The sequence below is a fragment of the Carassius carassius genome, chromosome 33, assembly GCF_963082965.1.
Source record: "Carassius carassius chromosome 33, fCarCar2.1, whole genome shotgun sequence".
Classification (NCBI taxonomy): domain Eukaryota; kingdom Metazoa; phylum Chordata; class Actinopteri; order Cypriniformes; family Cyprinidae; genus Carassius; species Carassius carassius.
Window position 1 is genome coordinate 15153934 of NC_081787.1, and position 61721 is coordinate 15215654.

Here is a 61721-nt window from a genome sequence, read left to right on the forward strand (position 1 = left end):
ACTTCCGGGAAGAAGGGGGCGTTTCTTTGCCGAGGGGCCGAAGGGCGCCCCTGCAAGAACCATTCGTCCAGCCTGCTTTTAGCGGGCTCGTCTGGAGGAGACCAGTCGAGCTGAAGGTCGCTGACAGCCCTTGTAAGCACGCGAGTAAGCTCTGCGTCGATATCAGCGCATCGTCCGGTGCAGCTGGGTGCTGTAGAGGGGGGGGGGGGGTCCGCAATGGAGCCCGACCATTCCTCACTACTGGACGCGGCGAGAGAAAGGCTGTCGTGTCTGTCCTCTTCCGCCTCAGGCGCTCCGAAGGAGAAGGGGGCGCTGGTGAGCAGGGACTGGCGCTGCTCGTCCACGAAGAGGACAGGCGAAGGAGAGAGAGCGGGCGAGGCACGCGGGGAGTGTTCCGGCGTGAGCTCCCGTGTAGCAGTGTGCTCAGGCATTCTCTGATCGCGGCGTTTCTTACGCGGCACTTGAGAGAGAAGAGGCGGAGCGGGTGGAGCATCGTGGCTGGTTTGAGCTAATCGAGCCCGCAGGGTCGATATAGCCATGTCGTCGCACTCAGGGCAGCCGCCCTTGGAGAGTGCGCTCTCAGCATGCTCGCGGCCCAGGCAGGACACACAGATGATGTGGCGGTCCTCGCTGGGCAGAGGGCCTCGGCATGAAGCACAGGCCCGAGGCATTTGAAACAACGCCTCGTATTCTGGAGGAAAAAAGTGTGATGCAGCGGCAAACACACTAGCTTTGTAAAGGATATAGTCACGCCGGATGGCGCAGCAGGAAGCGAGTGCTGAAGGCGGTGTCGAGATGAAGCACGAGCCGGCGTCCTCAGATCTGCGTTGCAGTGCTATCCCGCTGAGAGGCTTTTCGACGGCGTGCAGAGGCTTCTCCGGAGAAGACAGCGAAGTGCAGGTGAGATCGCTGAAGGAGATGAAATCTGATCCCTATGGTGAAGCGGTGGCTTATATAGTTCCAGCCACGCCTATTTTGGCGCGCTCTGACGTCCAATGGGCGCGAAGCGCCCCCATTGGTTCGTTCCTCTCCACCGCCTCACCATAGGTTGCTGCAGTTGCCGCAGCACAGCCAATAAGCGCGCGAGCCGCTTCGCTTGGGTCTGCTGTGCTGCAGCACTGCGTTTTACATTATTTAAAAATTAAGGATAATTTTTGGCTTCATATTCTCGAGAAAAGGGGACCTTTTCCCATAGCGTAAGCTAGCTTACGCAGTACGAGAGTACTCTCGAAAGGGAACTGAACCGCTCTTATGTTAGTGTTGTTTTAAAGGACTAGATATTTTTAATAAAATGGTATGCATGAAATTATCCAACTCCATGAAAAAATATCAAATATTTTTTAGCCAAATGTCAATAATTTTCTACGTTCTTAGTGGGCTGATTAGATGATAGATGATCTTGGCGTAGTTTTCGTGAGTTTGCAAAAGTCAGTTGTCCTAAAGGGGTTAGGAAAACAAACAAAATGAACAAACAAAGACGCAACATGAGAGTAAACATCGGTAAAAATTTTCATTGCTGGAGGGAACTTCAAAAGCTTAAATCGCTTGCGAAGCTTTAATGTCAGGTTAAAATACCAGTGTTTGTAGAAAGGGGTGTGTCTAATTCAGCAGAAGTTCTAAAACGGCGTAGTTTACAGATGTTTACAGATAATCAAAGTCCCTTTAAATTTAAATGCAGTGCGTATAATTTTACAGATTCTCAGCCAAATCAGATCATAAAAGTAAACATTTTATGAAGCTGGATTACTGATCTATATAATAGATTAATTAATCTATACAAGAGATGGGCTGTAAATACACTAATTAAGGTTATAAATAAAGTTAGATAAGGTACGATTTTTATTAACATAAAACAGTGCATGTGAAAGAAAACACTAATTGGAAGACACATTTTAAACTTTTATTTTGCACTAACTGGAAGACACTGGATAACACCTTATTTTTCCCGTAAAATCAGGCGCGACCATTTGTCAGTTTTATGTGTCTGGCTTCCAGTGTCATTTGCATTCGCTAGCGATTTTTAGCTGTACGGCTCGTATTGCTGGTTGATATTGCAAACTGGTGTGTCTTACCATATTATGTGAATATATTATCTTAATTATGAAAACACTGGTTTGCTATTTACTGTACATTGTTATTCTTCTCGTTATTTCCCTACAGCGGCCAATGAACTGGAAGTCTCACACATTCACAGAAAACTTCTTAAGCATTGAAAAATAAGGTGGATAGAGCTGTTTTTACAGAATAAGGGAAAGTCTTCAGTAAACGTAAGGGAAAATGGCAAGTTTAAGCGACTTTGAGGTAAAGAACACCATACCAGTATAGTACAAATCTATACAAGTAATACATGAAATGGAATATGAAATTCAGTAGTTTTAACAAGTCACAGTATAGTTTGCTATATGAAGATATAATAACGTGGAATCTAATGTTACCCTTTCGATCAATGACTTTTCAACAGTTCTATGCACACATTGGCATTCAACTTTTTGATTTCAAATTTTGATTTCACATTCATGCAGTTATAAACATCTTGGGACAAAAGAACAGAAAAGCCCACCAGAGCACATCAATACACATAGTAGCAGAAATGCTTCTATATGGATCTGCTGTTTACATATATATATATATATATATATATAACACCTATATATTTTTTTCTAAACTTATAAGTTGTGTGCTTTTAAAGTGCAACATGCATTTTAGGGAATGCACACTTCTCATTTCAGACTTTAAAGAATGGCAGCATAAAAAAATAAGATGTTTGGATTTGTGATTTAACGTCCTCTGGAACGTTTAAGTACCTAAAGCATGAATATACCACTGAATCAATGAAAATAAAATATAGTACTAGAACACTCATTGTGACTGTTTTAGAATCTAAAAACAAATATCATTTATCATCCCAGACAAAATTTGGGATGAGTCGATGTTTTGATGATCCACATTTATCAAAGCAAAACCCATAATCAGCTCGCTCCTCTGTTTTTGGTCAAATTTATATAGTATAGTTTATTTATTAAGTTTAAAACATTGTCTCAGAATAGAAAAGAGGGTTGAGGAGCCAGAGCTATTGGCATCAATCTAATTTCTGATGCCAAAGAACATTTGCAAAGTCAAATTTCAGAGGACTCAATCCTCTCTATCCAGGGCAGACCAGTGGGCGGCTTCACTTCTTGTAAAGCCCCGCCCTCATCTCCGCCCCCTGATCCCACCTCTTCAATTCTTGCGCTGCCCACATTCAGCACTGCCAGTTCTCTCTCTAAGGCCTCATTCTTGTGGTACAGCACCAGGTAGCTGGCCTGCAGCTCCTTCTGGTAGCATATCACCTTCTCTTTCTCATTCTGCCAGGTCCTCCTCTCCATTTCAAAAGCTGAAGCTTGCGCCTCATTCTGTCGCCTTTCCAGCAGCAGTTCAGCTCTGAGACGCTCCTCCGTAGAACTGGCCCCATCATTCTCACCCGTATCAGCTCGACGCTCCTCGAAAGCAGGCAAGGGGCATTTCTGTCGGGCTCTCTGTAGGGCCATCTGCAGCACGTCGATCTGACCATCCTTGCCCCGGATCTGATTGCGTGCCTCATGCAGCTGAGTCTTTAAGAGGAAGATTTCACTCAGCTTCTGTGTGACCTCTGCCTGAGAGTTCCGAAACTGTTGCTTCAGTAAAGAGATTTCTCCAGTCTTTTGGCAGACCTATCAAAGCAAGTACAGTTTAGTTATTTATTACAGATTATACAATACACAAAGACAAGATATGATTTGAAAAGACTGTTCATAACAAGGCTTTCAAGGATGGTTGCTATCCTTTGTTTAAGGCACACAGCGCTTTGCTCAGAAAAGCAACTAAATATGTATATATTTTTTAATACATTTCTGATTTAAATCCATTTAGTTGTTTGTAGTCCGAAAAGTAATTTGATTACATGCAAAATGACAGTGTGGACAGTCAGACTTAAACATCTCATTTAGATTTATTTTCAGTGTGAATAAAGAACCAAGTATACATGGTATGCTTTTCGTGCAACTAAAATCTATTTCTTTCTTTTATCTCTTCCAAACTTTTCTGAAATCCCTGGTGCTCTGGATAGATAGCTCTGACTTAATGCATACCTCCCATTGGGTCTCTTCCAGCTGGGGATTAATGTTTTGTCTCTGTGTTGCTGGGCTTTGACTTCTCAGGGTCTGGCACTCCAGCCTGACAGAATCCAGCTCCTCCTTCAGCCGGTTACGTTCCTGTTGTGCCTTATAGAGCTGCAGCTGCAGGGTTCGTTGTGAACGCTGGGACTGCTGGGATACCTGGCGCAGTTTGGCATTGTACAGGTGTTTCAGTTCTGTCACTTCCTTCTCCCAGAGCCGCTGCTTCTCTTCAAAAACCTACAGCACGGAAAGAGGAGTATTGAATTTTAATGTAGTTTTTGTTTTGTAAGAATGGTAATGTAGTGTTATATTTTCAGTTCATCTTTTTTTGTGTGTGTATTTTCTTTTTCTTTTTTAGTTGTGCTATTTGTTCATGGTGAATGTGTAAAATGATTATAATTATTATAAGGTATTGCACTTTTTTGAAAAAAAAAACAAAGCAAAAACAAAGCATAATCTCTTAAAAAACTATATTAAACATAATTATATATATATATATATATATATTACTTTAAGTCACCAAGTAAGCATTAAATTGACCAAAAGTGTCAGTAAAGACACAAATAATGGTACTAAATATTTTTAATTAAAAAACATGCTATTCTTTTTAACTTTGAAAAATGTATTGTTATCCAAGAAAATAATAAGCTGCATAACTCTTCTCTACATTCATAATAATAATAATAATAAGTGTTTTTTGAGCATCTAATCACCATATTTTTAAAGAATTATGTGACACTAAAGATTGAAGTAATGATGCTGAAAAGTCAGCTTTGCCATCACAGAATAAACTACATTTTAAAATGTATTGAAATAGAAAACATATTTTTCACAATATTACAGTAAATTGATTTTCAAAAATATCTAGCACTGGCGAACATAAGAGACGTTAAAAACATAAAAAATATATTTTCTTATAGATGCTGACCTGTGCAATAGCATCTTCGCTCTCATCCAGGTTCCTCCTCATCTGAAGCAGCTCGTGCTCTTTTTCCTGCAGACAGTCCTCCAGGTCCCTCACCACGTCCTCCATCGAGTGCAACAGTTCGTAGGGTGGCGGGGCCTCGCTTCCATAGCACTGCAAGCGGTTCAGCGTAGCCATACTCTGACAGGACATGTCTGTGACTGTGGAAGCGACTCCCTTGGAGCCTAGTGAGGTGCGATCAAGTGAGCCGATGTGGTTGATGTGACCCATAGAGGCACTGATTTGTCCCAAGTGAGGACGGAAAGGCGGCCGATAAGGCGGTAGGCTGTTCATGGAATTGTGCCCTGAGTCAGACATGTTCTCCTCTTCCTGGCTGAGGCCCCGGGCTGCTGCTAGCACGCCTTTGCTGACACTCGTGCCTGGCCGTGAAGGGGAGGAGGACGAGGAAGAGGTGGACAGTGATTTGGGCGCTGCTTTGGCGTAGGACAGATTCATGCCATTGGTTAAGCCGCTCTCCGATTCCTCTGACTTGGAGGGGTAGAGGTTCTGCATTGAAGGCCTGAAACGTGGCTGTGAAGTGAAAAGGATAAGTCAACTGCAGCATGTGCATCAGGAGACTAGATATACACTTAAATACTGGAGCCATGCTAAACAACAAAGTAATTTAATGTAGACCACATTTACTTCCATATTTATTGGGTCTCGCTGAATTTCCTGCACAATAACATCACCTGAGGGGGGACCATATTTGATTACAGAGATAAATTTAGCCAGCAGAGGCCAGTCAGTCATCTACATGCTGCTGGCCTGAACAGTTCATATGATTTATTTCCATTTGAGACTGTGGGGAGCCCACCTATCAATAAATTACACGTGCCTCAAGAAGAAATATTACTTTTAAGGAGTCGGATTGGAAACATTGTCATGATTTCTGCATTTCATTGACAGGCTTTGTCTACCACAACGAGGAACCTATTTATCATGTTTTAATACAGACGTTGTAAAGTGTGTTTTTAACACCTGCTCCTTCTAAGATTTGTTGAATACTTAGTGAAAGTAAGTGCTGATGGGCAAAAAAGCCAGTAACTATAATAAATTCATCCTTACTTTCCTACAAAGTGGTAAACAACTACTGAACAGTATTTATTTTTCTTACATTTCTTAATGAAATGATATACATTTTTATATTAATAAAATGCTGCTTCCAGGTCATGTCCGAATTACCATATTACTGTTATTATTATTATTATTTTTTTTTAAATGACACCTGTTGTCACATTGAAGCAGTTTATTTATTTGTATATAAAAATAAAAAATAATAAAAAATAAAGAAAGAAGGAAAGAAAATGCTTCTACTAAATACAATTTGTAAAAAATTAACAATGTATCTTATTGGGTTTACATAAAATGCAATGAAATTGATGTTGATTTACGTTTATAGATATTCTGTGATATATAAAAAAGAGACTAAGATAGACAATAAAATAAAATATCAATACTATTTTGGTAGTGGTCTTCAACTTTAAATATGTACATGTCAGTTCACTTCAATCTGCTCCTATAAAACTTATAAAGCTGAAATATGTCATTTCTGCACCACTTTAAACTTTAAACACAGTAGCAAAACTAATAACTATTTTAAGCCAGGTTTTCCAAACACTCCCTGCGTCTGCCATTGGCCAGAGGTTCAAACCAGTAATTTTGAGCTTGACAAACATGGAAAATCACAATCACTGTAACTGACATGGCATGGCTGAAGCATAACTCTATGACAGTTGTGTACCTTGTCAAACTTGCCACCTATAGGAAGTGAGTTCTTTCCCAAATCAACCTCTTTTCCGTCCCTGTGGCAGACCTTAGTGTAGACGTCGTCCTCCTCTCTCTTGATAGAGAATGTCCCAGAGATGATATTTTTGATGCCCTTTGCTTCCTTCTTGGTTATGTTCAGATAGTTAAGCAGCTCCCTCTGGTTGAAACCCTTCTTGAGCAGGCCGTGGTTCGCCCGTCCTGGCACTTGTGGAACTGCTCTGTTGCTCTTGGTTGGTGACACGTCTGGTTTCTCGATTAGGCTGCCTACACTTCCCATGACGCAGCGGCCTGATGCCACAGTGGACGCTGGATAACCGGCACAGATGCTTTTGCTGGGGTCCTGGTTCAAGGAGAGGGCCTGGACTGTTGCCATTAGTTACAGGATCAAATGGCTCCACTGGGATCTCTAAATTGAAAGAAGAGAAATGAAAAACTATGAAAACCCCTTCAGAAGATCAAATAAGACACCTGAATCCTTGAATCTGCAGAATATTCTGACATTTCAAGAAGTTCTGGTTGCATACATCTTTGCGTTTCCCATCAAGAAATAAGAAATTTTAAAATGAAACACTAATTACATCATTTATTAATTTGATGATGTCATACTGCTGGACACTGCTGTACCTGCTTGAAATGTCAGCTACTTATAAGCACATGTTCATATATGTAGTCTAATAAAAAACATTTCAAGTAAGACTACGGCATGATAAAAGGTCAAAAGCTTCTGCTTTCCTTTTAGAAATAAGAACTACTGTACTGTCTCTTATATAACTGAGATGATAAAAGCAGATGCAAGCAGGGCAGATGCCTTTGGAATGCAACACCCCCCCCCCCCCTTTAATTTACACTGCTGCATTAATAAATGTCCTCTGGTAATCACTAATCTTTAAGAACATTTCCTCTCCTTCAAAGTGAAGTTGAACTACTTATACACTCAGTGCAGCCCTGCTTCTAAATGGGTCTGGTATATTATCAGTATCTCTGTTTAGATGTGCCTCTTTCATTTTCTTTGTTTCTCTTTAACTTTCTCTCAATCAATTTTCTCTTTCCAGAGCACCTCATTAAGATCCTATATTGATTTCATCTCCACGACCTTCTCTCTGATTGCTATAAATGTAGGCTACTGGCCTCAAACACCCATAAAGACAAATGTATATACACTGATCTACAAGCACATCCAAATATATATACCCTCTGTCTTATTTACATGTAAGAAAAAAATTTCTGGACAGATACAAATTAGTGTTGCCAGTGAAATCATTTTTTGAAGCTCGCAGCATCTCTTGGGCTTTCATTTTCAATGAATGCTGAAGCACGATTAAAGTCCTGGTAATTAAAATTCATAGAACTAATTTATTGCACTGAAATTCCAGTATTAACATATACTGTCAAATAATTTTCTAAATCAATAATTTTGTCTTGTTTTCCATTAAATATATCTAAACATCTTGAAAACAAAATCCTTTTTTTTCTGCCCACGTGTTCATCATTATGGCCCTTATTTGTCTTGTATTAAAGTTGCTGCTGTGTGATCTTTCGTTTGTCTGGTATTGTCTGTGTAATACACAGCTGTCTTGCAATTTGTCAGTCTATGGATTTATTTAATAAACCTAATTTTATTTTCATCATCTTTATCCTTGGGCTAATTGTTAAGACTTGTTAAAACCTCAACTAATTTTATTATAACTAAATTTTGTTTATACTTAATATTTATGCTCAAAACAAGAAAAACACTATTTGCAAATGGAGAAAGAAAAATAAGATAGATGTAGGATAATGTATTTCAAGATAAATTCTCTGAAAACAAATGGTCTTGTTTTTCCTTATAAAATTCTTGGAAAAATAATTCAGTTTTTTATTTTTATTTTTGCAATGTATTAACAGCTTCACCAGATGTCAGCACATATTACAAATGTGCCGTTAAGCACAGCATCCCCACCAGGCTCTTCCTTATATCAACAAAATGATCATTAACCAAATTCAGCCTTTCGCTACTGGAGTGATTATGTAAATAGTTAGAGAAGAGGCAAAAAAGTGTGGCACTTAAGTTCAGGCTTTTACCCACAGAAAGATCAAAACGGCACCTCATGATTTTATGCATGAGATGTGGTTGATATCTCCTCAGTTTTCTGCCATCACAGCACTCAGCTAACTACAACACTTACTGCACAAGACCTGCATCTGCTCAAGCCTTAATTCTAAATATGCCATGACTTGTAGTGCCAAGTGCCATTATGATTGCCAGGATGGATAGTAAAGTAAGTATTCTAATGCAACAAGAGTCAACACTGACTGTTATGCTTATAAGTGTATAGGATTCTGTGGCTGCCACAATTATGTTCAGATACTTCCTCTTAAAAGTCAAATGAAGTGATGTTGACACAGAAAAACCAGGAAACTGATGTCTAGCTTGATTAGACAGAATATTAAAGTGCTTACAGTCATGTTCTCTTAGCTATTATACATGTGACTATTTGCGATTTTTTTATTTAAAAAATGTGGCTAGTCAATCTATATATGTATAATGTAATTAATTAAATACCATTTTTTAATCCGTTGACAGCCTTAGAAATTGTGTGCGTAATGTCTGTGGTCTGCTACAAAAAGGTAGAATTTTTATGAAGTGAGCTGAGGAATTGGGGGAAGGGTAAGCAAAGGGTTAAAACCTTTTTAAAAGTGGCCACAAACCCTGAAGGACAGGAAAAATGTTGCATCCAGTCTTTTTACTTAATTGCTTCAGACAATGAACGGCCCGTAGTGAATTGAGAGACCAGGCTTGATTTACTGCCTAGTTGGGCCCTTCAGACCCAGTGGCCCTTACACACATTCTCATTTATATTCCCCCCACGGAAAAGCTTTAATTAGACGTCTGTCTACCTCACAGTGGGAGTTTGAAGAGCACCTGAAATGTTTTTAAATGTCTTTATTTGCATTATTTAATGACTGTAAATTTAAAAAAGGACATCCATGAGTCGAAATTTGGTGTTTTTTGTGAGGAGTCAAATTTACCTGGGAGTTTGGATAAAAGTAAAAAACATTTCCCAACGAGAAGAAGTCAGAGCTTCTCAATGTAATATTAGTAATCATAAGGGGTGCCCCTAATAGTCGACAAGAAGAGGTTTAGTCAATCAAAATTTGATTAGTCCCTCAGTTGCAGAAAAAAATGAATTCCAGAGGAAGTGGCAAAGTCACGTAGATTGTGAAGGACAGATTATTAACAGCTGGTCTATGAGGTAATTACAGTACATCGGACAACCAAACGTTCGTTTCGTTCATCGACATCAAATGTGGCATGTAAGTAGTAGCAACATTACATGACCGCTTACTTTAACGTTAACCTAGAAAAATGAGTTATTGTATGGAGTGGTTTTTAAATATAAAAATCCAACTCCCCTAGAGTTAAACAGTTGAGTTTTACCGTTTTCGAATTCATTCAGCCGATCTCTGGATATGGCGGCTGCACTTTTAGCTTAGCTTAGCATAGATCATTGAATCTGATTCGACCGTTAGCATCTCACTTAAAAATAACCGAAGAGTTTCTAGATTTTTCCTATTTAAAACTTGATTCATCTGTAGTTACATCTCATACTAAGCCCGACGGAAATTGAAAAGTTGATATTTTCTAGGCCGATATGGCTAGTCATTCTGGCAAAATCAAGGAACTTTGCTGCCATACCTTGGCAGCAGGTGCAGTGATATTACGCAGCACCTGAAAATAGGCTTATTGGAAGTTACCTAGCTGGGACTATTTTCAGACGCTGCGTAATATCACTGCACCTGCTGCACCCCTGGTACGGCAACAAAGTTCCTTTAAGTTCCGTTAAGGCAGTCCTCTTGCTGTTTTTTCCCTGACACATTATGGTTTATTCATATAAACGTGCGATTTGTCAACTAAATACTAAAAATAAACGACAACTATTTGACTAGAAAAATCTTTATATGAGGTCAGCCGTAATAATGATAAAGTAAATGCTTTTTCTAGTGACCTTGTGGTCACTAATGTAACCACTTTTGAACCAATATACTTTCTTCTATTATTTGACCCAGATATTTACAATAGAGTATAATGTCTTGGCCCTAAAAAACATATACATTGGCTGAAGAGCTTTTATAAAAAAAAGTGCACAAGTAAGGCATAAAAAGCTAAAGCAGGTCTCAGAGATCCTTCAAATTCCAAACATACTTCTAAAAACCAAGTTAAGACCTGCAGTCTCTCTCATCAAGACAGTTCCCTGTCTAACTTGATGTATCTCTAAAAATATCAGAAGTTTACTTCCTTCTTTGGCTCTTAACATTAATACTGCCTTCTTCATTCTTGCTTTGTTACACATTTTTGTGCACAGACCAGCACATCCTTGTTCCAGTACAGACAAGCAGGTGATGTTTGGAAAAGCATACTAGCATACTTACTATTTCTGCCATATGCAGCATGGATTTTCCTGGGTGACTACATTTGCCAGAACACTGCTGTACAGAGTATATATATAAAAAAGTGATATATTGATTATAATCCTAACATTAGCCTAATGTTATTTTTAACATCAATATAAATATTTTAAGAAACAAATATAGTGTATACTATGCAGTAAGTAGTATACTAATTCTGGACAATGAGTTTACACACAAAAATTTATTTGGTGTCCCATTAATTATTGAATTTAAGGACTGATCTGCTGGCACTGTCACAGGAAATTACACATTTCATTCCACAGACATTACCAGTCAGCTTTCCTTCATGTATCGTCAGTCAAAAAACAACACACAGGGCTATTTATTCACTCATAGTTTTCTGGTCAATGATTTCTGTTACATCATAGGCGCCATGTCATGATTACTATCATTTAGCCAGAGGCCATAGACAAACCTAGACAAATCCTTCTGCATATCATTGCATTAATGAACATGAATAATTTGCCCTGAGGGCACAAACATTACACAGACTCTTTTCCAAAGCCTAGCAAGCTGCCTCAATGCCTACTAACTACCCTCCCAACCGGAAAGTGCTTCATAGACAGCAACTCATAGGAAAAAAATGGATACAGTTAATTTTAAAATGTAAATTTATATATAACTTTTTGTCATCTAATGTTCACTTTTTAGAACACTAACAATGCTATATAAATGTTACCATGTCTATATATGTAATTATTAGCCAATCTCAAAGTGAATATGATTTTTTATATACTGTACAATGTTGTTGTCTAAATCCACTTGTATCATTTAAAATGATTGATTTGAAATTTTAGTGTTTATCTCACTTAACATAAACCATTTATTGGTTTTCCATCCAACAAAACATAAAAATAATTATATTTTCTGTATTAGCCAGAATTTTAATATCAGGGTCCATAGTCTGCCATCTTTCTTTTTTTTTTTTTTCTGCAAAGGATACATATCGTAATACCTTATAACCGACCCTTCGCAATGACTCTTATCCCTTAGTTACTGTTGCTACTGTTGCTGCACAAAAAAACAGAGCAGGTTACGTTTGGTATGAAACAAAGTCTCAGCTTTCAAATTTTGTCATTTTTAGGAAATTCAAACAATGACAGATCGCTGTAGCTCCTCAGTTCAAGTGGCATTTGAACCTATAATCGCTTCCTCTTTAATAGTTAGAGCACAAAATAAATATGAATGAACATCAGAAGATATCTTATTTCAAATGCAGAAAGACATCAGTACACACAATTTTTCAAGTTCATGCACAACATAAATGTACTTTTCTGTCTTTTTTGTTTGTTTGACAAAATGGCAGATTCGGCATTATGATTGGTCAGATCGCCTGTCAGTCAAACTCCCGGTAAAGAGTCAATTGTGCCAAAATGTTCCCTGTCATTACTCACAAATTTAGCGTCATTTGGCTGAATATGAGTCTTTGTGATATATGATAAGTCAAATGGTGGCGACTGCATTCATTGAAAAGGCCCTAATTTAACACTGGCTCTTTTTATAGGGATTGCATCACGTTTGTTTAGAGGTCATATTTTGCCATAGAAATACCATTCATTTTTCACAGGCACGCACACTAGAGACATTATCTTTAGTGAGTAAAGGGCCATTCAGTCAGGCCATTGGGAAAGTGCCATAAACTTGCCCCTTCAGGGTTAGAGGCTGGGGGTCAGACAGAGAGGGCATAGAGGAAAGGAAATGTCACAAAATAATGGCTTGAGGGCCCCACAGAGGTTCTCTCTCTGATGCTAACAGAGAGTGGGTGGTGTTGGTGCAGTGGATAAGTCACATGCCTTTGGTGTGAGAGACCCAGGTTCGAATCCACTGTGAGACACCAATGTATCCCTGAGCAAGACACTTAACCCCAAGTTGCTCCAGAGGTGAGCAACCTCTGACATATATAGCAATTGTAAGTCGCTTTGGATAAAAGCATCAGCTAACAATAGTGCTAATATTTAGAATTAATGAGCTGAAGAGCTGAATATGTCAATCAGAATGATTTTTACGATTATGAACAATTCCCGATGACCACTGCTACTTATATCAGTTTCTAAATAAAGATGTTTTAAATTTTTTTTTAAATAAAAAATAAAAAAATAAATCAGCAAGGATGCATTTAATTAACTTTTAAAAAACAAATGTATTGTATGCTCATGTATGCAAGAAAATTAGGAAATGTGGTCTGAAGCAGAACCAAGTGTCAAATCCTGCATGTGTGTTAATATAGTGAAGATTAGTTTACGAGGAGGGTTTGTGGAGGTCACTCTGGGAGTGTTATATCGTATTAGCTCTAATGCTGTGAAGTGCCCAGCATAGAGCCGTTTGTTTTAACAGAGCAAATCCTTGTCCCCCTCCTGCTGAGTGCTGTCAATACTGACCTAAAGCACTTTTTGAGAAATTAGTGCAACGAGAGATTCAGATGTTCCATTACTCCATAACTGCAACGTCAACTTAAAGGGAACTTCTCTGTGTTTTATGGATGCATTTTAAACAGTCTCTATGGCAACTGAATGGAACCTTCACACCTACCTTTAGAAACTTTCAGTAAATATAGCAGGATGTGCTTTGCTTGTTAACACCAACAAAGCCTTTTATGCACGATACATTGCTTTTAAATTATGCAGCAGGGTTGATTAGCATTCAGAGGGCTGTGGAAAAGAAGTATCTACAAATATATTCCATTAATCTGGCTTATGTAATTAATTGCACTAAAAATATATGCCCCTGTTTACAGTCACATTAAAATGAACCAAATGTAGATCAGGCTTGCCACACCAATGAGCTTCCATTACTTTTCCAGATTGTGATTACTAAATGAGAATAGAGATCGTAAACAAAGAACAATTTATGAATTATTTCAAAAAGGAAATATTTTATAGCGGAGTGCTTTTTTTTAGACCTGGATTCCCTAAATTCTCTATTATTTTCCAGTTTTCCCTGACCATAGGAACCCTGTATTGTTGTCTGAAACCAGCCAACGTGTTATACATTTTAAGCAGGCCTAGACTAAATCATTTTCTTCTCAAATTTTTAGGCAAAATAACATGGTATGGAATTCAAATCAGGCTTCTAAAAGCAGCCTGCATTTTTAACTGACATTTCAAAATGAACAACTAGTTGCACAGTCCTGGTGTAATGTCGTAAAAGGTCAGTGGTGAGGAAGGGCATCAGGTTCCTTTGTTTAAACAGCTCTTTTTCTGTGTACTTTTCTCATTGAGCTAATATGAGCCAGTCCTTCTCTTTATCTGACCCTTTTCAGTGTGATGCCTGTGAACTGAGCCGAATGGCACATTCTTTAAGGAAAATAAGTTGGATTAGAGGGTAAACATTTCTGTGGAGGTAATAATTAATATGAGATTTATGTCTGTCTACACTGGGGTGCTGATATAAGACCTAAAGAAAGAGAAAGTGCAGAGAAAGACCAACCCAAATTTACACAAGTTATGGGAAATGGCATCTGCTGTTTTAGAAATAAACATCAGTGAATAAATGATCAGACATGGAGCTGGGCAGTAGTGCAGAAATAGTAAAGCTTTATAAAACATATGATGTGAGAAATACAATCTGAAACAGTCTGATTTAGAGAAACTGCATTGGATTTCTTAGAAAAAAGCATTTGAAGTAGTTTTCTTTATTTTATTTTTTTTTACGTCAGAGTTTCACTGTACAGTACAATCAGTTTTGCTTACAAGGTCATGACATCATCTTGGGTTCTTATTAAAGGAATGTTCTGGGTTAACTGCAAGTTAAGCTTCACATTGATATAACATTTTGCAGTATTACTATTTTCACTGTAAGAGACTTTATTAAAAACATTTTTAAAAATCATAACGCTCCCAAACTTAGATATGTTACAAAAAATAGCATAACAATTATTACTATTTTTCATACATATATTCCAGTCATGGTGTCCAATAATTGATAATGACATGTATGATGTTTTGCAAACAGTGGAAATTTTGACCATTTATTCCAAATTGATACCTTGCCTCATAGACTGTCATTAAAAGTGCATTATTGTATTATTATTGTAAACATGATCGTTGTTTGTTTTTACACACTGAAGTGTGAGTCAGAATAATTTTTTGTTTTGTCATAACATGTCCAAGAGCTTGTATTTAGCCCAGAGCTTTCCTTTAATTATGACATTACACATCTGTCACACCATGATTGGAAGACTTAAACCCTGTGGTCTCTGAACACAAAGCATGGATCTGAACAATGCCTCCCTTGCGCAATAGATTTTTGTTTTGTTTTGTTTTTTGAATTACAATGTTGTCCCTTCAGGGAATGAGGATGTATTTGTACTGACAAAAAACAAAACAAAAAAAACATGCTGTGTTTTCATTTGACATCCGTATTAAAGATAATGGTGCAGTGTATTTCAATTGCAAATAAGCTTCCCAAAGGCTAAAAAGAGTCTCACTTCCCAACTTTCTTGACAGTAAATAGAATAGAAGTTAATCAGCCTGAACCATAATAGGTTTGTATGCTGTGAGGATCTTTTATAATGCAGAGAGCCTTCTGTGAGGCAGAGAGAGTTGAATATCACAGTGAGGCAGTATTTGGAGACAAACGTCCTGTCCAGTTCTTATTTAATGATGCTACAAACACTAGAGAGAGGCACACAATGAAATGCAGCTACATAAAAGAAAATTAAAAACAAGATGCTGACCTGAGAAAAACGTGCTGCTGCTCTGTTGTCTTCCAGTCAATGCACATATGTTTGATTTCCTCCTAATGCTGCTGAGGACAGATCCAAATTCCCCATGAGCAGTTAAACATCTCTTCCTTCACTCCTACGGTCCTGCTGCCAGACTACGGCCAGGAAAACCCCTTGGAATGTCTCTGGTTACTCTCTCCTGCCACAGGTTCACTGATCACCCCTCTCTCCCTTTTGTATAAAAAGCGTGTCTTTCTATGGTGTGGAAGAACCTGTTCTGCTTGTTCTGTGACAAATGTGAAGGACACTACTTGTGCCACAGGCAGTGATATTGAATGCTGCTAATGTGTAACCAACTAACTGCTAGAATCCAGTATAAGAGAAAATCGTTTGGTTTGCTTTAGGCCAAAGAATGTTGTGATGGAGGAGTTCATCGCAGAACCTGGTCTCCAGTGGGAAACAAGTTGTGTTGTCATGCAATGTGTCTAAACAATAGGCTTAGTCTTGCAGGCTACATCAGGCAGTCTTGGCAAGCTCTCCAGAGCATCAAATTACATCAAGCTGGTGGGAGACACTTGAAAAAATGAGGGGCTTGTTCTACAGGAGAATTTTACAGAACAAACGAGTCTGTTTCTTGTGGTATCCACGTGACTAGAGAAACAATACAATAATTTTTGCCATATTGGTTATCACACTTAAAAAAAAAAGATTCTGGTATCGGCCGATACATTATCAGTCGATCTCTTCACATGATCGTGAGGGATCTTGTTCCAGGTGTCAGAAAGGGCCAGTCTCACCTCCGGTACGCCTCAGCTGACTTTTATGATACACCTTAACCAAAGTACAGTACGTCACATTTGGCCAGGGATCAAGCAGATAAACACATTCTTTCTGGGAGGGAGGTTTCTGGAAAGGCCATATTTACATATGGGTTATTTCACTTGCAGGCTGGCAGAGGGATCAAACAGAAAAAATAAATAGCTACTGAAGGACGAAGCAGACTTTATAATGAGTGCCCCAGTCATGTTTCTACATACAGTGTTGCATATTTTCTTCACTTCAGGCAAGTCAGTCTAGAAGATTGCATAAGTTCAACCATCGCCTTGAAGCCTGCTCACAGTTATCTGACTTCTAACAAAGCCGGGCCTGTTTCCCCAACCTCTGTCCATCACGAAAGCAAATGATTGTGTTCCTTAGAAGAAATATAATCTTAACCTAACAAACCAGGTGTTTATATTTCATTGTGAGTGAAAAACACTCTACACAAAGCAACACTACTTTTTCTATAGTAGCAGCATGTTCAGGAAAAATAAAAAATACACAACTCTGTACATTTCTGGAAAGCAGCCATTATCCAGCTATAAAAAGAAACAATAAGTACAAGATTTAGAGTTGGATCCTCTTCTATACTGCAGACCAAAAGAACTTCAGAGAAAAACAGCAAACTGATTTCCAAGTAGTTTTGAATTACAACCTGTTTAATGCTATGAGAAACATGTGAGTGAGGGAAACAAAGGGCTGTTATTAATATCATTCTGTTGCTTATGATTTGCTGGAAATTTGATGAGGAGGAAATGAACCCATGTCAGCTATGGGTGACACAAATGATTACTTCCTGATTGGTGTAGATATTTAATCCAAAACAATGGATGTTTGCAGGGAATGTTCCCCTACATGAACAACCTAGGGTTAAATGATTTGCATTTTTATACATAAAAAATACTCTGAATAAAACTGGTGTAGCAACAATTTTCATTCAGAAATTTCTCAAACATTTACAAAGCAAGTATAGTAACACATTGAATCAATTTTTTTGAAGTAGAAAAACTGAAATTGTATTTTCTTGTAAAACATATTCCAGTTTTTTTAAAATCACATGTAGATTTAAAATATTGGCAGCCTTGTTAGTTGTATTTGTAAGTAATGTTTAAGGTATAACAATTAATTCAACTTAAACTTTCCAATAACAATAACAAAACTTGAGTCACCTCTACTTGGGAATGAAACTGATCCTTTCTATTAGCAAGAGCTTTAGTTGCCTTGCCTACCTCATTATGTCAATCCACCAGCCACAAAAAAACTGCATTCTTCATTCTGTTCAATGCACAATAGACTCACATGAAAAATGTTGCTAGCTGAAACCTGATATAAACATTGGTGGTCGAGACTATTTTACGCAGTTCTTTTTTGCCATCAACCTTTAACAAAACCTCTAAGAAAGCAAAGTTAAAGAAAGCAGTCCTTCAGTGTAAGAAACAGTCCGATTCTCTAAGCAGTAGGCATGAAGGCAAACACAGTACAGAATGACTTCTGGCCAAGCAGATTACATTACGGAAATTTAAATGACGTCCTGATTATTTTGTAGTTATGTTGCAGGATCAGAGCTTCTATTTGTTCTCCATCATCACAAATCTTTAATTACAATGACAGACGTGTCTCTCAAAGGATAAAAGGATCTGAAGGCAAAAGGAGAATCTGATGGTGAGTGTGAGCGTGTGTGATGTTGTCCTGAAAAAGAAAGCTGACTAATCCTAATCCTACACGAGTCATTCTATGCAGTGTCAGAAAGGGGTTCATGGGACAGAGAGCCAGCAAGCTGAGGTGAAGAAGAGGAGCAGGATGATTATAGTGATTAGCTTGGCTTCCCTAGGTTAAAAGCCCACTGTGTTCACCAAGGTCCTGTGGTTAGGGTATCTACAGTTATGGCATGTAGTTATGAGCAACCTGAAATACCCTGTTGGGGAAGCTACTAAGAAACTAGCTATTTGTCATTTAAAGTAATTATTTATTTGTTTTTTATTTTAATATTTTGATATAATTTGTTAATTTATACTATGGGGCTGTTGAATGCTTGAATCTGATTGGCTGATGAACGTTCTAAGGTGTGCTGTTATTTTCAGGGAAACGCACGGCTTACATTGTTTAAGGCAGGTCTTGACCGCATTACATGTCCATACCAATTTGCCAAATGACTTTAATGATTTCAAAGGTCCTTACAGCCTACAACAGCAAAAGAACCAAAACAACGAGGAATCAAATAAATATAGTAAACAATATAATAAAAAGAAAAATCATTTCCATGTTTTGCCACAAAATTTGTTTATGAACAGAAAGAACATACTCTCTTTCTCCCACTCTCCCATACAAATACACACACATAGTACATGCACACACTCGCGCGCGCGCGCGCGCACACACACACACACACACACACACACACACACACACACACACACACACACACACACACACACCAGTTTTACAAATGAGGACATCTCCAAAGAGAGGTTTTTGGAAATTTTGTCAGGTTTAATTCACCTTTGGGTACAAAAATGCCCCCTTCTCTCTCTCTCTATTCCATAACTGCATTATTAACTGTATTTGTCTGCCATCAACGGCTGTTATCAAGCCTCTGTTACTAAAGGTGTAAAGGTGTGGGATGGGATGTGTAAGAAAGTAATACTATGCTCAAGGGTGTTATAATGATGAATGCCTTGAAATACAACATCTGAGCAATGTTGTGAGGTGTGGTAACCGTAGTATAAGTGGAATAATTGACTCCAGGCCATTGGATTATAAAAAAATTATGCACACATTATGCACACCTGAGGTGTAACAGCCTCTATTTGCACTGTGGGTACATCAATGGCCCGTAATAAATTATTCCTTACTAATTTATTTCTTTACTTACTACAGACAACTAGCAAAAATGTAACTACATTCCAGCTACGTTTTCTGGCACAAAAACAAGGCTGGCATTTTACTTAATGACTGACAACTCGAACAGATGAACTTGAACAGAAACAAATACTAGAACACACCCTTATGTATGGAAATAAACACTGCACTACATCGCTAAAGGTAGCTTGATTCTGGATAAGCTACAGTTTTTTTTAATAACTATTGTCACTGCTGAAATCTGTTGTTACTTTTAATTACCGGGAGTTATTTCCCAACACTGCTAATGACTTTAGCGAAAGTTTGAAAAAGTTTCCAGGTTTTAGATACTCAAAGCAGGTATTAGGTGGCCTGTACAAAAATACAGGGATACAGGATAGAAGCAATAACAGGTGAAGTGACTGCATGCTATGGCATGGTTTAATTGTTGAGCCAAAGCCCTGCAGGGACCAGCTGTAGTTTCTGATAAGGTTGAATGATGCTGCACACCTGCTCTCTTGATGCTTACACCAAATTAGCATTACTCACTGTTGGTTTGTGTCTCTTTTGCAAGTTAATACATTCTACATTACTGTTATAAAAAATGGGTTCGGTAAGTTTTGTTTTTGAAGGAAGTCTCTTCTACTGCTAGTATCATCTGACCCTAAAACCCCTAAAAATAAAGCCAATCTGTTGCTTTGGTTGCATGCACTAAGAACATTAAGTGAATTGCACAAGAACCAATCCTTTGTCAGCCATCCAACTGCCTGGTCTAAAAGCCACCTCAAGTGTTGTTTCATGTTGTTTCCCTATTTGTGCATTCTGTGCAACTGAAAGGAGATGTGAGACCCATGGAGGAGCTTCATGCCCTCTGACCAGCTCCACTTGAGAGCCACTCCCACAATGGGCAGTGACTCCATAGGTCAGGGGTCCTGTTTTGGCCCCTGGTTTCCAAGGTTACTGCCTAGTGGAGAAGAACGCTACTCTGTTCCCCTTTGTCCCTAAAATCAGGGCATCAAAAGCAGAGCAGGGCTGGAGTCTAGAGTAAGGACTCCCATCCAAACACTTCACAACAGTCTCCCGCAAATACATGTACCCGCTGTGCAGAGTGAGTGGGATGGGGGTCCGAGCACCCTGTGACCACCAAGGCAGATGACAGGAACAGGCAGGCTGCACTCCAACTATGCAAATGGCTTTTTTATGGTTTGTTGCCACCTATTAAGTGCTGAGAAAACTTCATAGTGACCTTAATTTAATGCAATTGAACTGCCAGGAATGCAATGCAATTGTTTTTCAAACAAGAGCGCACTGATCTTTATGCACACAAATTCACTGAGAAGATAACATACTATCATGAATATAAAGAGAAAATAACTGGAAAACACACACACACACACACACACACACACACACACACACACACACACACACACACACATATATAACATTTTCTTTCTATATATATGTTTTTGTTCCTACTCAAACTGAAAAGACACCTGTAAACTCAGTTTCAGACCACATGCAGTGAAAATAAAGTTAAATAAATTAAAGTTCAGTGATGCGCACCGTTAAGCTATGCTTATAGACAGATCAGACTTAATTCTATATGTCGAGGTCTAAATAGAGACACTGCAGCAAGTGCGAACAGACGGACTCTGAGGTCACAGCAGACTCACCATATCGCTCAATCACAAAACAGACGAGACGGACGCGTGGGTCGCTAGAGATGTTTTAGAAGAAAACAATAGCGAGATATTCCTCGACGCCGATGGCGATCTGTAGAGACGCGGTGGAGATGATCTGATGTCGGAGTCCTTCACCACGTAATGTTTCGGTGCTTCGGTTTCCCTCTCTGAGATTTGAACTAAATCTACACTGGAGCGGCTTCAGTGATTTAGCACATCGACTCTACAGCGACACCTGGCGATTACATAGAGGAACGGCTGGATCTGTCTTATAAATATTGTGAAAAATAAATTACATTTGTGAAATATGTATTACTACATTAGATAGATAGATAGATAGATAGATAGATAGATAGATAGTTTTAATCAATTTAATGCATCCTTGCTAGAAAAAAATAATGATTTTCTTAATAAATTAATTAATAAAATCTTACTGCCCCCAAACAAAGGTACATATAATACGTCTAGAGGATAGAGTATGGTAAATTCTCATTCCTTTCTACTGATTATTTGGAAGTAATTTGGAGTACAAATGAGACCTGAAACTGTACTGTTTAAGAGCTGCATCAGCTTTATACAATTTTTATACAGATAATGTATTTCCAATGGATACTAACAGAATAGAATGAACAAATAGGTGTATCCTATGCTAGGACACAACCGGTTGTTATAATTATTCACACAACTCTTATGAAATCAGATGCATCTAGACACAGACTCATGTCTGGCCCCAGACCTTCTTCTACTGAATAAGACTGACAGCACCCTGTCATTACTTCTCCACTAATACTCTGATGACTGTAGCCTCTGGGCACAGCACATACCTGAGTGTACTGCATACTTCCTGCCCTTTTAGGAGAGGAGAGGTATCCTGAATGGTTTCGTTTCAGGAACAGTAAATGAGTGAAAAGAAATGAGCTTCTGGAGAATCTGGTGCATTAAGACCTTTTAACCCTTAGTGCCCCACTTTATGTGTTCAAATGTCTTCTGCATGTCTTCTGAAGACATGTTTGTAAGAAACAAATCCATTTAATCATATGCATGAAACCAATGTTTTAACCAATTTCTAGTACATTATGAATGTCAATAGTTGAGGGTTAAGGCAGTGTAATGACTGAGGTTTTTGTAATATGAACATGTTGCTTTTGTTTATTCCACATCTTTTCAATAGCACAAATATTTTGCCCCCTGCTGTTGATGCCAAGCTGTGGTATTTCTGGGATTCAGTGGGTGTCACAAACACTTTGGCTTTATTGATAATAACAGCAGTAGTTTAAATTGCTATAAAGAACACAGAAAACAGAAGCTGGCATGAAAATACTGTTTTATTGAATATTATGAAAAAAAAAATCAAAGCATGTAGGTACAGGATTCAAAACTGCACAATATTAGAAATTTATAAATAGCCTACAGTTAAATGTCACAAAGACTAAGACAGATACATAACCCTCTCTCCATTTTTTGTTTATCCATTTATGCCAGAATTTCTATAGTTGCATATTTAATTGTCATATTTAAATTCTGTCTTCTCAAATTAAAATTATATTCTCACATATACAGTATACAATCCCCTTTTATGTTGTAGGGTTCAGTAAAACAATGTGAATGCACATACTATATAATTTAAGCACTATTTACACTTTGATCTGTTCCACCTGACTTGTGTCTTCTCCAAAGAGAGAGAAAAAAAACAGTGTTCTGTGAGGATCGTTCTGGTTATTGTACAGTCATTTGGTATAACATGTTATAGCTAAGAATATCTGATTGGAATGATCCAGGTTTTCAGGTTTCTATAGGATTTCTCTGAATAGGACTTCATGGCTTCTTAGGCTTGGTGGTGGTTTGTGCTGACTGCACTTTGACAGTGGTTGATGCAGACCTTGAACCCTGTAGGTTTTGAGCTGTGCATGTGTATGTTCCTTGGTCAACCTCTCTGACCTCGTCCACCAGCAGTATTATCTGAGTTCTCTGTCGGTTCTGCCCATCCACTTGCACTGTCTGCACATTGTCCAGGGTGTACAGCGGGCGCCCAATCTAATAATGAAAGATATAAATAATCTTAAAAAAAAACAAAAAAAATTATCATTTTATTTTAATATATTATAATGTAATGTTATATATATATATATAGTATAATGTAAATATGTTGACCCTCAAAGCCTACTGTATTATATTTGATAGACAAACTTCTAAGGTCTCTATAATAGAACTTGGTGCACATTTTCTATAATAAAGTAAATTTAGCAATAACTTTTTATTGTTATTAATATTCTGAGATAAACACTTACCAGTCTGAAGCAACTTAGGTTTATTGGTTATCAATACATACTTTTTTTTGTATGTTTCATGTTAAAATGTGAGAATCAAATTTGATACATCAAGCTTTTGAGGAGTCCATCATCTCTCAATCATCATTGTATTGCATTACAGTATATGCTTTGGTTTCAACAGTAAAAACTACAGTACTTTGATCATAACACTAAGCATTTCAATATCATCTTGCTTATTAAGATCTCTTTGATTTACATTACGAGTTATAAGAATTTCGTTTTACATTTTTAACATATAAATATTGGAAACTGCACCAGATTGCCCTTTGAATAAACCAAGATTTTTTCTCTTCTTTCCTTTAGATGTTGTCTAAAACTGCTCTATTTCAATATTTTTTTCACGTCACTGTTATTTCACACGTCAGGATTTATAGGGTTAATTCTCTAATGCTAGTTCTATTTAAAAATCTTTTTAAATACAACTTGTATTTTTTTTTCATATATGTTTAAATATTGTGAGGTTGTGTGTCTTATTTCGTGTACCCTCTGGTCTAACCTTTTGTCCAGGATATTCCCAGGTAAATTCCACCAACACGTCCTGCTCTCCTATCACAGTGCATGTCACCTGAAGATTGTGTCCCACTGCCACAGTGTCGGAGGAGGCCTGGATCGCAGGAAACGGAGGGGCGGCTGGATCTACCAGGGCAGACATTCTGAAATCATTTCTGAGATTTTTGCAGTCTGCTTTATATGGTCACATGCTTGTGTACTGCTTTCAGTTTGCTGTCGCGTGCTAACTAAATACTCACAGTTGACATAGATGAGCATGTATTTGGTTGAGCTCTGGCGAAGGTTTCCCAGGCTTGCCTCGCAGTACAGAGATCCAGCATGATACTGTTTCGGTCTGTGGATGGTGAAACCCTTCTTGACATCAAAGGAGATTTCTCGTCCGTCCACATTTACCTCCATTGGAGGAAATTCCTGGTGTAAAGACACCTTTGCTTGTGGAGAAGTCACCTGGCAGGGCAGGACGGTGGGCCAGTTAGTGCGAAGCTGAATGACCTCGTAATACTCAGCAGAAGGTACAAACAACTCCTGAGGGTCTAAGAGAAAAATGGCAATGGGCAACTGTCATTTCTGTGTTTAAATTGGAATTAAAATTGTGATGGTATAAGAATGTAAAGAATAAAGTACAGTCAAGCAGTCATTACTGCAAAATAATTAGTGAATTGCAGAGATATTTAATTTCCAAACATCATTTAGCACTGCAACAGTAGGACTTTGCAGCTTTTTGCATTCAGATTAGAGTCTCGACATAGATATGTAGGGCTAATGTTATTCTTTACCACTTGATTTAAGATGTACTGTATACTTTTCTTGTTACCTAAAGAATACTTGTATAATCTGCACACTGTTCATCACATTACATTCTTATATTACCTGAAAAAAAGATGTAGACTTTGACACTTTTGTCATACTGTTTTCTGCAGTCTTTATCCTCACAATACATGGGATAGCAGGTGAACTCCCCTGTATCTGCTGCTGTTGTGTTTACCAAAATCAGTGTACCATAACGTTCATGCTGAACTGTCCTGAAAATACAGACAAAAAACAACAACAACTGATTATTTGAACTAAATGAATGCAATCTAATGCGATGACTCATACCTAAGTCGTCCTTCATCATCCTCTTCTAGATATGCAGGAACAGTCCACTGGACAGGATTTCCTTTACACCTCAGCTCTAACGTATCGCCTGCTCGGACAGTCAGCGTGTCCGCCACTTTCTGAAACCTTCCCTTGTTTACCACCTGAGTGAGGTACATCTGAGCTTCTTTAGGGGTTTCAGGGGTGGTTTTCACTCTAGTTTTGGAAGCAAGAGTCTTTCCTGATCCCTTCCCAGACTCAGACTTGCCATTTCTCTTCTCAGATTTGGTCTTTGGGTCAGGTTCAACCTTTTGGCACATGCCTGTTTTTTATGTGACAAACCATTGTAAGTACACTCAGTAAGAATTACATGTATACATTTGGCAGACACTTTTAATCAAAGTGACTTTGGATTGAATTCAAACTAAATTTGATCAGTTCATGTAGTCCCTGAGAACTGAAGCAATAAGTGTGGGCTTCATGCAAAACAAATGCATTTTCTATGCAACTTTTTATAAACTTTTGATATGCAACTTTTCAAAATTGAAATGTATACATAATTTGAAAGCTGAATAAATAAGCTTTCCATTGATGTATGGTTTGTTAGGATAAAACAATATTTGGTTGAGATACAACTATTTGAATATCTTACACAATGGTGCAAAAAAGTCCTTAGCAATGCATATTACTAAACAAAAATCTACAAAATATCTTAATGAAACATGATCTTTAATTAATTTCCTAATGATTTTTGGCATAAAAAAATCTATAAGTTTGACCCATACAGTGTATTTTTGGCTATTGCTAAATGTACCCCAGCGACTTAAGACCCAGGCCCAGGGTCACAAATGTTTTACATGCATTGTGTTAATACCTGCTTTGTAGAGTTATATTGGTTTTCACTGTTTGTATTACTGAGAATCATATCTACATAATGTATCTCTTAAGAGGTAAGATACTCACCAAACTGAATGATCAAATGAGAAACAAGAAGAACAAATAGCACCACCCTCCACTTCATGGCGGAGAATATTCACGGCAACCACAAACAAACTTTAGTTCACTCTAGTGTACCCAGCTCTTAAGGATACATGCAGAGAAGGGAGAAATAGAAAGGTAGCAGGAGAGGAGGAACCGAGTGTAGAGTGAGAGGTCAGATGTTTACCAGAGTCGCATGAGCACCCTAAATTCCTCTGGTTACACTCAATGGGTCCTTTCTGTGTTCATTCTACCAATCAGAGTCTGAGGAGAGCTGGCCATCCAACTGAAAAAGCAGCCAGTGTTTATTTAGCTGTAAAAACTCAGAGGCATCAGTCTCAGGTCTACTCTGTGAAAGCATTTGACACAAGGCAATTTGTAATCATTGAAGAACACATGGTAAATGTAAAACTGATCCACTAATATGTACATGACAGTGTTATGTGCTAAGTTCTACATTATATTACATTTACTTTGGTTATTTTTTTTCTTCTGGTGCATAAAGACAATGGAGTTAAAAATACCAAAGATATTAGTGGCGTATAAACTCATTGCCCGGTATTTGCTGTGGAATGACCCAGTTTTCAGAATTTCTGTTTGATTTAATAGTTCAGATCTGATTAGTGTGACTCAGGTAGGATCTTGTGAATGGTACTATTGTTCTTTAGTGCCCTTACAGTTGAAAGTAAGATTAAAGTCCCTTAAGAGTACACCAGTTCACTCAGCAACTCAGAGTAGCAGCTGTTTTCTAGTCATGCAATCCAATGTACTATGTACCAAATCTTTTTTCCAAGCTTGCATTCTGTTAAAATAAAATGAAATCATGAAATCTTATATTTTAATGCGTATCTAATATTTCAAATCTTTAAACTTAACTTTTTCCCCATTTGGTCCAGCTAATGCAGTATTTGGGACCTTTTTGAAATTATTGAAGCATTTTCTCCCAACATAAAGTATCATTCAAATGTTTGAATCAATATGCTACTTTTTATACTTTTATTCAGAAAGAATGCATTAAATTGATCAAAAGTGACAGTGTAGACATTTATAATGTTAGGAGTAGTTTCAGTAAAGACTGGAGTAATGGTTGCAGAAAATTCAGTTTTGCCATCACTGGAATAAATTGCATTTTAAAATATATTCAAATAAATAAATAAAACAAATATTTACATTTTAATTTTATTTCACAAAATTGTTGTTTAATTCTATATATTAATATATATCAAATACACACAGCCTTGGTGAGCATAAGAGTCTTCCTTCAAAAACGTAAAATAAATTTACAGATCCCAAACTTTTTAACAATAGTGTGTTATTTAATAAACAATTTCATGGTCAAATTGAAGATTCAGAATTATTTATTTATTTATTTATTATAAAAATTATAAAATGACAGAGATTATTTCACTGCAAATATGATAAAAACTTGCTAAACTGGCATCTACTTGAGAGATATGACTGATGCAAATCATTTTTCTGTAGTTCATCAATTTATTTTGCTCCTTTTTTTTTATCAGATTTGGTTTCAGATGGTTTCAATGGTGACCTGACTGCTGAGTAACCTTTGCCTCTGGATGCTGTTTCTAACTCCATATCCAAAGTAGATAAGGAATCCTGAGCAGAAAAAACACACACATTTACAATTATATATATATATTTATATAGGTTGGTCTTTCAACAACATTTTATATTTTGCATTACATACCCCCAGCCATCCACACAGCATAACGAATCCAGGTGTCTTCTCCCAGTTGAACCATCAAGTAAATGTTGATGAACACACTCACTACTGGGAGTAAAGGTAAGAACGGTACCTGTGGTCAAAGAAAATATGAGATATGAATCTTTTATTCTTTTAAAATATTTTACAAATATATTTTGATTTATAAAATAAGGTGCTATTGTATTGTATTGTAAAAAGCCCTGTGCTCACCATGAAGGAGGCTTTGGTTGGGTTTTGGGGTTGCCTCCAGATAATGAAGACTGTGAGTAACATTATGATCAGGATCACAGTTACACTCACAACAATCCAGATCTCCAGAAACAACAAAGATCTGATAGCTTTGCTCATCAGAAGTGACAGAATAAGCACCAACACAACTGCAAAATCAAGATATGAAAGAAATTTGCTGATATTGTGGTAGTGGTCATATTTTTCAGTATTTCTGTGGAATTTACTAAGGTTTTCTGCATACCAAGAAAAACTGTGCAGGCTGTAACAGTGTTTGAAGTTTCATTGGTAGGGTATGAAGGGGGTTTCAAAAATCCAAACATCGAACTTCTGGGTGTGTGCAAATCACTTTCCTCTGAAGCCGTCTCTTGATACCTTTAAAGAAACTAGTTTTAGCTTCAAAGATTTGCATCATGGTGTTAGAAGGGAAGTGTGGAGCTGGGAATACAACCTTAGTATGAGAATACAAATAGCCACAAGTGTGTAGGAGAAGAGGGTTCCAATCGACATCATATCAACCAATGCCTTCAGGTCAAATAAAAGAGCCATTATTGCTGGAATAAAGCAGAGCACATGATTTTCAGGGCTTTAAAAGCTGGAGATTATTTACTATTCATCTTATAGAGAGAAAAAAAGCCCTAGTCTTATGATTTGGCTTAGTCTGTCATATGTGAGAGAAGAAAAAGTGGCCCGAATGAATTGATCCAATATGTAGATAGTTTTTTAACATTCGTTTGTAATACACTTACCCGCCACAGTGCCAGAGGACAGTGTGGCCACCACTGGACTCTGCCGTAAGCTGACTTTATACAATGATTTGAACATGAGTCCATCTCTGGCCATGGCAAACAGGACACGGGGCATTGGGAACATGGACCCCAAGAGACTGCAGATGAAATTAACTGTCTGTAAATGAACCAATACATAACAGAGATTTAGATCTCAATCTGTGACTCCTTTACCTTGTTGACAGAGCGCACAGGGACCCGACTGCCACAACGTACTTTGCAGCACCCCAGCCAATGTAAGTGAAGGCCACAGGCAAAGGACTCTGAACACTGAGAAGGTAGTATGGCATCATCAAAGTGAGAGCAGCTGAAACGCCAAAGTATGCCAGGAAACAGATGAGCAGAGACACCACGATACCCACAGGTATAGACTTCTGAGGGTTCTTCACCTCCTCGCCTGGAAAATCAGTGTAAAACCATGACTAGAGATAATATACACAAAGTTTTAAACATTTGGGATGAACAAGATTTTTTTTTTTTTTTTTTTTTTATTATTCATTTGACATTATTGATGTTTTCAGATTTACCTGTAGTTGCAATGCAGTCAAAGCCAACAAATGCATAGAAACATGTAGCTGCTCCTGCCAGTGTTCCTTCAAATCCAAATGGGAAAAATCCACCTACTCCATACTCAGTGGTGACATTGACGGTGGATGTTAGGTTTCTTCAAAAATAAAATTAAATTAAATAATCAGTTTTAGAAAACAACCAATGATATGGCTGAATTTGGAAAAGCACATTAGCACACTACTCCTGCTATTTTTTCCACAATAGTAAGATTATGCTGTTTGGTGTAGAATATATTGCATTTCTATTTATTTTGTGTTAAAATGTTTTGGCAAACTTATGTCAGTCCAATCAAATGATGAGTCAAGAAAGACATGGAAATTGCAACTGATTTTTATTTTTATTTTATTTTATTTTGATTGTGTATACATACGGTGTATGCACAGTGTATGTTCTTTATACTGCAACAAGTAGAATGCTAGTATTCCAAAATAAACATACACTATAGAATTTTAATGTTTCTAGAAAGGATTACACTCAGTATTACTTCACTGAAAATTCCAATAAATTATAAATGCAAATGTTCTTACTCATGCATTGCTGTTGCATTCAGGATGATGTCTTCAGTGATAAACCAGTTCTGTAGCTTTCCCTTGATGAAGCCAGCGATGATGACAAATACCAACACCAGTATATTAACACTTGTAAATATCTTGTTGACCGTGGTTGATTCTTTCACACCATATGCAAGAAGTCCTGTGAGAAAAATACGGTACATAGTGTCTAAGCCTTAGTCATAGATGGTAAATATAAAATAATGAACTAAACAGTGTATGATTATTATAGTCTGATACCAGAAAGAATCATTATGAGACCAGCTGCAAAGAAGTCTGGGTACGCTGCCAGGCCAGGCAGGTCCATGCCTGCGTATTTGCTAAAATAATTAGCCATCACATTTCCAATAAGATCATCGAATGTGCCACTCCATGCCCTGGCCACACTTGATGTGCCTAAACCAAGAGAAAGCTTTGTTAGTACTTGACCTTTGACTCTATCTGTCTGTCTGTCTGTCTGTATGTCTGATCACCATTAGGCTGAAGCCTATAATTTCTGCTTACCGATGACATAAGACAGCAGTAAATTCCATCCTGTGGTGAAGGCCCACACCTCTCCTACAGTCACGTAGCTGTACAGATAGGCAGAGCCGGTCTTAGGAACCCTTGAGCCAAATTCAGCGTAGCAGAGCCCAGCAAAGGTAGAAGCTAAAGCAGCAATGAAGAAGGAGATGATAATACTTGGTCCAGCCAGGGTCCGGGCCACCTCTCCAGAAAGCACGTAAACACCGGCCCCTAAGGTGCTGCCCACTCCCAAAGCCACTAGATCTAAAGTTGTAAGACAGCGACGAAAAGTGGAGACCTCTCCCTCCGGTTCCAGGGGCTTTCTGCGGTTCAGGCCCCTCAGGAAAGACCGTATCGATTGCATTATTGGCTGTTAGAGGTGAGTGAAAGTACAAGTTCAATTGTTTACTTTGAACTGAGCTTGTTTGTGAGGTTACAAATAAATGAAAAGTATATGTATATAAATATATTTATATATATTATTTATATATTATATATATAAATATAAAGGTTAATGCTATATAATTTTTTTTAAAAGGAACTGTTTACCAAAAAATTTAAATTTGCTGAAAATGTACTCAATCTCAGGCCATGTCGATTAGTTGTTTGTTTGGATTTGTTTCTTAGAAACACACTTTTCTCTTCTTAAGTAAATTGATGGACTGTAGTTGTGTGGATTACTTGTGGATAATTGTGAAGTTATTATCACTCTCTTTTATCACTCTATTATTATTCACTGTAGAGGATCCATTGGTGAGCAAGTGATGTTAAGCTCAATTTCTCCAAATCTGTTCAGATGGAGAAACTAACTCATCTTGTGTGGTGTAAGGGTGAGTAAATCTTCAGCAAATTGTAGTTTTTTCCCCTGAATTGTTTTATTAAGCTAAAATGACTTTTGTTTTATCATTTTATCATCATATCAAATGTCATTTTTAATATAATTTCCATGCTATTGTGTCATTTGACAACTAATTTGGATTATGCTCAATTTGGATTACGCTCATATTGTCAATTCATTTTTCCTCCCATTTACCTTATCAAAATGTCTTCATGTTTTCACAAGTATGATGTCTGTCTTTGTTTCTTTCCTTTGAAACCTTCAATAAAAAAAAAAAAAACAGATCTCTAATTTAAGAATGAACAGGTCACTGATATCCATCACTAACCATCTTTGTGAGCCACAAATTATTTTTTAAATTAAATTAATTTAATTAAAGAGGAAAAACATGGTGTAATGGATCCATTACTAAATAATTTCAAGTTAAAAAAAAAAAAATCATATTTTGCAGGGCTTCATGAACATTACAATAATCTTCTCACTGGTGTATTGGTTCATACAACAGAAATGATGCAGTGAGGTGTCCTCTACTTTCTACTGCATCACTTATCCTCCTCTGAAATCCAGACAGAAGCTTGTTCTGTGGCTCCCCGAGATAGTAATGAAGAAGGATAGACAAAGCTGCCTTCGTGACTTGGTAGTGGTCGGCTGGCACACATTCTCTTTGTGTGGTGGCTTTGTAAAATCTGCCAACAGGAGATTTACTCTCCATACTAATCCTGCCAGGAATCTACTGCTGCATACTGCATTATATAGCACAGATCATGTGCCATGCCAACCTGAACACACAGAATGTACTGTTGCAAGTTTTTGTTGCAAATATTTTATGTTAGAAAGTGTTACTTGTTAAATTACATGCAGAAGGATTTGTATTATTTTCTTTAATTTAAATTAATTAAATTAGCATTTATTTACACCTGTTGTTGCACTGAAAATATAGTAATGGCAACAACAACAACAACAACAACAAAAAAGGCAAACTTAAAATGTAATAACTATAATGATAAAATGTTATGAGTATAATGACTAAAGAGCTTGCAAAGACATTTCTTAATGCATCTAATTAGTGAGTGAATGTTTGTTTCTTTACCTTAATTGTGTCCAGAGAAGTTTGCAGTCGATATCTTTGTAACTGTCTAAATATATCCGTCCCTTTCACACCAATGAGGCTAAACGATTTTTCAACAATATATACAAGAGTGGACTGTTTGACCCACCCACTCAATGGCATTAGCAACAAAGTAGCCTTTCTTTTCGCATTTCTCACTGGCCCCATAATGTGCTCATAATTGCAGCCAAGGCACAGGGTGAGGATAAGATTCCATGTGTTAACCAAAGAAAGATTTGTAATATTGCTGTGAGGTTATAATAGCTACCTATCTCAGCAACAATCTTGTTTTTTTTTACAAGAAAGAAATAGGACATTATTGTTTACTATACAATTTCAGCTTTGATCAAGTATTTTGAGAAATTCTCTTTGGATACACTAGATGGCAGCCCAGCTTCGGAATACCTTGCTACTGACTTTAAAGAGGGGCTTACATTCATGATTTATAGAGCAGAATGTTAACTCTTTAAATTAAATTTATTTTTGTATTTTTTTTGTGACCCCAGCAATTAAATCATGTTTTACAAATAACTGTAAAAAAAAATCTAATAACTGTAAAAAAAAAAAAAAAAAAAAAAAATGTTGGACAATATCTTAATGATTCTATGAGTCTAGTCTATCAAAATGACACTGTATCTAGGGAGAAAGGTTTATTGTAAATGAGTAGTGGCTGTATCGGCCCCCTCTCCCTCCATTCTGATCCACATGCTGTTCTGATTTGGGATTGCTCATCTTCTTACCGGAATGACCGAAAGGCTCAGACAGAAATAGCCCTGTCACAATCTTCGCCAAGGCAGATATACAGTCATCTGATACTAAGACCATATTGGCAAACACTCTCTGCATTTCTCTTGAAGTTTCTTCATAAGACACTTGTTTGACTTAGTTTATACTTGGCTGCAATTCAGACTGCATCTGTGTAATTCATTCACAGTTCTTAGAAACAGTTTAAAAGATATGTCTAAATATGGGACAGGCTGCATTTCCAAACAGCTACTTGCTGAATAAATACTGACCCTAAACTTTTTAAATGTAATGTATACTGTTACAAAAGATTTCTTCTTTAAATAAATGTTGCTATTTCTTATTTTTTATTTATCAAAGTATCCTGAAAAAAAACATATCACAAGTTCCAAAAAGATTAAGCAGCACAGCTGTTTCCCTCATTGATAATAAATCATCATATTAGATTGATTTCTGAAGGATCATGTGATACTGAAGACTGGAGTAATGCCTGCTGAAAATTCAGCATTTCATCACAGGAATAATTATATTTTGAAGTATATTAAAATCAAAAACCAACATTTTTAAATTGTAATCATTTTTTGCAATATTATTATTATTTTTTTCTATATTTTTGATCAAATAAATGCAGCCTTGATGAGCATAAGATTCTTCTTTAAAAAAAACATAAAAAATCTTTCTGATCCCAAACTTTGTTTACTTTTAGCTGGCTCCTATTTGTCCCAAAGTAACAATAGTTTTCAGATACTGATCGACACGTATTGGGGCAGCTCTTATTGGTGTACTCCAGCAAAGTGCATCTATTTTTATGTTTTTATGAAGAAGCTAAAATATTTTACTATATAAAGAAAACTATGTGAATTGCATACGACAAATCATGTTACATCAACATGACCGCTGCCTTGATAAAGCAACCCGTTCCATGTAGAATAACAATGTTTAAACCTTCTGCCGTCTTCGGTCATTTCAAATTTACGTTTTGAATTTTTAAAAATCATAGCTTAATAAAAATGGTACAAACTTTAGTGACTTTTATGGCACTTGAAATGTGAAAACAGAAAAAACTGAGGCCCTGATTCAAACAGGCTAAGTGGTCAAAAAAAAAAAGATACACTCTTGGTCTTTGGTCAGAGATGACCGACCATAGGAAATTAATGGGAAATTGACAAAAACACAACAATTCAGAGAAGTTTAGTGTCCACAATCTACAAATCAGCCACAATGCAGAAAAAAGTACTCAGCAATGAAGGGGTGAAACTCTAAAACATCAAGAGTGCAAAACAGACACATCCACTCACACTCAATTACACACACTCGCAGACACACAAACTCACACATGCACAATTATACACAGTCAAATGGTATAACCATATACTGTACACAAAATGAGTCAGAAGTCTGAAATAAGAATTTGAAATCAGATCAGACCCAGAAGGATTAAAATCTGATAAAGCATTCCTGTTCATTTTTGTTACATTTTTGTAGAATTTCAATGCGTTGTGTAACAAAATGCTTTCTCTGTGTTCAGGTTTGACTGTATAGTAATAATGCAAAAAACTGATAAAAATATATAAACCTTGACAAAAAGTAGTCTTTGAGAATGTCTTTATATACATTCAAGTCCACAACTTAATATAAGTAAGCAATTATGTCTAAAAACAGCTAGGAAATTCAAAAATATCTCTATAGAGTGCCATACGGGCATTTAGTGGTTACACCATGAAATTACGTTTTTCTTTCTTTGCTCTCACCAGGTGGCGCTAATCTGAATTTTTTTTTTAATTATTTGAATGGCCTAGTCTCTATTTTTATCTAAAATATTGCATTAATTGAAAGATAATTTTGAAAAATTAAAAAAAAATTGTTCAAAATTATTGCATAAATAGTAATTAGTATCATAAATTTGTCTCAAAATACAGAATAAGAAAAAAAAATATTACTGAAAAATGGGTGGGGAGAGTTACATTTCAGGTCCCTTTTGACCGTGAAGACCATGAGTGTGACTCCCGCACAAGGGTTAAGTCCTATTTCAATTACATTTTCAATAATTGTATTTATTACATTTATTAAAACTGAGTAGATCTTTCATCTCACAAATACTGTGCATTTGTTTCTCAAATAATAATCTTGACACAAGTGTTTACAGGAATCCCCGAATGTGCTGCATATGCAGATCGGGAGGTGCACTGCAGATAACACTGTCTTGAAAAACAAACGCGCTCTCACAGCATAGTAATCCCATGCCACACGTCATTTGTGAGAACTGGTAATCACGACCCGTCAGGTGTGGACATTACATCATTATGAAAAAAGCCAAATGGCTCAGAATACGCGTGCTTTTCAACGCCGTATTATTTTTAAAACGCCGTTTTCATAACGCCGCCAGGCGTTAAATAAGCGCCGTTAAGTGATAAGCATCATAGCTGGTTATCCTGAGTTAGGTTAAATACTGCGCGTGCAGTTTGCGCCGCATTCTTTGCGTCAGAGAAGAACAGCTGATACTTGCACGGAGCAAGAGAAGAGACAACGGACCACCGTCAGCCGGAGCTCGAGACTCCCTGTGATCAAAGGTAAAACGCTGCTTTTGTTTGTTGTTATTGTTATTAGTGGCTATTGTTAACGAATGTATTGGAAAATAGTGGCATTTTAGGATATTGTACTTTATATAAATGCGCGTTTCATGTGGAAATAGTACGACTTTTATAACTTTAGCGTTCACAGATCTGTTCACATTCTTTCCTTCTACCGCAAAACTTTAGCTGTATAGCCTACACACTTAATTCTATAGATTCAACGCATGTATGATGATTGAAAAAATAATTATATGTAAGTTAATTATAAACCAAAGGTCTTAAGTTTATTATTGTAGTTAAGGTCTTATTATGTCAAATCAGCTAAACTGAGAATAGTTTTCATTCATTTTAGATTAAATTCATTATAATTTTGTGTATTGCTGGTTGAGTGGGGCTGTGTGAATGTCTTTCTCAGATCTTGGATGTACAGTATTCCTGACTCAGACCAGATAGAGAGATGTCACAAGGTGACGATCTTTAGGGGCGGAACCAAAATTCGGGAAGTTTGGTTCCGCCCGGAAGTGTTTCCGCCCGGACCGGAAAAACAGAACACCGGAACTTCCGGTAGCGCCGTAAGAAGGAAAATCAGGGAATTCGATGCACCTGTGCCTAGTTAGGGACAGCGGTTGGTGATTGGAGGATACGCTGGACAAGGCAGTACTTAAGGCCAAGTTATTTTACAGTCTGGGAAGCTCTCTTTGGTGTGTGTGAAGCACTGGGTTGTGCCCGTCTTGGTACGCTGCTGGTAGCTGTCTAACTCTCTCTCTCCCTCAGGCTGGAATTGTATGATTGTGAAGACATCGCGAACCTTAAAGGTTGAGAAGTGAACAGATTATACGGCGAACTGAGACGACGTGAAAAAGGGGATTGGAAGTGGCATTGATGTGAGTACTAAGAGCCAGTCGAAAGTGCCCTGTATATTGACCTGGCGTTGTGTAGATCTCTCCAGGAGGAGGAGGGTGGCCCTACCCCTAATATAGTGTGGTGGGAGAGCCGAAGGAATACTTATTGAAGTAGTCGCAACGACGACATCACTAGCTAGGCCGCATATTCCATCGCCAGATCCGAACCAAGCGAAGTGAAGGAAGACGGGTGTCCTTTCCGTACACTGAGTGTGGTGGGTGAGTCTTCGTGCTGTGAAAACCTATAATTTTGACGTGGTGTTGTATATTGCTGTGGGCTGCTGTGTATTGCCGTGTGTCCTGTCAGATAAACCCCCGCCTTCACGCACTTCGGCGTGGGAGGACAAGGAGATTGCTGGTCCTGGCCTAGTTCAGTACAGTATATGTTGTGAGCGTGCTTCAGATCTCCGGAGATAGCACGGTACGCTGTGTCCAGCCCAGAGGTGAAAGCCATCCAAAGCAGAGTAACTGTGTTTTGTGTCTAAGTTGATACCTGTGGAGAGGAAAGGAAAGAGAGTGAGTAACACAAGGAGAAACAGAGGAAACCTGTACTTACAGTGCGCTGTGTTCAGCCCAGAGGTGAGAGCCATTCAAAGCAAACTAACGGTGCTATTGTGCCCAAGTTGATATCTGTGGAGAGAAAAGGAGAGAGAGGGAATAACACGAGGAGGAATAGAGCGAACCCTGTACTTACAGTACGCTGTGTCCAGCCCAGAGGTGAGAGCCATTCAAAGCAAACTAACTGTGCTATTGTGCCCAAGTTGATACCTGTGGAGAGAAAAGGAGAGAGAGTGAATAACACGAGGAGGAATAGAGCGAACCCTGTACTTACAGTACGCTGTGTCCAGCCCAGAGGTGAGAGCCATTCAAAGCAAACTAACTGTGCTATTGTGCCCAAGTTGATACCTGTGGAGAGGAAAGGAGAGAGAGAGTGAATAACACGAGGAGGAATAGAGCGAACCCTGTACTTACAGTACGCTGTGTCCAGCCCAGAGGTGAGAGCCATTCAAAGCAAACTAACTGTGCTATTGTGCCCAAGTTGATACCTGTGGAGAGAAAAGGAGAGAGAGTGGGTAACACGAGGAGAGACTGAGGGAACCTGTACTTACGCCGCTGCCTGTGGAGAAAGAGAAAGCGAGTGAGTACCCAAGGAACGAACTGTGTGAACCAGTACTTACTGTGAGCTGTAATCAGCGAAGAGGTGAGAGCAAAACCAAGCTGAACTAACTGTGCCTGTGTGTCCCAGCCGCTGCCTGTGGAGAAAGAGAAAGCGAGTGAGCACCCAAGGAACGAACTGTGTGAACCAGTACTTACTGTGAGCTGTAATCAGCGAAGAGGTGAGAGCAAAACCAAGCTGAACTAACTGTGCCTGTGTGTCCCAGCCGTTGCCTGTGGAGAAAGAGAAAGAGCGTGAGCACCCAAGGAACGAACTGGGTGAATCAGTACTTACTGTGAGCTGTAATCAGCGAAGAGCTGTTGCCTGTGGAGGAAGAGAAAGAGAGTGGGCACCTCGAGAACGAACTGAGTGAACCAGTACTTACCGTGAGCTGTATTCAGCGAAGAGGAGGAAGAAGGAGGGCGCTACGGATACCTAAGACTCAGGCCGGGGCCCGAGCCCCACGCCCCGGATCCCCGTGGCCCCCTTGCTCCCTGACCTCTTCCCGGCCATAGCCCATCTGGAGGGCCGAGTCAGAGTTTAGTTTTAATTGCCCTTTCCCTATTCCCTAAGCTATTTTTAAATATTTAAATAAAGATTGTTTTATCACTTACTTGTTCTCGTGTTGCTTGGCCATTGGGTCGGGTTTGGGGACCTCCTCGAGGTGGAAGTTGAGAAGGGGTGTGGCTTAGTTAAAGCATAGCCAGCCCCTGGGTGTGACAGATTTGGCGTAGTCGGCAGGGTTTCCACCTCGAGTTGAGTAACCAAGGTCGTCCAATGACCGACAACGCGGGGCTTTCAGCCCAACCCCGTGCCATGCCCGTTTTTATGGGGAGCCCCTGGATTCAAAAATATGGGGGGACAGAATCCGAGGTACGATTGTCTGAATGGAAGGCTCAACTAGAGTACTTGGCCGACCTACAGGGCCTTAGTGCAGCCCAGCGGCTTCAATTTGTGTTAAACTCCCTGGATGGAGAAGCGCGGCGAGAGGTGCATGCCGCCCCCGAAGCCGTTAGAGCCAACGCCCAAACCGTGTTCCAGTTCCTCACTGAACAGTATGGTGACCACACCCCCGTAGCTGTCCTTCGCTCCCAGTTCTTCAATTGTAAGCAGGGCCCCCGCCAACCGATTAGAGCTTTCGCCCTGAGGTTGCGAGAGCAATTCGCCCGACTACAGACCCGTCGGGACCACGGGTTGGGAGATGGAGAGACTCTATTGCGGGACCAGTTTCTTCTGGGGTTGAAGGAGGGTCCGGTGAGACAGAGCCTACGTATCCAGTTTCGAAGGGACCCGGGTCTTACGTTCGAAGATCTGAAGAAAGAGGCACTGGCCCTGGAAGGTGATGAGACTGAGGTGAGTGGTTCCCCAGTGTGTGCGGTTGTCAGTGAAGTAGCACCAGCACAACCCGGAGGCCCTGACTGGAAGCAAGCACTGAAGGCTGAACTTTTGAAAGATGTCCGCGATCAGATGTCTGAACTGTCTAAAGCCCTCGTAGGAGAATTGCGCCAAGGACGGGCGCGGGAGGAACCACGGCCGGCGCCCCGAGACCGAGTGTACTCAGAGGGAGGCCGAGAGCCGTTCAGGCGCCCGAACCACTTTAACCGGCCCCGTTTCGAATGGGACGAGCAAGGGCGACCCATCTGCAACCGCTGTGGCAAACCAGGTCACTATAGCCGCCAGTGTGGGCCCCGCAGGGCGTCAGAAGGGGGTTTTTAGGTCGGCCGGCCACTGTGGGTCGTGTGGCCGGGACCCCTCGAGAAGACCCTGGAAGAGGATATGGCTCTAGGAGCCAGATGATTGGGCGTAGCCCCGTGGCGAAGGTGAGAGTGTGCGGCAAGGAGATTCAATGCCTGGTAGACACAGGCTCCCAAGTGACGTTGTTTGCTGAGAGTTTATCCGAAGAAGTGTTTGGGAAACAAGGGGCACCAGGGGCGGAGGCCCCCTGGCTTACTCTGAAGGGCGCAAACGGCCTCGACATCCCATATATTGGCTACCGATTGACGGACCTAGAGGTTCACGGAGTGATGGTCCCCCAGAAAGGTGTGATTATCGTGCAAGACCATTGTCTGGGTGCACATCGAGCCCTGTTGGGCATGAATGTCCTCGCTGATTGCTGGGAAGAGCTATTTCGGGCTAGGCCCGTATCGAAGATACCACCTGCAGAGAGGCCCAAGTGGGAGTGTGTGGTAGCTGACTGTCGAAGGGTGCAAATGAGCCAAGTCCGCAGGGAACAGGAAGAGGTAGGAAGAGTGATGTGTCGTTTTGCTTTGTCTGTCCCCGCAAAAAGTGAGGCTGTTGTGTGGGCGCGAGTACCGCCCCGAAGAGCGGGCCCAGAAGAGTGGGTGCTGGTGGAGCCCCATGTGGATTGTCCACAAGTGGAAGTGGCACGAGGACTATCGACGGTCCGGCGGGGGAGAGTCCCCGTGAGGATACGGAATGTACATCCATACGCGGTGCAACTACATCGGCACCAACGATTAGCCCGTCTGACAACGGTTACATCCCACCAAGTAAGGGAAGAGAGGGATATTAGTTTTCGTCAGGTGTGCCCCACTGTCATCGAGGTGGCCCTGACACAAGTAGACACCCCATGGGGTGGTATGGAGAGGAGTGTGCCGAGCCACCTGGCGGGTGAGTCGTTACAAGGGGAGGATTTAGAGCAGGCACAGACACAGAAGTTACAGGCCCTCCTTCGGAGATGGCAGCATGTGTTCGCCACCCACGATGAAGACTACGGATGCACCCAGGTGGTACAACATCATATACCTACCGGGGATGCAGGGCCCAGCCGGGAGAGGTATCGCCCAATTCCGCCCACTTTGTATACCGAGGTACGTACACTCCTGCAAGGCATGCTGAAGCAAGGAGTTGTTAGGGAAAGCAGCAGCCCGTGGGCGGCCCCCATAGTGCTGGTGCAAAAGAAGACGGGGGCTTGGAGATTCTGCGTGGACTACCGTAAGCTGAACCTCGTGACTAAGAAAGACGCTTTCCCTTTGCCACGGATCGAAGATTCGCTTGCCAGCCTCACGCAGTCGGCATGGTACTCTACCCTAGATTTGGCCAGTGGCTACTGGCAGGTGCAGGTGGCCGAAGCAGACCGGGAGAAGACTGCCTTTACAACCCCGTTTGGACTATTTGAATGGGACCGGATGCCTTTCGGGCTCTGTAACGCTCCGGCCACCTTCCAGCGGCTGATGCAGCGGTGCTTGGGAGGTCAGTTAATGGAGTCAGTATTAGTTTACCTGGATGATGTGATTGTCTACTCCCCAGATTTTGATTCACACCTGAGGCACCTCGAGGAAGTCTTTCGGGCCATGGAGAAGTACGGATTGAAACTACAGCCCAATAAGTGTCACTTACTACGGAGAGAAGTCAACTTTCTGGGCCACGTGGTCAGTGCGGCTGGAGTGTCCGTAGATCCTGGAAAGGTATCGGCCGTGAAGGACTGGAAGGCCCCGAGGACAGTGAGGCAAGTGCGATCCTTTTTAGGATTTGTGGGATACTATAGGCGTTTCATAAAGGACTTTTCAAAAATTGCTAAACCCCTTAATCAGTTGCTGGTTGGCACAGGTCGTAACCGGGGCCGGGGGTCGCCCAACGTAGACTGGGATGCAAATTGTGAGTCGGCGTTCCAGACATTGAAGCAGGAGCTGCTACAGGCCCCTATCTTGGCATACGCAGATTTCACAAAACCATTCCTTTTGTATACAGATGCCAGCAATCTCGGGCTGGGAGCGGTGTTGGCTCAACGGCAGGACGGAGTTGAGAGGGTCATCGCGTACGCCAGCCGGAGCCTCCACCCAGCCGAGAGGAACGATGCGAACTATAGTTCTTTCAAATTGGAGCTGCTGGCGTTGAAGTGGGCCCTAAGTGAGAAATTTAAAGACTACCTCTGGGGTGCCAAGGTGACGATCATTACAGACAATAACCCATTAGTACACTTACAGACGGCGAAGCTGGGAGCCGTGGAGCAGCGGTGGGTGGCCCAACTGGCCAACTTTGACTATCAACTACAGTACCGACCAGGGCGTGAACACATGAACGCGGACGTCCTCTCAAGGCTGCCCGAAGCGGAAAGCCCCGGAGGGGCCAGCCCGGAGGAGGGCTATATGGTAGGAGCAGTAGAGGCACCAGGCAGCAGACAAGAGGCCGTGCCTGAGAACTGGGGATGGGATCCCCGTCGGTGGAGGGAGAGACAGGCCAGGGATCAAGATGTGCGGCTGGTAAGAGAATGGCTGGAACAGGGCCGACGGCTGACGCCAGCGGAGAGGTTAGCCCAGACGGATACTGGGAGGAGGCTGCTGGGGCAATGGGACAGGCTGGAGCTGAGAGATGGCGTTTTGTGCAGAAGGGTCAGTGACCCGAAGTTGGGCGAAGAAGTACGCCAGATCGTGGTACCCGCAGATGAGGTAACGGCTTTAGTTTCGGCGTACCACAACCAGTTGGGGCATCAGGGACAGGAGAGGACCGTGTCCCTGCTTAGGAGATTCTTCTTTTGGCCCGGGCTAGAGGCATCGGTGCACGCCCTAATTCAAGCTTGCCCGAGATGCATATTGTTTAAGTCCAGACGGGAGGTCCGAGCGCCAATGGTACCCATCCATGCGAAGGCCCCCCTTCATATCATGGCTATGGACTTCTTGACACTGGGCCGACCACGAGATCGCTACCAGAACATCTTGGTAATAACGGATTTGTTCACAAAGTACGCTTGGGCTATCCCCACCCTCGACCAGACTGCAACCACCACCGCTACAGTTTTATGGCGGGCCGTCTTCCAGACGTTCGGATGCCCGGAGTTTCTGCACTCCGATCAAGGAGCCAACTTTGAGTCCAGGGTAATTAGAGAACTATGCCAGTTGTACGGTTGCACGAAAACTCACACCACTTCGTATCATCCTCAGGGGAACGGCGGCTGTGAGAGATTCAATCAGACCCTATTGGGGCTGCTGGGGACCTTGGACCAACAACGGCAGGACGATTGGGTGAGTGCCTTGCCAAACCTCCTACAGGCCTATAACAACAGTATACATAGTACTACGGGTTACGCTCCCACTTACCTGATGTTTGGCAGACACATACGAATGCCTACTGACCTGGTCCTAGGAGTGATAGCCGACCAAGAGGAAGCAAGTGTAACGGAGTGGGTGGGGCGCCATCACCAGCGCTTGCATTTCGCCTACGAGCAGGTGTCGAAAAGGATACAGACGGCAGGAGAGAAAAGTAAGCGGTTGTATGATCGGACTGCTAGAGAAGCCCCTCTACTGCCAGGAGAGAGGGTGTTGGTGAGAGATAATCGGCGGCAGGGGAAGGGGAAACTGAGTGACCGTTGGGAGGCCACCCCTTATGTAGTCTGCCGGCAGCAGAGGCCGGGGCAGCCGGTCTATACCATCCGGCCAGAAGGGAAGTCAGGCCCCGACCGTGTGGTGCACCGGAACATGATTCGCCCATGCCCTAACTACCCTGAAGCCGTGGAAGAAGTCCCCACGGAACCTGTACCAGCGGCCCCCTGGATTGAAGGTTGGGCTGTGGTACCAGGGAGACCCGTGGTGGCACCACCCCCGATCGCCCCGAGAGAACCAGAAGCAGCCCCTGAACAAGCTGAGCCCGATTCACCAGTGAGACGATCCCAGCGAGAGAACCGAGGCCGACCCCCTGCCCGCTATGGGGAGTGGACAGCCCGAGGACGTTCTAGGGACTAGAACGGATTGGCGGGGGAGGATGTCACAAGGTGACGATCTTTAGGGGCGGAACCAAAATTCGGGAAGTTTGGTTCCGCCCGGAAGTGTTTCCGCCCGGACCGGAAAAACAGAACACCGGAACTTCCGGTAGCGCCGTAAGAAGGAAAATCAGGGAATTCGATGCACCTGTGCCTAGTTAGGGACAGCGGTTGGTGATTGGAGGATACGCTGGACAAGGCAGTACTTAAGGCCAAGTTATTTTACAGTCTGGGAAGCTCTCTTTGGTGTGTGTGAAGCACTGGGTTGTGCCCGTCTTGGTACGCTGCTGGTAGCTGTCTAACTCTCTCTCTCCCTCAGGCTGGAATTGTATGATTGTGAAGACATCGCGAACCTTAAAGGTTGAGAAGTGAACAGATTATACGGCGAACTGAGACGACGTGAAAAAGGGGATTGGAAGTGGCATTGATGTGAGTACTAAGAGCCAGTCGAAAGTGCCCTGTATATTGACCTGGCGTTGTGTAGATCTCTCCAGGAGGAGGAGGGTGGCCCTACCCCTAATATAGTGTGGTGGGAGAGCCGAAGGAATACTTATTGAAGTAGTCGCAACGACGACATCACTAGCTAGGCCGCATATTCCATCGCCAGATCCGAACCAAGCGAAGTGAAGGAAGACGGGTGTCCTTTCCGTACACTGAGTGTGGTGGGTGAGTCTTCGTGCTGTGAAAACCTATAATTTTGACGTGGTGTTGTATATTGCTGTGGGCTGCTGTGTATTGCCGTGTGTCCTGTCAGATAAACCCCCGCCTTCACGCACTTCGGCGTGGGAGGACAAGGAGATTGCTGGTCCTGGCCTAGTTCAGTACAGTATATGTTGTGAGCGTGCTTCAGATCTCCGGAGATAGCACGGTACGCTGTGTCCAGCCCAGAGGTGAAAGCCATCCAAAGCAGAGTAACTGTGTTTTGTGTCTAAGTTGATACCTGTGGAGAGGAAAGGAAAGAGAGTGAGTAACACAAGGAGAAACAGAGGAAACCTGTACTTACAGTGCGCTGTGTTCAGCCCAGAGGTGAGAGCCATTCAAAGCAAACTAACGGTGCTATTGTGCCCAAGTTGATATCTGTGGAGAGAAAAGGAGAGAGAGGGAATAACACGAGGAGGAATAGAGCGAACCCTGTACTTACAGTACGCTGTGTCCAGCCCAGAGGTGAGAGCCATTCAAAGCAAACTAACTGTGCTATTGTGCCCAAGTTGATACCTGTGGAGAGAAAAGGAGAGAGAGTGAATAACACGAGGAGGAATAGAGCGAACCCTGTACTTACAGTACGCTGTGTCCAGCCCAGAGGTGAGAGCCATTCAAAGCAAACTAACTGTGCTATTGTGCCCAAGTTGATACCTGTGGAGAGGAAAGGAGAGAGAGAGTGAATAACACGAGGAGGAATAGAGCGAACCCTGTACTTACAGTACGCTGTGTCCAGCCCAGAGGTGAGAGCCATTCAAAGCAAACTAACTGTGCTATTGTGCCCAAGTTGATACCTGTGGAGAGAAAAGGAGAGAGAGTGGGTAACACGAGGAGAGACTGAGGGAACCTGTACTTACGCCGCTGCCTGTGGAGAAAGAGAAAGCGAGTGAGTACCCAAGGAACGAACTGTGTGAACCAGTACTTACTGTGAGCTGTAATCAGCGAAGAGGTGAGAGCAAAACCAAGCTGAACTAACTGTGCCTGTGTGTCCCAGCCGCTGCCTGTGGAGAAAGAGAAAGCGAGTGAGCACCCAAGGAACGAACTGTGTGAACCAGTACTTACTGTGAGCTGTAATCAGCGAAGAGGTGAGAGCAAAACCAAGCTGAACTAACTGTGCCTGTGTGTCCCAGCCGTTGCCTGTGGAGAAAGAGAAAGAGCGTGAGCACCCAAGGAACGAACTGGGTGAATCAGTACTTACTGTGAGCTGTAATCAGCGAAGAGCTGTTGCCTGTGGAGGAAGAGAAAGAGAGTGGGCACCTCGAGAACGAACTGAGTGAACCAGTACTTACCGTGAGCTGTATTCAGCGAAGAGGAGGAAGAAGGAGGGCGCTACGGATACCTAAGACTCAGGCCGGGGCCCGAGCCCCACGCCCCGGATCCCCGTGGCCCCCTTGCTCCCTGACCTCTTCCCGGCCATAGCCCATCTGGAGGGCCGAGTCAGAGTTTAGTTTTAATTGCCCTTTCCCTATTCCCTAAGCTATTTTTAAATATTTAAATAAAGATTGTTTTATCACTTACTTGTTCTCGTGTTGCTTGGCCATTGGGTCGGGTTTGGGGACCTCCTCGAGGTGGAAGTTGAGAAGGGGTGTGGCTTAGTTAAAGCATAGCCAGCCCCTGGGTGTGACAGAGACATGTCTATTTTTGGACTCCACGGACACACATTTACTATTTTAAACAATACTGAAAAGTATTTTGTAGTTTATTGTGTTTTACAAATGTCTGCGGAGTCAGAGTGCCAAATCAATAGGCTAATGTTTACACAACATACAAGAAGAAGTGAGAAATTTTAATGAATTGTCATTGAGCAGCTTCCTGCTGCATCTTTTGCCAGTTTTGTGCACAAGTTTGGCATTATAACAGAGAATAACATTTTCACTGGTGAACTGCAGACTGGAAGTTCTTCCATCATGGAGATTTCCCTGTTATTATGTAGTGAAAGAGAGCATAGTATAAGTTCACCGGGTGGAGCCAAGAGTATCCTGTGGAAAATGTGGCTTTGCCTTCAGCAGTTAAACCTATAGGGAGTAGCAATGGCTTGAACCGGGGGGAATAATGTTTGGAGCATATGAACAGTTTTGGATACTCATAGGAGTGAAGTTATGGAAACATTCCATGGACAATGTGCTTCAGAAACAATGTGTTTTGAACTACACTGCGAATAGAGGTTTCTGGATAATTTATATAACACGGTTTCCATTATAGTTTATAGTAGGCATAACTTAGAAACTTAGATTCTTAAAGTAATGAACTGCCATTTTAAAAAGCACACTACATTTGATTTTTAATCATATACAGTACGAGCAAAGAAAAGGCTAACATTAATTCGTTTCTTTTTCAATTCTCTCTCCAGGTTCAAGACTATCATTCCATTGACAACCAGTTACTGATCAAACATGGGCAAAGTAAGCCAAAATGTCTACATCAGTGTGTCTGCTTCTTGCTGTTGATGTAACGTTTGCATTTTGATCATGTAGATGTAGTTGTCTTATTTTTCATATAACAAATCTCGTTTTCCATCTATTGTAGTTCAGGGAGTGATATCACAGTTTTCTTTATGGAATCTGAGAGGTCAATGAATTGCTTATTAAAAAATTAACAATCAAATTAATAATTAAAAATCTGTCTAGAACACCACAGTAACGCATGTAGACCTGTGGTGGCTCAGTGGTGTTATTTTTGAGTTATTTCATTTTTGATATCTTGTGTATATATATAATTTTTTGAATAGCAGCAAATCCCTGCGACTATGTGGAGGATAAAGCGGTATGGAAAATGGATGGATAGTTGCAAAACTATTATTAAAGCACACTAATCATTTATTAAACGTTATATATTAGAGATGCTTGTAAAATGAAGCATCACTATTGTTGTTGCTCTTATTAGGCTTAGGGATATGAATAAACCTCTAGCCCTATATATTTTAAACCTTGTTTGTGCTATGCACATGAATAATACATCAAAGCATTTCTTATACTGTCGATGTGGCCGGATGTTTGTTTGCTGAGGTAGGTGTTGCTAGGGGTCTGTAACTGTAGACGTGGAGCCCTACAGCTGCTGTGTTGAGTTATAGCTGCTGGTCAGGCCTTGAGCATGTGCACAGAAGCATGGGGTGAGGACTCTGGCTCTGTGCCCTACGAAGACATGCCAGCAAGACCAATATAATGGGGAATAACTGCAGGGAGACAGTGAGTGCAGAGGAGCTTTGAAAATGCACAGTCATGCAGCATTTATGCCCTGTCAGGTGCTCTCTGAAGGAGAATGATCCCTTCTATAGATTTAGTAGCATTGAAAGTGTTAGGTTACAGATATTTAAGATGCATACAAGCTTTCAGTCTCTGAAACTGACTTTTGCTGCTGACTTTATTCAGGAAAAAGCCATTAAATTTAACAGTAAAGAGTAAAGACTTGACATTGTTACAAAATATTTCTGTTTCAAATATATGTGAAATTTCTATTTATCATATACCACAGTTTCCACAGAAACAAAAGCAGCAGAATGGTTTTAACATTAATAATACAAGCAAATGTTTCTTGAGCACCGAATCAGTACATTAGAATGATTTCTGAAGGATGACACTGAAGACTGGAGTAACATCTGCTAAAATCACAGGAATACATTACATTTTCAAATTAAAACAGATAGCTTGCTGTCAAATAGATTATTCACGATTAAATCATTTATAAATATGAATATATACAGTATATATTTATATTTGTAAAGCACCTTGAGAAAGCAACTTTAAAAGGGCTATATAAAATAAATGTAGTATACAGTCGTGGCCAAAAGTTTTGAGAATTACATAAATATTGGAAAAGTTGCTGCTTAAGTTTTTATAATAGCAATTTGCATATACTCCAGAATGTTATGAAGAGTGATCAGATGAATTGCATAGTCCTTCTTTGCCATGAAAATTAACTTAATCCCAAAAAAACCTTTCCACTGCATTTCATTGCTGTCATTAAAAGACCTGCTGAGATCATTTCAGTAATCGTCTTGTTAACTCAGGTGAGAATGTTGACGAGCACAAGGCTGGAGATCATTATGTCAGGCTGATTGGGTTAGAATGGCAGACTTGACATGTTAAAAGGAGGGTGATGCTTGAAATCATTGTTCTTCCATTGTTAACCATGGTGACCTGCAAAGAAACGCGTGCAGCCATCCATTGCGTTGCATAAAAATGGCTTCACAGGCAAGGATATTGTGGCTACTAAGATTGAACCTAAATCAACAATTTATAGGATCATCAAGAACTTCAAGGAAAGAGGTGCAATTCTTGTAAAGAAGGCTTCAGGGCGTCCAAGAAAGTCCAGCAAGCGCCAGGATCGTCTCCTAAAGAGGATTCAGCTGCGGGATCGGAGTGCCACCAGTGCAGAGCTTGCTCAGGAATGGCAGCAGGCAGGTGTGAGCGCATCTGCACGCACAGTGAGGGCAAGACTTTTGGAAGATGGCCTGGTGTCAAGAAGGGCAGCAAAGAAGCCACTTCTCTCCAAAAAAAACATCAGGGACAGATTGATCTTCTGCAGAAAGTATAGTGAATGGACTGCTGAGGACTGGGGCAAAGTCATATTCTCCGATGAAGCCCCTTTCCGATTGTTTGGGGCATCTGGAAAAAGGCTTGTCCGGAGAAGAAAAGGTGAGCGCTACCATCAGTCCTGTGTCATGCCAACAGTGAAGCATCCTGACACCATTCATGTGTGGGGTTGCTTCTCATCCAAGGGAGTGGGCTCACTCACAATTCTGCCCAAAAACACAGCCATGAATAAAGAATGGTACCAAAACAGCCTCCAACAGCAACTTCTTCCAATAATCCAACAACAGTTTGGTGAAGAACAATGCATTTTCCAGCATGATGGAGCACCGTGCCATAAGGCAAAAGTGATAACTAAGTGGGTCGGGGACCAGAATGTTGAAATTTTGGGTCCATGGCCTGGAAACTCCCCAGATCTTAATCCCATTGAGAACTTATGGTCAGTCCTCAAGAGGCGGGTGGACAAACAAAAACCCACTAATTCTGACAAACTCCAAGAAGTGATTATGAAAGAATGGGTTGCTATCAGTCAGGATTTGGCCCAGAATTGATTGAGAGCATGCCCAGTCGAATTGCAGAGGTCCTGAAAAAGAAGGGCCAACCCCTTCTTATATATATATATATATATATATATATATATATATATATATATATATATATATATATATATATATATATATATAATACACATGTAAATATTTAAATATATACATGTATGTGTGTGTACTTATATGTGTGTACTGTATATATTTATATGTATATATATTATATAAACAAACTTTTATTTTGGATGCGATAAATCACGATTAATTGATTTTGCAGCACTACTTAAATTGTCATAATATTTCACAATATTAATGTTTATTGTTTTTTGTTTTAAATGCAAAATGTTGTGTATAAGATTATTTTTCCCTGTCGTTTGTATGGATGTTTGGATATTTATGTAAAATAGTTTGGCTTTCCTCTTATGACAATGAAAGAAAACATTTTGAATGTTTATTATTCACTGGGTTTGGTAAGACTGATATTGCAACTCTTGGTTCACCGTTCAGTAACCAAACATCTATAATTTTTGCTATAGGAGTATAGAGGTACAATTGCAGTTCAGCCTGACTTTGATGCAGGCAGTGATGCAGAGACCCTCTATAATGCCATGAAAGGCTTTGGTGAGTGTCAGGACTCCTCAACTATAGATATTTAATATGAAGCCAGTGGCTGCTATGATATGTCCATACAGTCACTTACAAGGATTCTCTGTTGTGTCACAGGAAGTGACAAGGACGCCATCTTAGACCTGATTACCTCGCGAAGCAATGCTCAGAGGCAGGAGATCCGTGCCGTCTACAAATCACAATATGGGAAGGTACTGGAAAATCTCCAGCAAACATTCAATAAATGGATTACAGGCTTATAGAACAAAATGTGCTTTATCAAAAATACATTATTTTACAGGATTTAATTGGTGATCTGAAATATGAACTGACAGGGAAGTTTGAACGTCTGATTGTGTGTTTGATGAGACCTCCAGCCTATCATGATGCCAAAGAAATCAGGGATGCCATTAAGGTATGTAAGAATCTAGATGCTTTGAGAATTTTAGACTTTCAGTTAAAATGTGCAATGCTAGGCTGATTGCACTGAAATGAACTATTCAAATGCATGGCCCGGACAGATAATTGTATTCAAATAGATGTGTTATGCTGTTGTATTTCATTCTCTCTTTTGAATTATTAAATTATTATTATTTTTTCAATATAACAAAATGGCTACAGGATTTGTGGTCTATACAATATTTCAGCTAAACGGAACAGAATAGTGACTAACAATCCCATTTCTAAGCATCATTTATTAAAAGACCAATGACAATATCGGCTATATTCTCTGTTATTTACTTCATGTTTTGTCCTGTGGTTCTGTTTTGCTGTTGCTTTTATTAGGATATGGTAAGTGATTTTCCTTATATAATTAAATGGTGATAGTTAGGCCAGTTCTTTAGGGACTGTTAACCATTTCATGATCTGTATGGGTGTGAAAATGAAAGGACAAATTAATCATCTCTCATTTGAACACATATTCAGTGTTGTTCTGTAATTTCTCTGTGCCATTTCAGTAACTGCACTCATATCCATCTGGATTATTAAACAAGTTGACTGTACATTATCCTCTATGAATAGATTTTCAAATTAAAGAGACAGAATATGTGATTTGTGCTCAGTAGCTGACCTTCTTGCTGTGCTTTGAAGGGAGCAGGAACAGATGAGAAATGTTTGATTGAAATTCTCGCTTCAAGAACCAATGAGCAGATTCATGATATGGTGGCAGCATACAAAGATGGTGAGTTTTTTTTACATGAGTTAACAAGAAACCAAAGATTCTTTTGAACTGAGGCAAAGTCTGACCCTGCTATTGTGTTCACAGCATATGATAGAGACCTTGAAGAGGATGTTATAGGGGACACATCTGGACATTTTAAGAAGATGCTGATTGTTTTGCTTCAGGTGTGTCAAATATTGTATATCTTGATTTACTTGTTTTTTTGGAAATCCAGAAGACTTTTAAATTAAATTGTAGATCATTCACATTTAATTTTTTTTGTTTTTCTCCTAATTATGCTTTATTCATAATGAGATATTATTTTTTACAATACAGTTTAGTTGCATATGTAATGCTTTTATTATGGTCTCCATTTTTGTGTTTAATAATGGCGATTGTCTTGCTTCTCAGGGGAGCAGAGAGGAAGATGATGTTGTTAGTGAAGACCTCGTGGAGCAGGATGCTCAAGTGAGTGTGAATATTCAAATATTAGACTTAGAACTAACTATAAAATACAATCTGTTTCAAACAGATCACTGGATAAATTATACTATGAATCAATATGATGTTGATTCCGATTGGTCTGTTGCGACGTTCTGTGGTCAAATGATTTCATTGTTTTTGACCTCCTGACTTGCATCTTGAAAGAATGATTGTGTGTAATCTCACTGTAGGACCTGTATGATGCAGGAGAGGCACAGTGGGGCACAGACGAGGCCAAATTCATCATGCTGCTGGGAAACCGAAGTGTGACCCATTTGCAGTTGGGTATGAGAACCACACCCACACACTGGACACAGAGATTTCTGCTGAATAACACCCCTCCTCCACTACACAATCTGTCTTCTGTGTCTGTAGCACTCCTTATTGCATCGCCAATTAGATTTGACCATCAGGTTGCTGCTTCTAAAATCTGAAAGAGTAATGCAACAACAACAAAAAAAACCTGTGCAATGATCTAAAGGATGTGTGATTATGCAAGACGCACCACTGTGCAATATTATGATTGCTACTGAATTTCGATTATTATTGGTTAAAATTCACTGCAATATGCGGATTACCCAATGTAACATGGATAAATTCTGTGTGATATGAACAGTAAATGTATAATTGTGTTTTTCAGTATTTGATGAATACGAGAAAATCGCTGAGAAGTCCATTGAGGACAGTATTAAGAGTGAGCTCTCTGGAGACTTTGAAAGACTGATGTTGGCTGTCGGTAAGCTTTGGCACCATGCAATCAGTACCTGAAAACTCCCTGCCGCATTTTCTCTAAGATCTGCTTTTTTCTCTATCTCCCATAGTTCAGTGCATCAGAAGTAAGCCCATGTACTTCGCCAAATGCCTTTACAAGTCCATGAAGGTAGTGTTACCTGTTATTATAATGAATCATATGGAGTAAAATGCTTTTATAAATGCATTGTCATTTTTCCCATCTGTTTGCAGGGCCTGGGCACAGCTGATAACACTCTTATCCGCATTATGGTCTCCCGCTCTGAAATTGACATGCTGGACATCAGAGAGTGCTTCAGACTGCGCTATGAGAAATCTCTGTACAATATGATTCAGGTGCGAACACATCAGAATCCAAACTTTTCTTGATTCTCTCAGTGCGTCACATTTGTCATTGTTTGAAATCATTTCTAATAGTGAAGCTTTTCTCCTTGACCTTATAAATGCATTTGTCATTTGTTATGTAGTTACATAGGAAATACAGTATGGTTTATTCGTGTGGTAGGTGCATTCTTACATTGATGGCTCATATTTTAAATGTAACCCACAGTGTACACATTGTGTATGTTTGTAAATAAAATAGTAAACAATATATTCTACCAACAGGATGATACATCTGGGGAGTACATGCGCACCCTGCTGAAACTGTGTGGAGGAGATGATGAGTAAGCTTTTTTAAGGGTCTTAAAGTGTGTCATTTTATTACATTTTAAAATTTCTAGCTTTATATGCAGAGATAACTACAAGTGAGCCATTCAAAGGCTGAATCCTCTCAAAAACTTAAAGATATAGTTCACTCAAAAAATGTAAAATTCTGTCATTACTTACGCACCCTCATGGCGAGCTTACTGTTCAAACGTTTGAGGTTCAGTGCTCAAGAAAAATGTCTTATTATTATCAATGTTGAAAACAGTTGTGCTGCTTAATATTTTTGTGGAACCAATGATACAATTTTGTAGGATTCTTTGACGAATCGAAAGTTCAAAAGAACAGCAATAATTTGAAATAGAAATCTTTTGTAACATTATAAATGTTTTTTTTTTTTTTTTATTGATTTAATGCATCCTTGCTGGCCACAAACATTTGAACAGTGGTGTATTTATATACTGTACCTCCATAAGATACTTTATTATATAATTTAGACGTGCTTGCAGATTTCAGTAAACCAGGGCCAGAGATCAAGAATTGAAGCTATTTTGTTTGTCAAGCCCTCAATCCACACATTGCTATTTTGTCAGCACAAAAGACTAAAGCGCTGCTTGTTTCTCAGCATTGCAGGGGAGTTCTTCCCAGAGGCTGCTCAGATTGCCTACAAGATGTGGGAAATCAGCAGCATGACCAAAGTCCAGGTTGGAGACCTCCACGTGCATCATATTACTCTGTGCTCCGGAGTTGATAACTGTCATGCACCCAAAACATACAGCAGAGCTTTTGTCATTGCACAGATAGCATCTGAATGCCACTCGGTTTGCTAATCAGAGTCTAGATTTGCTGTCAGTTCCTGTGACACTTTTCCAGTCTCTCCATCCCACAGATCTCAGTGTGTCTCTGTGTGTGCTTGTGCTGCTGATGTGATGTCGCTGTGTTAATCAGTTTTACAAATATGCACTGATAGATCAGTTTTAAAGAGTGTGCAAGTCTGAGTGTACAATTTGTATCATTTTGTCTTTCCTATCCATCACTAGTTAAGAGGAACTGTGCAACCATATCAAAATTTTGACCCTGCAAGTGATGCTCAAGCTCTGAGAAAAGCAATGAAGGGATTTGGTGCGTAAAAACACACAATGTTATGGTTAATAGAATGCATTAGCAGAAGATATTAAGAATTGCAAATATAATATATGATTTCCTGTTATTTTTCAGGAACTGATGAAGATACAATTATTGACATTTTGACGCACAGGAGCAATGCACAGAGACAGGAGATCAGACGGACCTTTAAATCTCTTTTGGGACGGGTACGATACTGTCCTGCCTAGATTTGTTCCCAGTTGAACAGTTCATTTCTGTGGTTACTGTAAATGTGTATGCATTTGGTATTTAGCTGATTTATAAAGTTGTTTTCCATCAGGATCTCATGGCTGACCTAAAATCAGAACTGTCCAAAAACCTCGAAAGACTCATCCTGGGTCTCATGATGACTCCAGCAGAGTTTGACGCAAAGATGATGAAGAAAGCCATGGAGGTACAGAGAATAAAATTGTAACGGCGCAATGGAACCAAACATAGAAAAGGCTGTTTCATCATTTATGTAGATCGACCTGCTTTGCTTTTAACCTTGGTGTTTGTTTGTTCACCGGGGGTCAGTGACCTGTCCAAACTAGAGCAGAGGCGATAGTCTCTTTTTACAAGGACTGTTTGTTTGCCAATGTTGCTTTCATCTTGAGTTTCACTGGGTTAGTAAAGAAATAAAGTTAAAAGCAGTATTTTAGTGATATGCATATGAGTTTACATATGGTGTTCTAAAGCAATTTGGTATGAAATGCCATGTTTATGCATAAATAGATGCTTGCTAATGCTTAAATAGACGTATTTAAATTTTTTTTATTTTTTTTTAATAGGGCGCAGGGACTGATGAACATTCATTAATTGAGATCCTGGTCACTAGGAACAACCAGGAGATTCAAGAGATGTGTTCTGCCTATAAGAATGGTAAATAAAAACCTTGCTGTATTTTTAAGAATGCATTTTCCAGCAGGTGGCGCCATTTATCTAGGATAGACATCGACAAAAATCTGTGTAATGAGGCATTTACTACAATTTGAATCATTTATTTACAGATCTCTGTATCACTGTATGTCTAGCCATATATATATACATTTTCCTTTGCATAGCCTATAAAAAAAGTTTGGAGGATGCCATCGCATCAGAAACGTCTGGGAAATTCAAACGAATCCTGATATCTTTGGCACAGGTACACATCTACACAGTTCTTGCATCCAAACACTGGCTCACAGCTTATACTTTGTGCTTTATAAACTCATGTTTTACTTTAATCTGATGGTGTTTGTCAGGGAGCCCGTGAGGAGGGCCCAGCAAACATGGCCAGGGCCTTGGAAGATGCCCAAGTAAGTGTGAAATACTTATGAAACACTGTCACTTGTCTATTGTTTACCAAGTATAAAGGTAAATCCAGAGTATTATTATAAGATTTAAATTTTTTCTGTTCAATGTTCTGTTCAGGAGTTGGCAGATGCATGCAATGCAGACTCCAATGACATGGACGACAAGTTCATGAGTATTCTGTGCACAAGGAGTTTTCCTCACCTGAGGAAAGGTAATGCAAACACATGTTTGCTATTGGAACACATTATAATCGATGTTCTCATGAACACACCAGCCAAAATTCACGATATCCCCTCCAGTGTTCCAGGAATTTGTGAGGTGCAGCAACAAAGATATCGAACAGATCATAAAGAAGGAGATGTCAGGAGACTTTAAAAACGCCTTGTTTGCTATTGGTAAGAACTTTGTCAGGACAATGACCAAGCATCAGGAACAAATACTTTTTTTTTATGACAAATTACTTCAACTTAGATTTTTTTATTAATACAGGGATCATATCATCATGAAATCAGAAATGAATTTGAGTTCAGCATACTATCAAAATTAGTTGTGATTGACTGACGAGGCAGTTGTTAAATTAAAATTTGTATTAAATTAAGCTATTTATACAATTTTACTCATATTTTAAATAAGCTTTTCTTATTTTCGAAGTATTAGAAAATTTTGTTATGTGCTTTATCATTTTTAGATTTTGTATAATTCTATTAGCCTTAATTTGTTTTTATTTCAGTTTTAGTAGTTTTTATATTTCATTACACTTTAAATGAAAACTTATTTCAGTTAGTTGCCAAGACAACATTCCTGAAGTTTTTCATCTAATATTAATAAACAATTTTTTTAATTTGTAGATTTATATTCAGTTAACTATAACAACACTTAGTCAGGGTAGAGCCATATTTAATATAAGGCTGTGAGTGATAAAAGTACAGTGCATTCAATGGACTGTTGTTTAACCACATTGTTCAGCTAAAGAAACATCGTTCTGAAAAAAATATTTAATCTGCATTAAATTCAATATGGTGTCTAACCTGTTTAAGGTTTATAACAAAGCTGCAGACGTTATATACATGCAGTAAAACTGGTACTTATTTTATATGCAAAGAGGTCATCTTAAAGTCTTAAAAATAATTAAATGACTCTACTTTTTTAAACACAACATCTTGACCAACATTATAAGGAGTGTATGATATAACTCCTTTAACAATTACATTAGTAAGCAGTGGCATTTATGATCATGTTTTACATACAAAATGATCATACATGTTTATATTTTCCAGTGCGGAGTGTGAAGAATCAGCCATCCTACTTTTCTGACCGATTGTACAAAGCCATGAAGGTAAAAGAGCACTGTTATGAAATACACTTCCCTGGAGGAACAATCTCAGACAGCTGATTTAGGCCAAGAACATGACATCAGTCAACTCAAAGTGCCCATAGAACAGGAAAAAATCAGTTTCTTTAATATCTTCATTTTTTTTCCTCTTCGACATCAATTATATGAAAGTGAGAGCAGATGGAGATTTTTGTTTAAGGCTCGCCAGAAATCCCACAGACATTTCAGTAATGTCTCAAACTCTGGTCAGATTTGATATGATACAAGCAAAAGCATTTCTCATCATTTTTCATCCAAAGCTCAATGATCTGACCTATATAATCTACATTCATTTGATAGCTCTTACTTCTCTGACTCTTACTGTATCATTAGAAAAATCTGAGTTGACACTGAAATAAAACATAACTGAGGACTCAAATATGTCTCCTGACATGATCTCTGAGCAAAATCCTTACTCTGTTTGATGAATAACAGACACTGATTAAAATCATGCTTTACTGAGCCAGTCGCTCACTATGAACCGAAACTTGTTTTATGGTCTTAGTTTTTGAGGGCTAAACACACTTATGAAAAGGAACAGTCATGTAGAGCTCATCTGATGACAGTGTATCTGTGCCAGCAATGGATCTCAGACTTGATTATGAGTCACAGGCCGGGTGATGAGCATCTGCGCCATTGCTGATGCTTTGCTTCATAAGCATCGCACAGATCAGCGGTCAGGCCAGAGTTTCCTAAGTGCTGTGACTTTCCCTGCAGGGCCTGGGAACAGACGACAGGGCTCTGATCCGTATCATGGTGTCCCGCTCTGAGATTGACCTCTTCAACATCCGCAAAGAGTTCAAAGAAACCCATGATGCCTCTTTGCATGAATTCATCCAGGTAGAAATGCTTGTTGTAAGTTGTGTGTTCCTTCTAACACATACTGCATGCATTAGTGCATGTCTTACTCTGGTGCGATCAGACGAAAAGAGAGTTGTGTAGATATTGTGTTTTGTCTTACTGTAGGTGTTGCACATCCTCTTTTGGTTAAGTCGAGGGGAACAGAGTGTTTGACAGGTTCCTGCGGTGTACTCGCTCGACTCCGCTGTTTAGGAATTTCCCCTGCATGCTTGACTTCCTCTCAGTGTGCTGATTCTGATTGGTGGAGAGAAAGGAGACAGGAAGTGTTCAATAACAGGTCTATACTGGCTCTGTAGTCAAAACTCCCTTTAGAGATCAATAACAACAATAAATTATACATTATGCCTTTTTATGCTTATTTTGCTATTAGTTGGGCCAGTAGGCAAATAAACCAAGCGCAAGAAAAGCTAACGCATCATTTAAATTCAAATATATAAATAATATATATATATATATACAAAAATAACAGCATGATTTATTTTTAGATGCTTGCAGATAAAGCATGCTGCGAACAAGTCTGTGTGTGTTTTTAAGGTGTGTGTCAAAAGATTTATTGTCTTGTTGAATTGCATGGTTTCATAGCATTTTCATTTGCATTTTCAAACAGTATTTCCATGGAATTGGAATTTAGTCTATGACGGAAAGAAAGGGATCTGTTGATCTCATTGCTCATCCAGTTATTATGAAAGTTTATACAAAATGCTCTGTAATTACGTAATGCAGTGAATTTCATAATGGCTTAATATCATTATGCAACACCAAACGTCCACTGATATGATTATGATGTACATTCCCAAGTTATTGGTTATGTTTTTATGCTTTAATCCAAATGTTTGGTCTCACCAAATCATATTATTTTTTTCAGGGTGACACATCAGGAGACTATCGTAAAACCCTTTTGATTCTCTGTGGAGGTGAGGATTAGAACACTATCCGATGTCCTGGATCTGTTAGATGATCTTCATGTCTAGTAACCAGTGAACTACGTTCCCATTTCTTGTTTGTGAGATGCTAGTCAACATACAGTCTTGTGCCCTCTGCTGCTGCTGCCATGCCTATGCCAAAGCTAATGAGTAATGACCTATGCAGAAGCCACACCTTGTCCTATTTTTTTATGTCGTGCACTAAACACTTTTGAATAGTTAAAAGCAGTTTTTATTGTGTTCCTGTACTACTTGTGCTTTATTTGTTTCCCAAAATCCTGTTTAAATCACCCCAGAAATAAAAGACATGATCGTGTTTCAGTTTGTGTCGTTAAATGGTCACCAATGTTGTTTTTAATACCAAAAGCTGCTTTAAATCTAGTACAAAATGTGTTGATATGCTTCTGAACATAGTACCAATGTTCATCATACAAAAGTCAACAAATAAAATGAATTATTGTAGGTTCGGTCACAATCAATGTTGCTCAGCGAGTTTTCATAGGTGAAATCCATTAATTTCCACATGATTAGGAATTTCGGTTCAGGGCAAAATATTCCCACATGCAGATTTTGCAACAGGTTTAAGCTCACAATTTAAGATTACATTGTTGTTGACAATACACAATGGACCTTGTGACCACACCTTTAGGATTTTCATGAATTGCATAGGCTCATCGATTTGCACAATGATTATTATGATATACTCTATAGGCTGAATAGGAAAACTGACAGTTTAGTTTTTTAAGGCCCATTCACTCCATGGATGATAACTATAACAATAAAGATGTAGTTTTAAAAATTGTTGTGAATTTTAAAAGAATGAAGTTGAGTTCACACCCCAACTATAATGATAACGGCACAGAGGTAAGAAAGTGTTTGATTCACTTTCGGAATGATTTTTCTCCCCAGCTGATTTCTGAATTCAACTTTGACAGCCAGTCAGAATCTATCCTGCTTTCTCGAGGATTTAATGCAACAGAACATTGTGGACACTAATTTAGTTAACGTTATTAACTAATTAATTAATTAACTAATTAATTAATAACATTTTTTTTATGTAGAATGGGTCATATATTCTTTTATCCTGTGAAGTTAGTGCAGGTGACAAATTAAATTTCTGTTGACAAAATTTCTGTTTTCCTTCTTTTTAAAATTGGCCAGCTTTGCTCTTACCTGTGCTAGATTATATAAGCATTTGCATTCAATTATTTGCATTTTAAATTTTTTTAAAGAAGTTTATGACCCTTTGATCCATTTTCAGTAAAAAAAAAAAAAAAAAAAAAAAATTTAACCACTGGCCTAAAACATCAAGTTTTTTCTTTCAACAGAGGATGTTTTTCACATCCTTATTTTCATTAGTGGTCTGAATTTGATTGACCCAGATCAGTCATTAACTTTATTTACATTACAGACGCACCACATAAGGAAATTCCCTCCTGTTGTAATCTATGTGACTCTGTTCTGAATAGGAAATATCTGGTAATAAACTGGTAATCTAAAGATGGTAAATGTGATATTTGATGTTCGGTAGATTTCATTTACTCTTCAAATGATAAATCATGCATTATGATGTTGATTAAAAAAGCAAAATGATGTTCTAAAAAAAAAAAAAACATAGGGCTTGATACATACTACTTGCTGAACCCTAGTGTGTGCCCTAAATGTATTGCATTTATTGGATTTATTGCTGCCCATCACACCTTAATTACATATGTGCCATTTTCAAGAGATTCATTTTTTGAAAATTGTACAATGCATTTTCTGTCCTCTTGGGCTCCGCACCAGTTTTCAAGAGAGGTTTCCCAGTTAGCAGACAGCAACAGTATTGTCATCTGCTGATTTCAGGGTGTGAGTAGAGGCATTGATGGGTCTTTTTACGTACAACAGCCTTCCTATGTCAAAAATGAGCCTTCAAACCATCAATTCATTATACTCTTGTTTGCATCTATGTGTATATGTGCATGCACGCGCGTGTGTATGTGTGTGTGTGTGCAGACATGCCTTTGTGTGAGTGCAGCTGTTGTCAGGCCATCTGTATTTAAAAGAGGAAAGAAGAAAAAAGCTTGTGGGGCTAGGAAATCCCCTGCAAGTAGACCAACATCCCAGTCACCATCAATGATGTCTGCAATAGCAATAACATTGTTAAATTCAGAACAAAACATCAAATACATGATCATCATAATGACATTTTCGACTGTGTGTGAACAGTTGCACATGCAAAAGCAAAGACAAAACTGAACAATCCAGGGTGTTACGAGATGCTTAATGTCAGAGGTAACAAAAGGTTACTATGCAGAAAAAACTTTAACAGCATAAAACTGTGCATTTGTAAGTGTACTTTCTGCTGATTTCTACAAAAGCTGGTTATTTGTCATTTAAATAAGGTTATTTGTCAGTGCACTTTCCGTTGTGCAAGTAAGCGTGATTACTTTTTTTGGTTTAAAAACTTTGAAAGACAAAAATGCAATTATAGTTTTATGATCTTCATCCTATGTTGAGCTTTATTTATGGGACCATTTCAAGACAAATGCATGTAAATGTATGGTGTATTATAATCCAATAACTTAATGTCAGGCATTAAAATGGCTGATTTATGTAGTTAGTTTAAATAATTTGATGTAATAATCCTTCACTCCTCCTGTTTACGACATACTATGGCATTGTCAACAATCAAAATATGTTATGTTACCATTAAATATATCTGTTGTCTGGTAACACTTAGCTAAACAGTCTCAAGTTCCTGGATGCATACCAGGTCCCACTTTTGAGCTAAAAAAATATCAGGGCCTTTCACTATGTGGGAATTTCCCCTTCTGCTTAAAAACACAGCAAACGCTTCCCCCATTGCCACCAGTTTCCTTAAAAACGCCTCTCGGACACAAGTATAATGTGTAGGTGAGTAATTGTACCATATTTTTTTTTCTTAGTATTATTAATAATTGATGTTTAATTTTTAAAGCTTGGATAAAAATGGGTAATTATATCAGTAAATCAGTAAATTTAGATTTCCATAAAAGCTGTGACAAAAGGGAATTTCTTTTTTGATGATGATGCTGCTTGTAGTAGTACATTTCAAAGGAAATCTTATTAAAACTCACTTATTTATGT

General features: G+C 39.5%; 4 protein-coding genes across 7 annotated transcripts; 1 reads left to right on the top strand and 3 right to left on the bottom strand.

Annotated features, from left to right (window-relative positions):
- Positions 1–2802: 2802 nt before the first annotated feature.
- Positions 2803–21511, bottom strand: LOC132113816 (NEDD4-binding protein 3-A-like). The gene is made up of 5 exons (XM_059521835.1): positions 21313–21511; positions 6803–7273; positions 5062–5628; positions 4107–4370; positions 2803–3689 (listed from the first exon to the last, which is right to left on the bottom strand). The coding sequence occupies exons 2-5, from the start codon at positions 7238–7240 to the stop codon at positions 3117–3119; spliced, it is 1842 nt and encodes a 613-aa protein (XP_059377818.1). The 5' UTR covers positions 7241–7273; positions 21313–21511; the 3' UTR covers positions 2803–3116.
- Positions 21512–22622: 1111 nt separating this feature from the next.
- LOC132113810 (platelet-derived growth factor receptor-like protein) lies at positions 22623–26602 on the bottom strand. Its single transcript, XM_059521828.1, has 6 exons — positions 26202–26602; positions 25260–25560; positions 25032–25183; positions 24401–24694; positions 24148–24287; positions 22623–23355 (listed from the first exon to the last, which is right to left on the bottom strand). Exons 1-6 carry the CDS (start codon positions 26257–26259, stop codon positions 23137–23139), a joined length of 1164 nt encoding a protein of 387 aa, XP_059377811.1. The 5' UTR covers positions 26260–26602; the 3' UTR covers positions 22623–23136.
- Positions 26603–27556: 954 nt separating this feature from the next.
- Positions 27557–32577, bottom strand: LOC132113805 (cationic amino acid transporter 2-like). Its single transcript, XM_059521823.1, has 13 exons — positions 32509–32577; positions 31614–31677; positions 30581–30950; positions 30317–30472; positions 30053–30218; positions 29483–29619; positions 29130–29352; positions 28917–29053; positions 28619–28721; positions 28412–28542; positions 28150–28316; positions 27922–28030; positions 27557–27830 (listed from the first exon to the last, which is right to left on the bottom strand). The coding sequence occupies exons 3-13, from the start codon at positions 30942–30944 to the stop codon at positions 27742–27744; spliced, it is 1782 nt and encodes a 593-aa protein (XP_059377806.1). The 5' UTR covers positions 30945–30950; positions 31614–31677; positions 32509–32577; the 3' UTR covers positions 27557–27741.
- Positions 32578–35691: 3114 nt separating this feature from the next.
- On the top strand, positions 35692–58929 carry LOC132113801 (annexin A6-like). Of its 4 annotated transcripts, none has more exons than XR_009425210.1 (26): positions 35692–35840; positions 46667–46718; positions 49927–50011; positions 50114–50208; positions 50298–50411; positions 51089–51179; positions 51264–51343; positions 51570–51626; positions 51833–51926; positions 52282–52377; positions 52463–52521; positions 52605–52727; positions 52998–53056; positions 53662–53740; positions 54077–54158; positions 54255–54349; positions 54463–54576; positions 54953–55043; positions 55226–55305; positions 55406–55459; positions 55575–55668; positions 55757–55852; positions 56735–56793; positions 57547–57684; positions 57796–57967; positions 58556–58929. XR_009425210.1 is itself a non-coding variant. In XM_059521817.1 (25 exons), exons 2-25 carry the CDS (start codon positions 46710–46712, stop codon positions 58613–58615), a joined length of 2004 nt encoding a protein of 667 aa, XP_059377800.1. In that variant the 5' UTR covers positions 35692–35840; positions 46667–46709; the 3' UTR covers positions 58616–58929. The 4 variants fall into 4 exon arrangements, 2 of the variants coding, with proteins under 2 accessions (XP_059377800.1, XP_059377801.1); XR_009425211.1 differs by having other exon boundaries at positions 57547–57669; XM_059521817.1 differs by lacking the exon at positions 57796–57967.
- The last annotated feature ends 2792 nt before the right edge of the window (positions 58930–61721 follow it).

Excerpts from the sequence above, each read along its gene's own strand:
- LOC132113816 (XM_059521835.1), bottom strand. The coding sequence starts at position 7,240 with ATGGCAACAGTCCAGGCCCTCTCCTTGAACCAGGACCCCAGCAAAAGC. Across the intron at positions 5,629-6,802 it reads TTATGCTTCAGCCATGCCAT|CCACGTTTCAGGCCTTCAAT; the intron begins GTCAGTTACAGT and ends TTCACTTCACAG. Across the intron at positions 4,371-5,061 it reads GCGAAGATGCTATTGCACAG|GTTTTTGAAGAGAAGCAGCG; the intron begins GTCAGCATCTAT and ends TCCGTGCTGTAG.
- LOC132113810 (XM_059521828.1), bottom strand. The coding sequence starts at position 26,259 with ATGAAGTGGAGGGTGGTGCTATTTGTTCTTCTTGTTTCTCATTTGATC. Across the intron at positions 25,184-25,259 it reads GATGATGAAGGACGACTTAG|GACAGTTCAGCATGAACGTT; the intron begins GTATGAGTCATC and ends CTGTATTTTCAG. Across the intron at positions 24,695-25,031 it reads AGTCTACATCTTTTTTTCAG|ACCCTCAGGAGTTGTTTGTA; the intron begins GTAATATAAGAA and ends TTTTTCTCTTAG.
- LOC132113805 (XM_059521823.1), bottom strand. The coding sequence starts at position 30,944 with ATGCAATCGATACGGTCTTTCCTGAGGGGCCTGAACCGCAGAAAGCCC. Across the intron at positions 28,317-28,411 it reads AGCCTGCACAGTTTTTCTTG|TTGTGTTGGTGCTTATTCTG; the intron begins GTATGCAGAAAA and ends TTGATTTTGCAG. Across the intron at positions 27,831-27,921 it reads TGCTGTGTGGATGGCTGGGG|GATTCCTTATCTACTTTGGA; the intron begins GTATGTAATGCA and ends TTTTCTGCTCAG.
- LOC132113801 (XM_059521817.1), top strand. Across the intron at positions 50,209-50,297 it reads ACAAATCACAATATGGGAAG|GATTTAATTGGTGATCTGAA; the intron begins GTACTGGAAAAT and ends ATTATTTTACAG. Across the intron at positions 57,685-58,555 it reads TCCAGGTAGAAATGCTTGTT|GGTGACACATCAGGAGACTA; the intron begins GTAAGTTGTGTG and ends TATTTTTTTCAG.